The sequence below is a fragment of the Chrysoperla carnea genome, chromosome X (genome assembly GCF_905475395.1).
Source record: "Chrysoperla carnea chromosome X, inChrCarn1.1, whole genome shotgun sequence".
Classification (NCBI taxonomy): domain Eukaryota; kingdom Metazoa; phylum Arthropoda; class Insecta; order Neuroptera; family Chrysopidae; genus Chrysoperla; species Chrysoperla carnea.
In genome coordinates, this window is record NC_058342.1 from 13,264,759 (window position 1) to 13,336,847 (window position 72,089).

Consider the following 72,089-nt stretch of genomic DNA (forward strand, 5'->3'; position numbering starts at 1 on the left):
CATCGTATTTCGGTTTTGAAGTAAATATTTAAGTTTTTCGCTATTATAGTTTAAGTTTGACTATATTTTAAGTGAACTCTGAATTTCTCTTATACACTCGTATTCTAAATAGTAACAGCAACAAACATTAATATGGGGGCAAGTTTTAACATGCTACCACAAATCAAGATTTGGTTAAAATTAACCCCAAGTTAGTTCTTAAAATTTATCACGATAACTATTTAATTAACTTAATAATCTTGAAAACGGTTACACGATATCAAAAATAAATAAATTTTCACACCAAATAAAATATAGCTAGCTTCAATTAGTCGATAATATGGGTAGGTATTAGAGAAAAATTAAACGAGCTACTTCGTAATTACCTGAATAACCTAATAAAATTTTTAAACGCGGCAATTACAAGTCTATACAAAAACAATTATCAATAGGAGTACATCAAGACAGTAATCTGGGACCCATATTGTTCATATGTTTTACAAATGATCTTCCCGATGTATGCAGACGACTGAAATGAAGACTAAGACGAGATCTGAAATGAAGACTAAGGCAGGCCAAGTTATCACTAAATTTGAAACTTGGTGTCAAAAAAATCAATTGATTGCTAATCTGGACAAAACTAAATGCTTACAATTTAGAATTCGACGACCAATAGATACAGCATGCAAGTATATATCGATATACGAAACCAAATTTTTGGGAATTTATAAGGCTGATGAATTGAAATGGGTTAAACAAATAAACGCAGTATGTAAAAAACTAAATGAACCGCGCGCCTAGCAGAACAAGCGGTTCTAACATCTGTTACCGCTTATGAAGTATCTCTTGCTTTTAAAGGAAAAAAGAACCATTCGGCGCCTGGCATGAATGCTGTGTCCAAATTCTGGTGGAATCGTTTAACTTTTACACGCACACATCTTGCTAGGCACTCTAATTTATATATTTTTGGATACGGGGCCTTTCCAACGTGGTTCACAGAAGAACGAAAAGTTTTGATTCTCAAGAAAGGAGACCTTTCAGTTCCGAGCAATTATCGCCCGATTACATGTCTCAATACCGTGTAAAAAGCGTTCACCTCCATTCTCAATGAACGCAAACTCACAACTATAGAACCGGTTTGGCAGATGATATACGAGCAATGCGGATCCAAACGAGGTATATCAGGTTGCAAAGATAATCTAGCTGTTGACAAATGTATCTGTCAAGACGCCTGTCAATATCAACGCGACCTGAGTATGGCCTGGGTGGATTATAGGAAAGCATTTGACACTACCTCTCACCAATTCATATTGGTGCTGCTCAAATGCTTGAAAATTCACCCCGATATCATCAGATGCATCAAAGAGCTGTTACCTTTGTGGAAGACCAAGTTTCCCACTAGATGTAGTAAACGTACTGTCTCAACAGATCTGGTAACGTATAAGCGTGGTATCTATGAAGGCGACAGCCTTAGCCCGCTTTTATTCTACATCTCCCTTATGCCCCTTTCCTTGCGCTTGCAAGAAGAAACTGGTTACCGTTGTGGTCCCCCAACAGATAGGAAGCATCAGGTAACTCATCTATTCTATATGGATGACCTGAAACTTAATGCTTCTTCTGAGAGCAGTCTATCTCAAGCTCTCAAAGCTGTCCACCAGTACACGAAGGCCATTGGCATGGAATTCAGCCTCGATAAATGCGCCGTCTTTCATTGTAAGCGGGGTCGTGTCCCTGATTACGATGCAGACGTGCAGCTCACAGATGGAAGCTTCGTGAAACATCTCGATGAAGAAGAGATCTCTACACATATTTGGATGTCGGTGAAAACCACATTCAGAGTGTGTCTACTGTCAAGGAAGCTCTTCCCGGCAGGTATAGGCACCATCTTCCACAAATCTGGCAATCATAATTGTCTGGGATCCATAAGGTCCGTGTTACTAATATGCTTGCAATACCCATCCTTCTCTATTCTTTTGGTTCCATCAAATGGACAATAGAGGAGCTAAAGGAACTTGATATACTTGTAGCGAACTTGCAGCGTCTAAATTGGGCCTTGCTTTTCATCCGTCTAATCGTGATCTTGACGATAACGTGGGCCTTTTCTCCAAATTCCCAAATCTGTGAAACAGACTGAAATACGCTCACTCTTTGAAGATCATCGTAATCGTGACCATCAGGGAATGTTCTACCGTCATCTTAACACCGGTAGTCTTTCCATTGATCTCACGTTCTCTTTCCTCCGCTCAGCTGTACTCAAGTCTGAAACAGAAGGTTTAATCATCGCTGCGATAGCCACGAAGATGGTGTGATAGCCACGCTAACTCACTAAAAGTATGTATGTAAGGAAGCAGTCTCTGAAAGCCGAAATCCAGACTTGTGCAGAGCGTGCAAATCTCAGCCGGAGACGCTGAGGCTCCTCATCTCCACATGTCCTTCTTATGCCTCGAACACCTACACACATCGCCATAACGCCCCCTCCGCGTGCTGTAGTACTTCCTGAAGTGGACCCCACGCCAGTCCTACCATATGCTCCAGGCGAGATCGAGTCCGTCGTCAAAAACGAGAAATGCATTATCTTTTGGAATTTCTCGTTCCCAACTACTAGACAGCTCTCCGCTACTAAGCCTGATATAGTGCTCCAATATATTTTATCCAAGACTATATACGCCATCGAGTTCTCTGCGCCCGCAGAAACGAACATAGTCTCGAAAGAGGTGCAAAAACGGACTAAATATCTTGATCTCCTACAAGAACTACGACAACTACACCCAGGCTACTCAGTCAAAATGGTTGTTCTCATTATCGGTTGCTTTGGCGAAATTCGTCCCACCTCGAGACGAATCTTTCTCATATTCCGGTCTGGAAGTCTCATTTTCGACACCTTATCTGCCATGCAGAAGGAGTCATAGGCACCCTTCGTAAATTGAGATCGCGTCAGACTGTCTTTAAGAAACAGCCTTTGAAGTTTCTTTTATTTTCCTTTTGGTAGGTTCCACAGCGCTGCGGTGCAGGGATGGAGCCTGCTCGACCAGGACATCAGACAAACTAACATACCCCTGACTGGGAAAACAGACGGACCTACGTACGTCGCGTGGACTGACGGACGTACAGACTACACGGCCACAAGTCAGTGAACTTTCTTCAAAAGACGTAGCTGCCTTGTGAAGATTTATGTCTCTCAAGGAGATGGGTGATTCTGAGGTGTAAATCCTGTATCCGCTCTCCCTCCTTGGCAGACATGAATTCGTTAAAATTTCAAATTAAATAGTAATAATAGTTAAGTTTTTTGTCTCTTTTACTCGCAAGTCGGCCTACTGTTAGACAGCGGCTTTCGACTTAAAAAATAGCTTCGATGGCATTTTTTAGATTCCTATACCACCAACATATGCTATAAATATATTTTATAGAAAATTAATGGTAATTAATTACATTTACGATTAAACGTATAACTTAAGAAAATTTTTACGCGGTAAAAAATTATTACTAAGGAAGAAAAATTAAAACAAAGAAAATGCGCGAAAATAAAAAGAATTAAAAAATCAAAAAGTAATATTCATCACAATTATGGTAATATAGGTTATATAGAAGGTAGTTATTCTTGCCCATAATGCACTAAATTACAGGAGTTATTTTTTTTATTTAAATAGGTTCAGTATCACGTACTGACTGTAAATGCACAAAATCTTTACAAAAATAGGCGGGGGAAGTGCCACCATTTTAAGAAAAACCGTTTTAGGCTATATCTCCATAACCGTCCACTTTAAACCTAAAACGGTAATTACTTTTATTGTAGATAATTAAATTACCTACTTTTTTGTAAAACATTTTTTTTTTGTATCACTCATCGTTTATGACTTATACGACTATGACGATTTGCTTATTGACTATTTGACCGATATCTCTTCTAATATTTGTTTAAACAATAAAATGCTAATAACTTAACTTTTAAATCTACAAATTTCCTAAAAGTTTTACTGTGAACTTTTTTTTCGATTTAATATTTATGAAGTTATAATGCGTTTAATGTTGCAACCACCAGGTGCAAGATTAATAAAAAAGAAGTATACATAGTGTAATGATAATAATTCAATAAATATATGAAAAATGATTATGTTAGTGACATAATGTAATGCTATGTTTATGTTAATGTTACCTTCTTACTTGCAAAAGCAGCGAACACCACTTGAAATATTTTTTTAGGATTAAAAAAAATTATTAAAAATATAGGAAATTTAATTATCTACAAAAAATGTTACCATCATTTTTGGCTTGAAGTGCACGGTTATGGCCATATAGTCAGCCCAAAACGGTTTTCCTTAAATTGGAGGCACTTTCTCCGCCTATTTTTGTAATAATTTTGTGTATTTACATTCAGTACGTGATAAGTCTATTTAAATAAAAAATAGCTCCTGTAATTTAATGCAGAAAAAAATGATCTTTAGTCTGAAGTATGTCGATTATACCAATAATGAAGGGCGACAGGGACTTAGTCGTTTTAAATTCGACAAGGAATCATTAAAAAAATCAATCATATTTCCTAATCTATGTATTGATTAGCGGAGAGTAGTACACAAAATTATTGGAATAGAATGGTGTGTTGAAAGTAGGTTGTGGTCTGGTTAATATACTAGGACCTGGCTATTTAGCCGTTCCGGGAAAAAACTATATTTTCCGCCCTTTACACTCATACCATATAAAGGATAGTTTTTTTGAGTATACTTGAAACTCGATAAGTAAATTTAATCCAGGAAAATGCTTCAAACAAAAAATATTAGTTTCAAAGGAACACATCTTATACACCGGCATCGACTTCGATCTCCAGGTTCAATTAAAACCTTACTCTTATTCCTAACTGAACATTAGATGAACGCTTTAAATTTGAAAGTTGTTCTATAAAACCTAACTTTTTGTGCGTTTGTTAATTCAGTTTGGTCTAAAATGGTCTTTATCGAAAAACAAACCACTTTGGAAAATTTTTATAGTGCTTGGATTTCGCAGAAACAATGATACCAAATTATAATTAAGAAACGAAAAAATAATTTTGGGTAAAACTTTTCAGGCCGTTTTTGCCTAAACTGTACGACTTGAGGAAAATGTTTCGTGCAAAAAATATAACATTTTTAATCAATAACAACTTCAAAGTGTTCATCTATTGATTACCAGTTGTGAAGTAGAGTTAGCTTGAAAACCTAGGTCATGTTTAATGCCTGTGTAAAACGTGCGCCTTCTCACCCAAAATTGTTCGTTCGAAACATTCCTATCGATAAAAGTTATTTTTCGAGTTTCAAGAATTTGTCAACTTAATAAAGCAGGCTGTATACAAGGTATATGTATTAAATGTAACGTTTCGCTTAATTACATAGATTTCAATGGTGTTTTTTCAGTATTTTATTTTATTTATAAATTATAAGTAATTTTTCCATACAATCCTAGTTTTCGGAATAGTCATCTTTGCCGATTATGGAGATTATTGTATATCATATTTTAAGGATTTTCCGAATTAAGAGATGGAAGAACAAGTAGTACAGCTCTTTAATGATACACTTAAAGTCCCATGTTCAACCGGCGACATCGATTGTGTTAGGAAGGTTGGTAGAAAAGGAAACAGTTCTGTGCCAATATATGTCAGTTTGACAATTCAAAAGATGAAAAGACAACTACTCATTAATTAAAAATATATATATGGGTCTATTAGTATCGCCGATGACCTACCCGCTGAGATAAGAGCAAAAAGAACAAGTTTAATCCAATAATGCTGAAACATCGGGAAGAAGGGAAAAGAGCATACATTGAGTACGATCAGGTTATAGTTAAAGATGTCCCAACGGAAGTGCCTCGACGGAAGTGTCTGCCAGTGCCAAGAGGCGGGTAAACGAAATTAAAACAGCGGTCGAAAATAACGCCAAACGACACGATGCAGGAAAGAAAACCAATCTCAAACCATCGGTCTTGGATTACTGGCTTACTAGACCTCGTTCAAACTTCCTTAACCAATAACAACCATCGGAAATGTGCGTAATTAAATGCGTCTTTTGGAACTGTGAAGGTATAAACAATTTCTTGAGTATAGATCAAAAACAAACAATTACTTTTCGATGAATGTAGTGTTATAGCGTTGGGTGAAACATGGCTACGCAAAGAACTAAATTCTTTAAAAACTGTAAATCATTTTGCGCCAATGCTTCTTAAACTAAGTTAATGGGCCGGGCAAGTAGTGGTCTACTTTTACTGATAAAAGAAGAATTACAAAGTGATTTAATAGACTTATGTGACTTTTGGACTACGATTAAATTGCATAACGGGTTGATTGCAATTATCTGTAACTTATACGAAAAGTTCTAATTCATACTTGATCTTAATCACAACTCAAAGCTTACAGTAACAATGACTCGCGGCGTTATGCAGGGTGACTCCCTTAGCCCACTCCTTTTTATCTTGTTCATAAGTGATATGAATAATTTTTTTATTGAAAATAATGTAAGACATGTTAATTTGTCACATCAAAATGAAATTTCACATTTACTGTATGCTGATGAAACAACTTTATGTGCAAGCTCTCCATTTAATCTGCAATTTAATTTAAACGTCCTCTATAATTACTGCCAAGCAAATAGATTAGCCATTAATTATGAAAAACAAAAATTGTAATTTTTAGAAAAAGAGGCCGAATAGGTAACAGCAACACTTTCTTTATAAATGGGAATAATATCGAAGTCGTTAACAGGTTTGACTATCTTGGTATAGTTTTCTCTTCTTCCGGAACGTTTTCATTGGCTATGGAAAATTCCATTAAAAAGGCAAACGCAGCGATTGGGAGCAAAATAAGCTTGTTAGCGAAAACAAAATCAGATTCCTGGGAAACTAAAATAAGGCTTTTCGAATCAATTGTCTCCGCAACGTTACTATATGGAGTGGAAACCTGGAGCATCAGATATATTGACAAAATAGACAAAGTGCAATGTAGATTTCCAAATAATATCCTTAACTTACCAAAGAACACACCACACTATCTTGTAAGAGTTGAAACGAGTACTACGCATCTTGGAGTTAAAGCTCTTAAAATAATTTTCAACTGGTGGGTCAAATTATTGAACACTTCTGAGAATAAGTATATAAAAAAGTGCTACAATCGAATGATAGTTTTGGACAATAATGAAGAGAACATTGTTGAGTATAATTGTGTGTCTCAACTTAAAGATCTTTTAAATATAACAAGAGCTAATGATATATGGGACAGTCAGTGTAATCAGACTGTGAAGGCAAATATCAACTATATACTTCAAAATTACTCCAACCATCTTAGAATGCGCGATCTTCAAAGAATAACGAATTCAACTTACACAAATATATGCAAATACTTTGTGACTGTAAGTGAATGTGATAACGAATATTACAAATTCCCGCTGTGATAAAATAAGAGTGATAGCCCAACTGTGCCTTATGGGAAAACTTCAATTTAGGCTGGTTAGTAAAGGCAATTTGTACAGATGGAGCACGTTGGAAAAATGTTCTCTCTGCAACACCAATGAAAATGACACATTGGAACATTTCAAAGTATCGTACCCAATATTTTCATCAACTAGAACCACATTTCTAAAACCTTACATCATCAAGTCTAATAACAGCCTTCAGATACTATTAAAGGAGATAACTAGAGAAAAACTCACCGCTTAGTACCTGTACTGCATAAACGCTTTGAAAATCAAGTTAATCATCGAAGAGTGGGAGTGACAATTTATGAGTGCTAAATCTGAATTTATTTTTGAATCATTTTTCGTTTATAATTTTTGTACTTTTGTTTAAATTACTTGTTAACCAATCACCTGTAACGCCTTCGGGCTAAATACAGTATTATTTATTATTATTATTATTATTATTATTATTATTATTATTATATTTGAAACAAATTTTCCAAATGAATAGATGAGAAGACGCCCATGTTATCAATTGAAATTTATTTTAATTACATAGTTTACAGGAATTAATTAATAATTTCAAAATAGATGCATTTATTAAATTCAATATTTATCAACAATTAGAAATGTAAATTCATCATATTAATTAGCAAATAAATTAAATCACATAGTATTCAATTTCTTTATTCGTACTGTAATTGTTTAACGGAGTACTTATAAAATTTTTAACAGTGGTGTAAAAACACAAAAATTATTATGGAACATCTTCCTTTTACCATCATCTTTTTATCGTGCATCTTTATTAGCAATGTTTCGTGTGTTTTTTCAGCGTTCATACGACAAGGTGATAAAGTATCTCATTCAAAGCATATACCGAAAAGAATAACTGAAATGTTGAATCGAATAACTGAAAAACAAGATCTTGTGGAACTTTGCAAAAATCAAGCCGATACGTGCAAGGAATATGGTAGGTTTTTTATTTTAATTAATCTTTTCGAATAAAAAATTTGTTTCGACTAATTTTCAACTTTTAGTATTAGTTATTCGAAATAAATACGATTATTCGAAATGAATACTTGAAGTTGTTAATGTGTAAAGAAATAAACACTCCTAACGATTCGATAAAAACTGTTTTTGAAATTCTTTTGTCCCGCATTAAAATTTTCTTAAAATAATCATATAATAAGTTTTTTTTCGAATATTTGTCAACATTATGCGATATGTTCGAAATATTCAAATTTTCGAGCTATTTATTTCAAGTAGATCACATTCCAAATTTTTTTAATTATCAGTTTCGAGTAGACTTACACTCTTTAATTTGAATTTGGTATGTCATGATAGAGAATAATTGGGATTTTGAAAAAAAAGTTGTCTTTTTTTTTATCAGAATGGAAAGATCATATGTAAGTTTTATAACAAAACTGTTTTTATATCATGCATATGAAATATATCAAGGTATACTAAGTTTAGTCCCAAGTTTATAATGCTTAAAAAAATTGATGCTACGAAAAACATTTTGGTATAGGTGTTCATAAAATCACCTAATTAGTCCATTTCCGGTTGTCTGTTGTCTGCCTGTCTGTCATCACGATTAGTCAAAAACGAAAGACATATCAAGCTGAAAGCAACATAGGGCAATCGGGAGAGATAGAATAAAAGTTTAAATGTAAAAAATGTTCTTTATAAAAAAATAAACAACTTTTGTTTGAAACATTTTTTCGTAAACATTACTGTTTACCCGTGAGAGCGCAAATTAGGCGCAAATTGTATACTATGTATTATATGGGAATATCAGTTATATATGTGTGACATGTATGTATGTGTGATGTGACTGAGTAATCAACACTGTCTAAACATGGTATTTCAATAATTAACTCAATTGATTGTTTTCACTTGTTTCATGATAATTTTAATGTTACAGGCAGTTTTAAAATAACTTTTCAAAAGAGAAACGAAAACGCCCGAAAAAAAAAAGTTCAGGCAGTCGTAGGGGCTGCCGATAGAAGTGAAAACGGAACTATTTAATTAAGACTAATTGAAATTATATGCAATTTTTTATGTTTTATTTATTAGTTACATATGATGGGTTAAACAAACCATGAACAAAATATAAATACAAACTGGTTGAAATAATAATTAATATACAATTATCTTAATTATACATAGTATTTATATTTACACGAATTTCAATGAATTCAAGTTTGAACATTATTTTCATTATTTACATCATTGTCATCGTCGTCGTATTAGTGTATACGTTTACACAGGCTACTGCGCGTGCGCTAGCCTGGCTCCCCATAGCTATAGATATACTATTATCATTAAGGTGTCGGTGACGCCAACCGATGATTTTACCCTCTACCAAAACGCTCAACGCGCCTAAAGAAGTTTTCACTTCAAAAAAAATTTTTGTAAAAGATCGTGTAACATCATAATGTTAATTAATAATTGTATACAGTGTATACTATTCAATTAACATTATTACGTCACAACGATGTTTTATGAACATTTTCTTTGTCGGTCGTTTCTCTTTTGATAAGTTCTTTTAAAACTGTCTGAAACTATAAAATGATCATGAAAAAATAAAAACAGTTTTGTTATAAAACTTATACCTATATGATCTTCCATTTTTGTCAAATTTGGTTCAAAATACCAATTCCAAAGTAAGATAGTAAAAACATTGTGAAGTCCACTTAACAGTAAAAATCCGTATTATTATTGGATTCGAGTATTAGAAGAAAAACTTCAAAATAAAACCCATTCGAAAAGATTCGAATTGTTAGAAATTTTTTTCGAATTTCTTATGGTAACATGGTAAAATTATTATAAGGATTTTTCCAATATTAATAAAGTATATAATCTCATACTTACATATAGGCCAATAGAATTACGCATTGTGCTTGTTGTTGTTGGTAGCAGGTCAGAAGTGGTTTTAATCTATGGAGGGGGGTACTCACGTAATGAACCTGCCGAGTATGCTCGCCTGGAACCTGGGGACGGGAGTTATTAAGCAAATTCGGCTAAAAAATTAAATTAAAAGATAATCTTTAACTCGTAAATGGTGCACTTTAGGATACTGGTGCTGTGGAACTTTTTGTTTCTTAGATGTTTTTCTAGAACTTCGAATAAAAAAACACCAAAAACAAATTTTTGCGAAAAACTGGCGAGAAAACGCTATTTTTTAATAAATTTATTTGTTTGCAAATAAATGTTTAAAAAAAAAAATACCCCTACATCTTGTAGCTGATACCTCAAAGAACAAGATTAGCTTTGAAACGTTCCATTGCTTCAATAGTTTTTGCACAATTTCATTTTGAAAGAACAAAATGCCTATTACCATATTCAATATTAACTACAGTTAATCATTATTTCTAAAATGGTGTCCAAAATCACTATAAACAAACAGGAAAGTTGAATTTTTTAGATGGATACTTTTTGACGCATTTAATGCTTAAAACGTCTATTGTGATTTTTTTCAAGTTGCCCGATTTTGTTTAAATCTGACAAAATTCTTAAATAATTTTAGAAAATTTTTACAAAATCCCGAACAGTAATTACATATTATTACATTCTAAAAATTGAACTTTGAAAAAATTGAAAAAATTAAATACTCCTATTTGCTTATAAAATTATTTATAACAATATTTCGCAACACTTTTGAGCCAAACAGCTTCGAAAGTTGAGGTAAGCGCATAAAATTACTCAAAAAAAAAATTGAAGACAGTTATAGAAATTCCCCGGCTAAAGAAAGTGGCTGGTCTCCTAGACTACTTATCCCTATATATTATAAACGTGACAGTAAGGATGTTTGTTTGTTTGTTGCGCTTTCAAACAAAAACTAATGAATGGATTTGAATGAAACTGAACAATAATATAGCTCTTACATCAGAATACCACATGAGCTATGATTTATAAAGACATATTTAACAAAAATTAAACAAATTATATTTAGTATTTTGACATGTAATAAGATAGAGTGAAGAAGCACAATTAATGGACATCAAAAAATAAAAAAATTGTATTTATTATTTTGACATTTAATAAGACAGGGTGAAGGAGAACAATTTATGGACATTTGTATAATAAAGGTTATCTGACATACTTCTTACATTTAAAAAAAAAAAATTTTAAGAGAATTATTTGATACATATTCTACATTTACCTGTGTAAAACAATCGAAGAAGTGTAAGTTTCATTATTGCATATTCATTGAAAAGAAATAGTTTAAAAGGAAGAATCATTTTTACACAATAGCTATATACGAGAGTAACGAACTCCATTGATGATATTTTTTTCATCTGAAAAACTGAATGAAAGATATAATTTATGGCCTTTTCCATTTTATACGTCACCTTTAATCTTATATTTGCACCGGATGGAAGAACATATAATATAGTATACAGAAGCATCCTATAATATTATTCTGTTTTAGGCTATTTTTAACAAAAATTGATTATATAAAAGTTGTATATATAAAAAATGTTCATATTATTTTATTTATTTTTATCTTTGCTAGTTCTTTGCCAGCTTTAAATACAAAGATTAGTGGGTTATAATCTTCACTTCATATGCCTTCACTTATTCTCCTTTAGTTCACAATTTCGTCGATTTTATTATTTTGGTGCGGAACCCTAGTTTTAAGACAAAAATCCTACTTATACCCTGCCTCGCTTCGATGGCGTACATTATAGTTGCATAGAAATATATGAGAAGTATCTAGTAAATTTTATAAAATTTGATATTGAACACCCGATAAAAGACTTCTGTTGAAGAAGTGACACCTTAAAATTTTGTAACTATGGCCTGACCTTCGGCCTGCGCCGGCGGTGGAGCTTACTGCTCTCGCATATACCTCTAATAAATACCTATTCACAATACCTGAATACTAATAAATAATCCCTTAATTCTTATTAAAATAACTGATCCTATTACGAAAATAACTATAATTTTTATTTAAATTACAATTATATTTAAAAACCTAAATAAATTAGCATTCAATCACTTTTATTGACCAAAAGAAACAAAACCTCTACAACTTTTTACATTTAATTCAACTCATCGTTTCCATGGTAACGAAACACTACTTTATTAATATAATTATATTGTAATAGCTAGATACCCGCCCGCTTCACTGAACTTAAAAGTAAAAACCACCGCTTTATAGCCTGCAATTTTCAATTTTTTAAATTGTTAAAAAGTCATAATTCATTGAGTATATCAGAAATGTGGACATGAATTGTGACATTTACTGCTTTAAATTTTTACAGAAATCTTTTATTTATCGTTTAAATGATGATCATTCTGCTCCATCTGTGATCATCATTTTAAACCATAAATTAAAGATTCCAGTAAAAATTTAAAATAGTAAATGTCAGATTTAATTTTTATATTTTTTTTAAATATCTATATCTTTATAAATTATAGCTCATGTGCTATTCTGATGTATGAGCTATATTGCTGTATAGGTTCATTAAAAACCATTCGCTAGTTTTTGCGTGAAAGCGTAAGAAACAAACAAACAAACGTCCTTACTTGCACATTTATAATATATATAAACTTTTATTCCCTAATTCAATCCCTTACAGCCATTTTTCGCATTAAAAATGTCCATTCTCAGGCTCTAGACTAGCTCTATACCAAGTTTCATTTAAATCAGTTGAGTAGTTTAGGCGTGATTGCGTAACAGACAGACAGAGAGACAGGCAGAGTTATTTTCGCATTTATAATATTAGTAAGGATATTGAAAGTTATAAACTACTAATATGTAATTGAATATTATAACAAGTGAAAAGAAACAATTGACCGAGATAATTGTTGAAATACCATGTATAGACAGTGTTCATAAGTCTGTCACATAGCACATACATACATGTCACACATACATAACTGATATTCCCATATAATACATACTAAACAATTTACGCCTAATTTGCGCCCTCACGGGTAAACAGTGATGTTTACGAAAAAATGTTTCTCACAAAAGTTGTTTATTTTTTTATTAGGAACATTTTTTACACTTAAGCTTTTGTTCTTTCTTTAACGGTTTACAAGATAGGTCCTACGGACTCAAGACCCAATGAACCTATGTTGCTCATTTATGAACCTGACCTCACTTTTTACGCCCTCAGCACGCTATAAAAATTTCAGCTTGATATCTCTGACAGACAGACAGACAACCGGAAATCGACCAGTTAGGTGATTCTATGAACACCTATATCAAAATTTTGTTCGTAGCATCAATATTTGTAACCGTTACAAACTTGGGACTAAACTTAAGATACTATGTATATTTCATATATACATGGTATAATAGCGCCTATGATATCATTAAAAGTGTTACCAAACGACCAGGGTTACCTATAAAATAATACTCCATAAGAATTATCATTTGGAAAAAAATGTTCGAATAAAATTTTCTTAATGGAGGCAACTTAAAACTGTCAATTAACCGCTAGTCATTTTTTGTTAAAAACTTTCGGTATATATATAGTACAATCATCCTAGATTTTTAAATCGTATTTTTGGGGGGAAATTCGACTTTTTGGTTACGGTTATTGTGGTCAAAGATAAATTTCAATTTGAAAAGGCGAGATGATACCACTTGGGGGAAGGCCGCCATCTTGGTATAAAGCTGGTTTTTTTGCAATAATTGCTACACTATTGATTTTAGCGAAAAACGTGCCGAGAGAATTTTTGTAGAAAATAAAATTCTCTACAAACAATGTCCAATCCATTTTTTGCGGAAGTGACATATTAAAAATAATCTACTTTTTCTGTTAGTGCAAAATTTGAAACTATTTTGAAATTATACAATGTTTACATTCCAATAATTCAATAAAAGCAACATATATATAGGTATTTTACTCTCCAATGGCGTTATTAATGTTTTGGCGGCGTATAAGCTGCTTTTAAGTAGCTCTGTATGCGTTATGTTCGGAAGTGCGCAACTTTGGCAACCTCTGGCGCGAGAACAAAGAGTCAAAATTTAAAATTGCTTAGTCAAATGTTATTGCTTGTTATGCTGTTTATAATTTTCACTAAGACTTTATTCCATTTCTTTAGCCGAAAATACTTAGATCGCAAACAGGAAAATTGTTTGTTTAATATATGACTTACGGAAAAAACGCGTAGGGCCTTTTTTGTAGAGAATCTTGTTTTCTACAAAAATGCTTCCGACACTTTTGTCGCTAAAATCAATAGTGTAGCAGTTATTGCAAAAAACAAACTCACCTCTTCAAACCAAGATGGAGGACTTTTCTCAAGAGGTAGCATCCCGCCTTTTCAAATTTTAACTTATCTTTGACCGTCCTACCCGTAACCAAAAAGTCTCGCTTCCCTCCAGAAATACGATTTACTACATAGCATTTTGGCTAGGATTACTGTACAGTTTGATCGCCAATATGATTTAGAAGAGGACAACACACAGTTCTATTTAAATATACCGACAAAAAATAGGCACAAATTAAATAGTATGTATTATATGGGAATATCAGTTATGTGTGTGTGTGACATTATGTATATATGGCTCTCTAAAAGTGGCTATCTGTCTTTACTTACATGACGGAAAAAAGCAAACGATTGTTTCTATTCACTTGTTAGGTTTATATCTCTGATAAAGTTAAAACCTAGAGAAAATTGTTTTAAACATAACTTACATATTTTTTCCAAAAAGTACGAATTTGTAGAAAAAATATAAGGTTTTATTTCTAAAATCAAAGTTGAATATCCGATTTGACCTTGAAAATGAGCATGCAGGTTTATGGCAAATTTTCAGTTATTTGACCCCCTTAAAATTTTGCCCCGAAATTCTTGTTTATTTCTGAAAAATTGGAATATATTTCTAATTTTGCTACGATTTCGAAGGTATATATACACTAAAGCTAGTGTTGGTGCCAAATCTAAAACTCGGTCTACTTTGAGAAAGCAATAGAGATCTACGTAGATCTATATTATACATACATAATAATAAAGGATTGCAGCTCCCCATCCGACTCTTTCACAACCATCTTGTTTTATAACGACCGGGCTTTCTTTTTTTCTCAGAAAAGGACGATTTTTAATGAAGGAGACAACAAATTAGCTCTTAAAAATATTTCTCTACGCAAGATAATTACTCCAGTAGCAAAAAAAAAACCCCATTATTGTTACTTGCCCACGGGGATACTTATAAATTCACTTATTGTTTTATAGCCCAAGAGCGTGTTTATAGGCCCACCTATCGGTTATAGCGACCAATCATCGTAAAATTTCGTCGTCTATAATGACCAATGGTATGAAAAGAAATTTTTTTTTCAATTTTTGTGCTGAATTTACAAATTATGTATTCCACATAGCCGCACGCATAGAATATCTACATGAAAGCTTTGACAAGAGAATTTGATCATTACCTAAATACCTCGACCCGTAGAATCAATTTTTGAGGGCTTCAGAATTGTGATCCCGGTAAGTCTCCCCTCCCAGTCTTTTTGGGGTTTGCCAAATGTACTTCGTCTGAAATCGTGACAACTCCGCGCAGAGTTGGCGAATTCGAAGTTGAGTCAATAGATTGTTGATTCGTACAAGTCGCACAGTGGAAACAATCATTTGACTCAAAATATCTTCTAAGAGAACTAATTCAAATAATTGTCAGCTAGTCAGGACCTTACCAGGCTTGTCCTTATAGTTAGAAATGATTTTAATTGTATTCAGAACTCCATCATTTTGGAGCAAAAAAAAAGCAGAAATCCCATAACTGTTTCAAAACAATGAAAAAAGGTTTTTAAACAAAGCTTTAGGAATTCAAGAGCTGAAAAAGTTGTGTTCAGTTACTTTGAAATAAACTTTGGACTTTTTTGATTTTCAAGGTAATTTTGAACCGTACCTACTTGACCATTATTTTTGACTTAATTGAGATCTTTAAGCTCAATTTTATAGCGCTGCATATATAAATTTTTCATTGTTAAATTTTATGCGCAATTCATTTCATAATTAGCAGGAATTGATCTTGAAAATCGACTTCATGTTAAATCACTTGTAACAATTCTTATAAACCATCAACTTAATTTTCGAGTGACTCCGGGTCTGCGTCCTTTTTTCCATCTGCGTAGGTGAAATTAATCATAAAATATTGATAATAGCATAAAATAACATAAATAATTATCTAATTTGTTAGTTTTTTCCTTAAAATAAAAAAATTACAAATGGATTTGCGCTTATTATATATTACAACTAAGAAAAGGTTTAAATTCCATTTCTTCTAAATTAAAAGATCAACTATTCATATATATTATAAATAAATGCAATCTTTACTTTCTTTTATTTTTTAAAAGGAAAAATGGCATATTTTGAACTTAATTGATTAATTTTATTATTTCAGTTTTTCAAATGAGAAAGCATGAAATGTATAAGCCGTGCATCGTCTTATTTTCCATAAAACTATCATAAAATTGAAATAAATTTTTCATTTTCTCAAAAATATAAATGAATGAATGAAAAATAATAAATAATAAGGGTACTCTCCCCTTACTTGATTATTTTAAAATGACAAATGTATTCGTCACTATTTTCAAAAATTGTTAATGAAATTTTTTCATTTTTATGTTTCTAAAATGAAAATTTGAAGCGTTTTTGAATATTATATATTTAGAAAAATGGCAAATGTTAAATGCCTTTATGAGTTTTGAAGATCCTTGAAATATACGGAAGCCTGAATGTCTCATTGTCAATTTATGAGAAAGTGGCGCTACATTAGCTTATTTTTTAAATGTGTACTACCCACAAGTTTAAAACCAACTTTTAAAATAGTCACTAGTTCACTTTCAACAAGTACACTTGTGACTTGTGGAATTATGGAAACGAGATTTTTTGAAGATGTCAGTCGGTGATGACTATCCTTTAATTAGACACTACCGAAACTGTCTGGAATTATTAATAATTGTATGTCCGGATTTAATAATATGAAAATGTTTATAATTTGTCTTATGGATTTAGTTCAAAATATTCTTTAGTGTTATTTAAAAAATATAATGTTTTTGTTCTTGAAGTTTTTCTTTTGCATCTGCACATTTCTAATTTCTAAGCTTTAAAAGTATTATTACTTATTGTTGTTGTTTACATTTAATCATGCACACGATATTTACATCATGGTCTATTCGACTATATTTTGATGTAATATGTTACATACAGGCGTAAACTAAATATTGACAAATATCTTGTCTAGTAATCTTAATTAAAGAGAATTGAAAAAAATACACTCGACAAATATCGTGTGTTTGATTAAATGTAAACAACAACAATAAGTAATAATAATAAATAAGTGGATAAACAAATTTTAAAAAAAATTCATTGATTTGAAAAAATTGCATTCGTGTCTAGAACTCGAATAGCCTAATTGGTACGGCGCTTGACATGAATCCAAGAAGTCCAGGTTCGAGTCCTGGTTCGAGTGTATTTTTTTCAATTCTCTTTAATTAAGATTACTAGACAAGATATTTGTCAATATTTAGTTTACGCCTGTATGTAACATATTATATCAAAATATAGTCGAATAGACCATGATGTAAATATCCTGTGCATGATTAAATGTAAACAACAATAAGTAATAATAATAAATAAGTGGATAAACAAATTTAAAAAAATTAATTGAGTTGAAAAAATTGCATTCGTGTCTAGAACTCGAATAGCCTAATTGTACGGCGCTGGACATGAATCCAAGAAGCCCGGGTTCGAGTCCTGGTTCGAGTGTATATTTTTTCAATTCTCTTTAATTAATTTTAAAAGTATTATTAAATGTTTATTATGACGTTTATATAGAAATCTGCACATGACATAATACCGACACCTTCAAAGAGGCTCGTTTCCATAATTCCACAAGTCACAAGTGCACTTGTTGAAAGTGAACTAGTGACTCTTTTAAAAGTGGGTTTTATACTTGTGGATAATACACATTTAAAAAATAAGCTAGTGTAGCGCCACTTTCTCATAAATTGACAGTGACACATTCAGGCTTCCGTAGAAATAGGCTTATTTTTTAAAACTAAAAAAAATGATCAATGAAGGACTCTATCAAGTAGTGGAAGAAGATCCGTTGCAAAAAATGATTAGGGACGTTAAGGGGACTTTAACGAGTTGCGTCAATCTCATTGCGAAACGAGATAGATTAAAATATCAACTTTCTAATCCATCTGTTTCTAGGTTATACTGCTTACCGAAAATTCATAAATCTGACAATAGTTTTAGATCAATAGTTTCTGGCATTAACGCTCCTTCCTTTAAAATTGCTAAATGGCTTGTTTCGGAATTTAATAATCTACCCGCACCAAAAAGTTTCTCGATTAAAAACAATTTGGAGCTAGTAGATAACATTAAGGATGTTGTTTTAGAACCCCAAGATAGGCTCATTTCTTTTGATGTCACTGCTCTATATCCCAGTGTCCCAATCGAAATGACTTTAAATCTACTTGAAAATTGGCTCATGGAGAGTGGTGTCAACGGCGAAATCATCATTGAATATTTGTCGTTGACAAGACTTTGCATGAGACAAAATCTTTTTGTTTTCAAAGGGACCTGTTACAAACAGACCCAGGGTACCTCTATGGGCAACCCCCTGTCACCTTTTCTAGCTAATTTATTCATGAGCCATTTAGAAATTAAATTGAAGGACAAATATAATAATAATTTTCCAAAAATTTGGTATCGATACGTAGACGATGTTTTCGCCGTTTATGACAGTTCCAAATTAAATATATCGGAATTTATGGAACACATCAACGGTGAACACGAAAATATAAATTTCACAACCGAATTTGAGTCGAATGGTACTTTACCATTTTTAGACCTATTAATTTCTCGTCATAAAAACAAATTCGATTTTGATATTTATAGAAAACCGACTCATACTGACAGATACATCACATCAGATTCTTATTGTCACAAAAGTCAAAAATTTGCAGTTTTTCATTCTTTAGTAAATAGATTGATAAATATTCCACTTTCTAGATCCTCTTATCTTAAGGAATTAAAATACATTAAAAACGTTGCCGTTTTTAATGGTTACTCAACCGATGTTGTAGATTCTATCCTCCGAAAATGCCAATAGCGTAAAGGAATTAGGGATACAACCTCTTTTGAGAAAGTTTCCGAAAAGAGTAAGTGGGCTAGAGTTATATTTAACCATCATTGTAATAACAAGATAGATAGAGTTTTGAACAAATCTGGAATTTCAGTTGGTTTTACATCTCAGAAATTACAACAGACCTTGGGTCAAACCAAGGATCCAATTCCGGACTCCTAGAAATCGGGTATTTACCAAATTTCTTGCTCGGATTGTCCTAAAATTTATTTGGGGCAGACCAAGCGACAGATGTCAATCCGCGAAAAAGAACATATAAGTGATGTCAAGAATCATCGAATCGAGAAATCTTGCATTGCGGACCATGTTTTAAATACAGAACACAAAATTCTACCTGCCAAGTTAATTAAATCAGTTAGACATCACAATAGTTTAGATGCTTACGAAAGCATTTTAATCCATAAAGCAGGCAATAAGACTCTGAACTGGGATAAAGGTCCTATACCTGACTCTGAATTGATAAAATGGACAACTGTTATAGGTCAAGCCATAAAACAATTCTCGTCAGTTATAGCAAACTTGGACACACCCATCTCACAAACGATACCAAATTTTAGATATAAATTAAGGTCGATAAAAGAATTTTTCAAACCCACTAAATAATTTGTTGTGCAATGTTTACAAAAAGTTTGGTGGTATTGAGAAATTTTTTTTCTTCAAATTTGTGATAATTTTTGTAATTTTATTTTTTGTAAATCGTTACTGTTTTGTTGGTAATGTTTTGTTTATTTTTAATTTTGTGTAAAATGTTTGTAATGGGTTATACGAATAAATTTTGCTACTGACGATGATTGCGTTGCAATCGAAATATCGATATTTAGCGACATGTAAGTCCGTTGTATGTTTTTTAATTGTATTTTTTAAATAGAATTTCTTAATATACAATTTTATTTCGAGTATCGTGGTATTTATTTCAATAACTATATATTATTTTTATTATTTCAGTGTGCAAAATGAGAAAGCATGAAGTTTTTGACCCATGTATGGGTAACTGTGAGAAATCATGTTTAACTCAGTATGCATTAAAATGCGCCCCAGAATGTGTTCCCAGCTGTATATGTGAAGCTGGCTACGTTCGAGAAGGTGGGCAGTGTATACCAGTTGTCCAATGTGTAGATCGCATCTTCGACTATAGGGTTTATAAGGACAAGGAAATAGTTACGTTTCCTCCAAATAAAAGGTAAATAATATTTTTGACATCAATGTTAGATATTAAGAAATAAACTATTGAGCAGGAATCGATTGCTCGACCTGTGACATTCCTGGGCAGTATTCTATCTAACTAAGCTGACAGGTAGAAGACAACTATGCAAATTTCTTCCATACCTGCATGTCTTGTTATATCCTGTAAAAATGTAATACATATTAAGTTAAGTTTCAAGTTTATAACGCCTAAAAATATTGATGCTACAAACAAAATTTTGATGAAGGTGTTCATAAAATCACCTAATTAGTCCCTTTCCGGCTGTCCGCCTGTCTGTATATCTGTCTGTCCTCCTTTCTGTCTGTCTGTATGTCTGTCTGTCCGCCTATCCGTCTGTCTATGAACACGATAACTCAAAAACGAAAAGAGATATAAATCTGAAATTTTTATAGCATGTTCAAGACGTAAAAAATTATAAAAAAATAAACAACTTTTTTTGAAACATTTTTTTTTAAACGCCACTGTTTATCCGTAAGGGCAAAAATTAGGACAAACCTTTGGTCCATTTTCTCCATAACTATAAATGACAGAAAGTTGAAAATTTGCATGTGGCTTCAACTATGGGTCTTGTGATGCTCAGAAACGAAAAAAAATTGTAGAAAATATTTTCGAAATTTTCGAAAACTAAATAAATGGCGGCCAAAACACCGCCATAATTGTACTGATTTTTTAAACTCTTCAAAATTATAAACATAATAATGCAAGCACTGATATTCAACACTTTTAATACAGGGTATTTAAAAAATTAACTCAGTCACTTTTTTTTTTCACTTGTTTTTTTTTTTTTTTTTTTTTTCTAAATTAATTTAGACATTTTTTAAAATTTTTTGTTAATGAATTAAATGAACGGCTACCTTTACGAACAGAGGTGGCTATTGTTTATTTACTTTGGCATCTAAACATTTTTTATCTTGTTGATACCAGCATTACCAGTGTTATCAATAAAGTAATGAACATCTTAAAGGGAATCAAATCCACGACCTGTTAACTTTAAGGAGTAGTATTCTAATGAATTAAGCTACTAGATTAATGTAAGCAGCCTACCTTTCTTCATTATTTTAATGTCTTTTAAATTTTATTGCCTTTCAACTATTTTGCACATTTTTTAATCATTTTTTAAACTTGCGTCTACTCATTTCTTGCTAATAAATTGTTCCTCTAAGGTATAAATATTATCGAAGATAATAAATGAGAACTCTAGGATATTTCGAAAAAAGCAAAGAGTAACATTCATAATAAGAGTAATCACGACTAGCTAATTCTTACTGATGATGACTACTTGGTAGTCGAAATACGTATTTATAAAATACAAAAAACTGATCTAGGAAATTGGGGCAAAAATCGAAATTGATTGTTCCTCTAAGGTTATACCTATACTAATGTTGGAACAAAAAATTTTTAACATCAATGTTTGATATGAAGAAATACACCTATATCGCGGAAATTGAATCCATGATCTCTGGTTTTCCGGCTCATAGTTCAAGCCCTCAATTAGGAAACAAATTTCTTTGAGGTACACACTTCGTGACTATGGGGGATGAGTTTGAAATGTTAACAAAAACAAAAATATAAAAAGTTACAAAAAAATATACACCACCACGATCTTTTTTGGCGGGTTTTTTGAAAAATTTTGAAAAAGGCTTCTGGGTTTTTGCAAAAACTATTGATTTTTACTGATAACATTAAATATGGAAAAGTTGAAGATAATTCAAAAATACGTAATTTAAGCCAAAACTTGAGCCTGTATCTTTATCCGTTCTGTAGTTATAAGTAGTCGGTTAAAGTTTTGAAATTGACTAATTTTTTTTTAGGAAACGGCGGGTGGGGGGGGATAATAATAGTATGAAAAGGTTGCACTTTTTATGTACTCTTTATGATATTTTTTTCGAATTCGTATTAATAATAGAAACGAATCTATACCTGTTTGTTTTTGAAAATTGAAGGACCGCTGCTGGCAATTGAGGAGGTTAGCGACAAAAATGAATCTCCTCAGGACGAAGTATGACTAAATATCTACAAATATCAAAAAATAAAATTTTTCACAAACATTTGAGGCATTTTTCAAAAATTAATGAAAATTGATGAAACTAAAAAAATTGATGCTACGAGCAAAATTTTGGTACAGATGATCATAAAATCACCTAATTAGTCTATTTCCGGTCCAGTCTGCCCGTCTGCCATCACGATAACCCAAAAACGAAAATAGATATCAAGCTAAAATTTTTATTTTCAGGACGTAAAAGTGAGGATTAGTAAACGACTATGATGCTCGTCAATTGGGTAGGGCTCATCTTGTAAACTGTTAGAGATAAAACAAAAGTTTAAATTTAAAAAATGTTTTTTATAAAAAAATACAAACTTTTGCTTGAAAAATTTTTTGTAAACGTCACTGTTTATCCGTGAGGGCGCAAACTAGGACAAAACTTTGGTGTCCATTTTCTTCAATACTATAAAAGATAAAGAGTTGAAAATTTGCAAATTCAATTAAAAGTCTTGTAAAGCATTCTCAGACAACGAAAAAAAATTCTAAGAAATACTTCGAAAAATTGTGTTGGTTTTTTAAACTCCTCTAATTTATAAAAAAATAATGCAAGCACTGATATTCAACACTTTCTATACAGGGTATTTCAAAAGTTAACTCAGTCAATTGTTTGTTTTCACTTCTTTTAATTTAAAAATAGTTTTATAATTTTCACGCTTTGTTCAACATTGCAGTAATATTGCATGACGATTTTAATAATATAATTAAGATAGCACTCCTTAGCGTGGTAAGCAACGGGTGGCATTTGTCTGGTCCAAAGAGATTATAAATACTATAGGCGTAAAATCATAGGAAACGCAATAAGTGAATTATTGACTGCAAAAAAAGACCGAAAAAACGGACCGTCATCCCTCTTTGTTCGGAGCTAGACAAAGGCGAATATTAATATTTGGAATTACTGTATAAACACGTGCATGTATGTGTATTTCATAGAGGTAATATGGCAGACGATAACAGCTATAAGCGTACTTTTTTTAGATCTCTTTCTATAACGATCAACCGTTTCGATGGCCACATTACGGTTCTATGTCATTACTTTTATGGTCTGGTCTGGTATCATATATAATACAATTTCCCTAAAATACTCTTTGAAGAGAATGAAAAAAATTAATTAATTCATATGATATACATAAGAGTTATAAGATATTGGCCTTTTAATTCCAATAGTTCTATATTCTTTTTATCCACGTTAATTTTGTATCCAAAATTTAAAAGAAATTAAAAAACAAGTGAAAATAAAGAATTGACTGAGTTAACTGTTGAAATACCATGTTTAGACAATGTTGATTACGCAAAAGTTTTTTCTACGCCATATAGGTAAAAACAAATCGCCACTTTTAGATAGGCACACATGTATACATGCCACATACGCACATAACTGATATTCCTAATAATAGTAGAGTGAAATTACGCCTTGTGTATGGATTAAAAGTTCGAGCAATGAAACTTTGGGGTTTTTCTTTTCACATCAAAATAAGTATTTTTTGAAATTTTTTACTTTCCCGGAGTGGTGCAACATGTTTAAAAAACAAAATGGCGTCAAAAATGAAATTTTTTTCAGAAATTTTATCATTTTTATTTTATATTCGCAAAAGGAGACATCGGTGCATATCCAAATTTGGTAGGTTTGTAGTCAATGTTAAGAACTACTCCTCATATTTTTTTGGTGGGGTTTCGTCCCTTCCCCTCCCAGTTATATATATATGTATACATACATATGGTAAAACAGTTCATTTGACTGTAACTTGAAAAATATTCGATTGATTTTAATGAAACTAATATCAATAGTAGGTTTTATTACTTACAACTTTCGGTTAAAATTTTAGCGAAATCCGTTAAATAGTTCGGCCAAAATTTCCAATTTAGGGAATTGTTTAAAATGGCTGCCATTTTATGCCATTTTGTCCTACGAGGTTAAATTTTTTTTTAAATTGTAGCATTTTTTATTATCTTTCGATTTTATAATAAATGACTTACCCGTAAAATGACTCCTTGATCCATATTTTGGCGAAAAACGGAAAATTTAACACTTTCTGGAAATAATTGTTTGGGGGGTGCATGGACTGGCTTTGGGGGGTGTTTTTTGGCTTTGGGGGGTAAACAATGATGTTACGAAAAATTCGCACAAAAGTTTGTTTATTTTTTTATAAGGAACATTTTTTACATTTAAACTTTTGTTCTATCTCTAACGGTTTATAAGATGGGTCCTACAGATTCAACAACCAATAGACCTGTGTTGCCCATTTAAGAACTTAGCCTCACTTTTTACGACCTGAGTACGTTATAAAAATTTCAGCTTGATATATCTTTTCGTTTTTGAGTTATAGCTAAATCACTATTCTTAGGGTGTCGTAAGTTTTAAAATTAAATAGCAAATTTTTACTTATTATCGCAATATACTTGCTTGTCAAACGATTATTTTACATTGTTTTAATCAAAAAATTTAAAAAAATATTTTTTTATACCTTTGAACGTTAAAATTAACAAACAGCTCTTACCGTTTTCTGGTTTACTGCTAGGCATTCAATGCTGGTGTGATGAACGAAGTCCACCAGAACCTCTATGTCGTTCATTTGATGTATTTTCGTACGATGCATAGTTTCTATAATATTTCAATTGAACAACTTTCCCCGTTGCACAACTAACCCCAACTCTACAGTTAAAAATATAACTAAATATTTGCGATTGATCAATTTATGTGATTATGGGAAAACTATTTTTGTTTACTTATCATTGGCTTTTAGAAGCATAAATCGTTCCTGAAATTGACGAAGTGTTTCCCATCTTTTTGACGTAAAACGAATCACTAGCCTTAATATAGCCTTGCTTGGTTCAAAAATTGACATTTCACACCTGCCAAAAAGAAAATCGATTTGATTCGTTTTAAATTTCGATAAATCATTTACAAAACATTAACCTAAATAAATAGGTTAGTAACCTGGTAGGTTTTGTTGTTTTTTTTTTTTTTTTTTTTTTGCAAATGGCTGAAAATACTTTAATAAGTGGTAATTTTGTGCGCTGATCACGCATTTTTTGGTCATTTTGCTCCTCGAGTTGAGGAAAAAAAGATATAGCCAATTTTTAAGCGTGAAATTGGAATTGAACTTGGAAATTTCGATTTTCTCGGGGGATCAGATTAAGAAATTTTTAAGACAAAAGTTGTACCGGGAGTACATACACACAATTTTCCGCCCACTAAAGGTCATGGTCTCCAAATATGGCTCACTTATGCCCATTTTTACCGTTTTTTTCAACATTTTTCGAGTTGAAGGTAGATTCTAAAAATAAAATGTATGCCAGGAAAGATAGTGGTTTTTATACTTTGCTTTTGATTTGTTTAAATTTCGCCTCTTTCGGCTCAAAATCAACAATTGCTGGAAAATCGTAAAATTCAGTTTTTAGGTCCAAAAATGCAGTCAATAAGTTTAGCTAAAATTGGGAAGTTTTCAGGGCTAGAATTATTTCAGATTGAACAATTTTAGAGGTTGTTAGAATAGACTACGGCCAATTTTACCATCAACCGATTTATTTTCTCTCATCTATAACCGGAGATATTGATCAATACGCGTATCGGGCTACCCTTGGCCCAATTTTGGGCCTAGGAACAACAGAAAAAAATATAGGGAGTAGATTTGGGCACGTTTAGTTTAAATTTAAATTTGTGATTTTCTGACTATCAATGAAAAAATTCTACAGCACTTTGAAGATAAAAAAAGTGCGCGAGTTTCACTCAATTGCTATCCTTTTGTTTGTTTAGAACACTTTTTAGATGTATATCCATCCATTCACTATCCAACTAACTATCCATTCACTACAACAAATCATAAAAAAAGATAGCAATTTAGGAGGTTGCAAATTTGAATTTAAACTAAACGTACCTACCCCCTATATTTTGAATTTTCTTCTTAGATCCCAAATTGGGACCAGGGTAGTCCCAAACGCACCTTGATCAATATCTCCGGTTCTAGATGAGATAAAATCAGCTGACGGTAAAAGTTGAGCAGTAGTCTATTCTAACATAGTCTCTAAAATAATTCGAAAACTTACCACTTTATCGATGTTCGAATTTTTCTTAGCTAGCTCCGAATTCGGGGTATTGCCCAAACTTACAATGAAGTTATTTTTAGGTTATACTGACTTAAATCTACAAGATCTATATTGTTTTTTTTAATAACTGCATTTTTGGGCCTAAAAATCAGTTTTACGATTTTTCGGAAATGGTTCATTTTTGCGTCGAAAGAGACGAAATTCAAAAAAATCGAAAGCGAGGTGAAACAACATAAAACCATTTTTTTTCCGGGCATACATTTTATTTTTAGAATCTACCTCCAACTCGCAAAACATTATTGAAAATGAACCACTCGGAGAGTAAAATAAACCAAAAATTCGTGATCAGCGCACAAAATTATCCCTTAGCAAAGTACTTTCAGTCATCCGCAAGTTTTTTCGAAACGGTCTCGATTTTGAGTAACTGGAGATTGCCTTATAAAATATAACTTTTGTACAACAGAACTCGATCACTAGGATATTGAAATTGTGTTTTAATTTTTGACTTTGCAGGTTTTGAATAAAGTGGCACAGTAAGTATTTGCTTAAAGGGGCAGAAAAAGGAGCCGGAAACCTGAGAGTGAATCAAAAGGCATTTATGTAGCATTGACTCAATTTACATTCAAATTTTAAACTCTTGAGCAAAATTTTTTTGAGGCTGTAGAGTTAAAACTTGCAAGCCGTAAAGCCTGCAAAATCATTAAAAGACATTAAATTATAATATTAAAAATTCGTAGCGCAGGAGCTGCGTTAGCTAAGCTAATTCCTACCGGGATTGAAAAAATAACACATTTTTTTTAAAATCGAATATTGCTTTTATTATTTTTCAAGAATTTTGATCTTCAAAACTAAATAAAATAATAATAATAGCCTTTCTTTTCCGAATTGTAGGTCATTTCTTAATAGTTTATATAATATCTCACAATTCGGTGCGCCTTTTGGCATAAGCCTCCTCCAACTGTCTCCACTGTTTTCTGTCTCCTGCAACCCTTGTCCAATAAGGTCCCAAAGTGAGGCGTATTTCATTTTCCCATCTTTTTATTGGGCGACCATGCCTTCTTTTGCTGTCTCTTGAGTACCATAAAGTACCCTGTTTGCTCCACTTATTTGTATTACACCGTAGCATATGGCCGATCCAACCCCATTTTTGGTGATCAAGGCAGTAGATTATATCGGTTACTTTTGTTTTGTTCCTTATTTCAGACTGTCTGATTCTGTCTTTGAGCTTTACTCCAGACATACTTCTCTCCATAGCTCGTTGGTATCTTACTAGCTTCAGGCGATGCTTTTCAGTGAGTGTCAAAGACTCACACCCATACGTAATGCAAGGAAAAATACACGTGTGAAATGTTTTTCTTTTAATTCTGCGGCTTAGGGTTTTCCTCTTCATTATTTCCTTAACTGACCAAAACTTTCTCCAACCACTTGCTATTCGTTTGTCGACTTCCTTGGACATCATGTCAGTGGGAGCAATTATTTGTCCTAGACAAGTATACTCCTGAACATATTCAAAACTAATATCATCTTTTTTTATGTCTACCATTGTGGGTTAGTCAATAATTTTGTTTTACTAGGGTTCATTTCTAGGCCGACCTCTATACTTTTCATATCTAGTAATTTAATCATTTGCTCTAGTTTCTTTTGTTTGTGTAGGGACTCCTATAGAAATTTGCGGCATATTAACGATTTTGGAACGATTAGTTGCTTTGTTATATTGATTGTTTTTAATGTTGGTTATCCACTCTTTTCCGTATTCATTCAATTCTTTGAGTTTTTTTAGTGCCACTTGTTTTATTAATTTCTTCTAATTTTTTTAACCTTTTCCATTGTCTGTCTTTTCTCATACTCTCTCTTAATTTGCTGATGTTAGATATATTTTTTCGAATTTCTTTATTATTGGGTTTTTCTGCAGTTAACATTTTTCTTTCTTGAAGTAGTTCAATAGTTTTATCGCTGAAGTTATTTGTGCGTTCTTCGACATTATATCCCTTCATAAGTGACAATTTCTGCTCGAAGATGTTATATTTTTCTTTTACAATTTCATCAGAGTTAATTAGATTCAATAAAGATTTAATAGAGCTGAATCCTTCAAAAAAAAAAAAAAAAAAAAACTTAAAGTCTAGAGAAAAAATTACAAAAATAATTTTTGCTTAAAACTGGTAACAAAATACAAAAATATTTTTATTTCGAAAAAATTCAAAATTTTGTACTTTGCGCACAGCCCCTCTCCCACCCACTCCTTTTTTATCTGTCGATTTTCTTATATAACGAAGTTGATCTTTCAAAGCTTTTAAATAGAATGTAATAGTTTTTTTCTGTTCTAGGATATATCCCTATTTTCCGAAATTGAGATTTACTTTTAAGACTGAAAAACATGATTCGAATAAAGCAGTTGCTACGACGAAACGTCGGTTTAAAACGGCTACTTTTGAATCTTTACTAAATGCTGCATGGAAAAAACATCAACAAATTGAAAAACTAAAATATTATTCTTCTTAGTCGCCTTAATAGCAATTCAATATATCATTATGACCAAATTTTTTTAATAAATAAATTTTAACCAAACATTTGTAATGCAAATATATTATTTCAACTTAAACCTTTTTATTTTTATTGTTTTCCATTTAATATAACTCAAAGAAAAATAAATTAACTCAGAAGATAAAATAACTCGCAGTTTCTATCACGAAGAGCTTGACAAGAATGGGAAAATGACGGTGAAAAAACAGTTTTTCTCAACAACTTAAAAACGAAATATGTATTTTTTCATTTTTATACGACTTTTGAGCATCAAAATTGGCCGGAATGTGCTACTTATTACCCGACTGGAGTCAACAACGCAAAGGAGTATTAATGTGTTTATCAGTCTATGTATGTTCCAATGTGGCACACTAGAGACCAAACGCGTAGGCCGATTTGGATGGATCGATTTCTCTTGCGAGTGCTAATAACAATAATGAAAATTCGACCACCAGACCAAATGACGACCACCAGACTTCACATTGTGAAAAAGAAAACCATTAGAGTCGGCCAACTATGTCAAGTGGGGTATCATTGAATAGCTTTAATACACAATCGTATAATCATAACATTATTATCATTAAAATTGGTTCGAGCGTTTCGAGAAGAGTATCAACATCTCGGCGTACCAACGGGCTTCCGTGTTGCCCCAACCCCCCTTGATGCCATTCGGGTCATCGAAGAGGGCGTTCAGAAGGTACACTATTCTCTTCTCGCACCCTGGTAAAAAATGGAAGCCACAAATATGTTCATCCTTTCTCGGCTAGACTTTATACTGCGAGGCGGCGAAGCGGCAATGTCGTCAAAAGACCACTGACGGACGCAGACAAAACCATCAAAAGGCTAGCCAAGAAATGGATGAACCTGCCTTAGCTTGGCTCTACGGAAGTTCGTTATATTCTTTATCTTACCAGGGTGGCGCAAATCTTTTACTGTTGGCCGATTTCGCGGACGTAAGCACCGTAGTACACGCTTTTAGACTGCTGACCTGCAAGGACACCATTGTCAGGGAAACGGCCTGGCCCTGCTTGAAACGTGTAGTGAGACGTCGTATCGGAGAAGATCCAACCGAGGAAATGCTCGCCCAGTATCTGCCTGGCTCCCTTGAGGGTCGACTAGCTCGCGACGGTGGAGACATTTCTAGTTTGTGGTCACAAGCTAGGAATGCGTGCCATCGTCTCAACAGTAAAATTAGTGTGGGTTTCCATTGGTGCAGAGAAAAGCGCGATCTCTCTGTCACTATCAACCGTCCTGGGCAAACAACAGAGCGTATAATTGAGACGGCGCGATCCATTGTTGTTCGTATGCTACGTTCAGCACTTCGAGCATTCTACCTTGCTAGACTACTAGGGAAACCAGATCAGGGAATGGCGTACTCCTGTACATATCTTCAGGGCAGCGAGCAACCACTTCCTGCTGAATGGGCGATACACTCCATTCTGTGACTACCACTTTATCCACCGAGACCGACTCGGCGTCGTTCCATTAAATGGAGCACGGCGATTCGGAAACGGGGATAAACGGTGTCGACGTTGTGGTTATGTCAATGAGACATTACCACACGTACTGAATCATTGTACCATCCATTCAGCGGCGTGGCAACGGCGGCATAATGCCGTCCAAGACCGTCTTGCTCGCGTATCGCATTTACCCCCGGTTGCTGTCTTAAACATCGATAGACAAGTACCCATGTTGCGAAAAAGAAAAATATCTGTTACCAAATGTTGCAAAATATTAAATATATTTGATTAAATGTTGCAAACGATAAAAATGATTAATAATTAATTAAATAATGGGAGTTTGATGGACATTAGAAGCGGGTGCCAGATGTTAAAATTGGGCCCAGATCTAATTCCTTTCGAAGGAACCCCTATGCATCAGTGTAAAGAAAAGAGCAACTTAGGCAACGTCTGAAAGAAAATGTAATTGATAACACAATACTGGATATCGATAAACAATTTATTTTTTGCGACTAAAACGTGTATAAGAACGAAACTTTAACAAAATTTTAAACAAACTTTAAACAACAACGTTCAAATCCTATAACAATTTATGTTGACGCTATAACATGAATTTTAACAAACTATTTTAACAAACTTCGACTAATATCTTTAAATCTATAAATTACATTTACCGTAATGGTAACGTAAATTTTAACAAAATACTAACAAATCTGAACAGTTGACTTTAAATATATAAACCACCATTTTAAAACGATAGCATGAGGTTAAATGAAATATTAACAAACTTAGATACTATCTGAGAAGCTACAAATTCAACTTAACATACTTAAACCTACATTGATTTAAATTATAAAATGGGGCATGTCACCCGAATAAATCATAAAAACTAAACGAGTTTGAATGTACTTCAATTTCGACTACACACTGTCGTAAACGAAATAAATTATATTAATAAGCAATATGCATCCTCAGAAAAAACTTACTATAAATTAAATTTTTACACACGTATTGAATTACGAAAACCTCGACTTAAATATTAGTTAACGACACTACATTACTGCAATACTAAAGAAATAGAATATCAACTCATGATATTATTTTAATATTACTAGGATGATCATTTCAACATCCATACAAATCATTACCTCGACAAATAACCCCGACATAATGCACAAGAAGTATTAAAACGTGTTACGTTTTTGAAACTGTATAAATAATCATCCTAGGACCAACGGTTATATAATCACTTTAAAATTATTTAAAAAAACATTACCTCGACATAGGATGAGTTAGAAAATTAATGTATACAAGCAAGATCAAACAAAAGAAAATATTCACATAACCTTTTAAAACAGCTATTATTTATTTACCGTACATTAGAGTACCGTATATAAAACCCATCATTTTTAAATTCTAATATCCAACCACGTTGTAGCCTATTCAACCATATTGCATGCTCAAGATAAAATTTTTGATCAGTTCTTCGACTTCGAGGTGACCCAAACCATAAGAGGAACGCCACATATACTTTTTTTTTACTATGTAATGAATTTTCTGCCAACATAGTTATTTAAAAAAAAACAAAAAAACCCTACCATTTTGACATTTAACTGTAAAATAAATATATGAAGGCGGATGTATACCAGAAGATGATTGAATATAAAGACTGTTTCACACTATGAACGGTTACATCGTAACACCCAGCGTACGAAGTACTTTTCGTCCTGACCTGGTGGTCCTGGATGAGGCTATTAAGGAAGTTAAAATCATAGAAATCTGCATTCCATTTGAGGGTAGTAGACATCTGCATTCAAGATGCCCTAGAGGTGGCTTGGCAGCAAAAGCTCCATAAATATAATAAACTTGCTACTGAGTTATCCTCGAAAGGCTATAGGGTCTCATTGGATGCGTGATAATAAGTGCTTGTGATATGTGTGTGCCGTGCGAGTGAATCTTTTTTTTATAAACTGTGATATTGACACTTCTATTTTTTTTAAAAATTATTTATTGCTTTTTAAATGTGTAGTCCTCGTTTTATTTACTGTATAATTCTTTTTTAACGTGTTTTTTTTTTTTTTTAAATGTAAATTTTACTTATTTTACTCTACACTTTGTACGATTATGTAAGTTTTAAACATGTATATTTTAACTATTGTATCTTCTTAAGATTATCACAATAAACGCTTTTATCCTAAGCCTACAGCTTAACCAACTACAGGAGACCAGGACCTATCATAAATTCCTTTATTTATGAAACTATTTATTATTTAAGAACAACAAGGCACCAGGCAAAGATGGGATATTAAATGAAATTATTAAAACCATACATAAACACTGCCCAAATTTTGGATTACTTTTGTGCAAATTGATGAATGCCATAATAGTAAACAGATTTTATCCAAATGCCTGGAGTATCGGCACTTTTTTTCTTGGTATATATAAATGATATGTATGAATGGATGGAAGGAATAAACACCACATCACCATGTATTAATGGTAAAGAAATAAAAATATTATTTTACGCAGATGATGTGGTGTTAATTTCAAAACCAGTTGGAGGTATGCGGAGGTTTTTAAAAGGTTTGGAGGAGTATTGTGGAAGATGGAAGTTGAGTGTGAATGTAAAGAAAACAAGTGATGATAGTGACGAATGGACGAAAAAATAGCATGAATGAAGTATGGAAGTATAAAGAAGTGATTGTAGAAAATCTTAGTTGTTTTGAATATTTGGGTGTAGTGATGTGTAGTAATGGAAAATGGAAAGAGCATGTGGAACGTATGACCGATAAGGCAATGAAAGCTTTAATGAGCATTAGAAGGTATGTGTAAAGGTATGAAAATTTCGCGATAAATGTGATTTTGAAAATGTGCATTGCTTTAATAATTCCAATGTTAACATATGGAAGCGAATTGTGGGTTGGAAATATTAATAACTATAAAGAGCATATTCGAACTGTAAACACATTAATGCATAATTTCCTTAAAGAACTGTTGGGTGTAGCAAAATCTATTCCCAATTCAGCAGTTAATATTGAAATGGGCACTAGGAGTGTGTATTACTGCATGTCAAAGGCCTTGAATTATCGCGATAGAGTGTATAATAGTAACAAAGAGTTGCAAATAATCTGTTTGAATGAGGTAACGTTGGATAGAATAAGAGATTTAATGAACGAAAGAGGATTGAATGAACTGGATGAGGGCTGTTTGAGATCAAAGATCAAGAGAGAAATTGAAGAGCTAGCGATACGTGAAAGTTTGATTGATATGAGAATGAAAGAGAGTCTAAGCACCTTTATAACCTTAGGCCATTATAAACTAGGTGCTAGATATGTGAATGTGTGTAATAGAAGTGGGAGATATTTGATTGCAAATTTTAGAATGCATGGGTTTAAGTGGGAAAGTGTGAAAGTTGATGGAGTTAGAATATGTGTATTGTGTGATTCGGCAGAATGTGTGAAGCATCTGATAGAGGACTGTCCAGGAACTGCAGGCCAAGAAAGAGAAGAATTGCATAGATTGGGACTAACTACTACTCAATCTATTCTCAATTGCTCTAGTTTAGAGCTTATGAAGGCAATCGAAGTCCCAAAATAAAACATAGAAACGATAGTAAAAGAACACCATTTCCACCCATTAGCAGGTCACCCAGGTTTTATCAAAAAACTACTCATGGCAAGACATTCAAATCTATATTTTTAGCAGAGAATAGAACAGAATATAGTAGATATTTATTGTATTCAAAGCCAAACGGATTATTATAATGGTTAACAACATCAAATCTAGGCAGAAAAAATAATAGTTAAAGAAACATAAAGTCCATACATAATTCTTAAATAACTAAAGCAACTAAATAATAAATATTACTGATTAATTATGAAAGATCTTGCCTGAATTACATTCAGAATACAGAAGAAAATGCCATACAATAATATATATGTTCAAAAAGAATTAACAATTGTTTGAGTCAATTAGAGCAACCTTTAAAAAATATTTATTAGTAGTTCTTAACTGGTATGCGATTCGGAACTTATTAACATGTACTTGAAAATCAAGCTTAATGAGATACATGAGACAATTATATATGTTCACATAATTAGAAACTGCAATCGATTCAGCATCCTTATCATTGAAATACTATTTAATGACTTCACTTTGGAAACTTGCTCGCTATGTTGCTTGGAGAGCTATCCCTTGCTAACCATCGATTATAAAAATCCGCGGTAGTCTATCGTTATTAATGGCTTATATTTCACACAACCTTTTTAAAGACTTTTTTTATAGAAAAACCATTACTCGTGTGATGTTCAATTAGTTCCGTAAAATGTAGCCAGGAGTTAAGTTATTTAAACAGTATATTTCTGATTCGCCTTTGTCCATTCTGTAATTCTATTCCATAAAATTTGAGTCAATATTTTAGTTAGTCTCATTACAAGCGTTTTGCCTCAATAATTTTCAAGTAAATTTGTGTCACCTTTTTTTTGTAACAAGCAAAATTTTATTTCAGGCTGAATGGTATCAGAAACTGAACCTTGTAAACCGTGGAACCTACAAAATCATTTAAATATATAACAAACAAAATGGCAACAATATAATTATCAGAAGATAAATATCATCGTTATCACTTTAATAAAGTTTAATTAACTGAAACCCTTTGTTTAAGAACCAGAAATCGATTTCGGTATACCAAACGATAATAAAAACAAAATCAACAGTTATTCTGTTGATAATTCCACCGACCCAAGGTAGAAACATACCTACTCAATCATAAAATAGAGCCTACGAAATCTTCGATCGGATAATTCTAGAAAAACCTACGACATGCTGAAATTAGTAATTAAAAACTATCTCTAATCGTATTTTGTATTGTAACTTCATAAGATAGCTAATAAGAATCAGTCATCTTTCATTACACTAAAGCTTTTTTACTTTGTCATATAAAGCCTCTTTTCTATTGTACAAATCCAACAAAACATTTTGATACAAAACTGACTAAAATCCAAACTAGACTAATTATCCTTGAAAAACACTCAAGATAAAAACGCGGACTTATTCATGACATTTTATACGGACTTGAATATTTATTTGGAACACTTATTGCAGATGAGATGTAGTTTTCTATTTTGATTCAGTAAATTCATCAATTGACAATCAAAAGCAAACACACAAATTAATGTAACAACAAACCAAAATAAAATTTTGAACAATACTTTAAAAAATTTATATTAGACCCAAACTAACAACAATTCCATAACTTTTCCAAAACAACAACTATCTTGATTAGCAATGAAAAGCCCGAAACTCGAATTTTTGAACTCATAACATTACTTACAAATATTGCGAATGAATTACTTCTCCAAAAAAGTACCTAGTGTAAAAACATTTTTAACTATTCTAGTACTAGAGATGAGGCGCTACAGTGGAATATCCACGATCTTTAGTGAAAATGTTGCGCCCGTTCTCGCTGGTGACATAATATGTTACTAATTTTCTTAGCCCGGAATAAGTGAAAGAAATTTTGGATACGGCTAATTGAGTGACAATGGATATAAATGGACATCACATTTATTACATTCAAGACAGCTAAGGAAAATGTAAATTATTACGGGGTAGTACGTTATTGGTGTAGGATTTTTTTTAATTCGATCAAAAATGTCGAGGTAAAAATTTTGAAAATGGCCAATTTTAGCCATATTTTGACGTTAAAATGGTTGTAACTTTTTTATTTTGTCAGTTTTACCGTACGAAATCATTTTCGAATATAAAAACAACTGCTTATTAGTTAACAAATTAATTTGTTTATAACAATTAATGGCCCAATCGCCCAAATTGGTTTATTTTACCAATTGACTCCTTTTGATCCAAGGTTTACGATATCTTAAAACGTGTTTGTCGCATTTCCATTTTCAGTAATTGGTCAGTCATTTTAGTTTTTCAAAGGGTTTGGCGCTTGCCTAATAAAATAATTATTGATAAGTAATACTGTTGAATATGATTGCTCTCATAATTTCGTATCAGCATTCTGATTCACACACAAAATAGACATTTCTAATAAATATAAATATTATCGAAGATAATAAATGAGAACTCTAGGATATGTCGAAATAAATTTCGATTTTTGCCCCAATTCCTAGATCAGTTTTTTGTATTTTTAAAATACGTATTTTCGACTACCAAGTAGTCATCATCAGTAAGAATTAGCTAGTGAATGTTACTCTTTGCTAATTTGGTGGCGGACTGCACACTGTTACTTTCGTGTTTTTACAATTTATACTGTTCACAGTATCTGTCAAATTGTAGTGTCAGTGGCGCTAGCCAATCAACTGCCATCAGTTGACTAGTCTGGCCAATGAGCATGATACTTGTACGCAAGCCCATTCGAGTATTTTTTGACGTTTAAAATAATAAATTACAAATCAAACCTAAATTAAAAAACTATAAATAAATCATAAAAATAAATAATCCTTAATTTTTATAACGTATTGACAATTTTTAGAAATTCAACCTTGATTTTGCAATTTTTATTAAATCCGAATTTGGAATAGGTCCTTTGTCCAAGTTCATTGCTTCATTACCCATCTTTTGAATGAAGATGCTTTCATAAGCGTCTAATTCGCAAGGATTGGGTACTGATTTTAGGAGCTTAAGGTTTGATTTGTCGATTTTGTGGTCGTTTTCGATAACGTGAGCGGCTACACATGATTTTTCAATTCTTCCATATTTTAAATGGCCCATATGTTCTTTGAATCTTGTGATAATTTGTCTTCTACTTTGACCTACATACTTCTTCGAACAATTTTGACATCCAATGCAATATATTCCCGATTGTTGTTCCATGTTGATTTTATCTTTGGGATTTCCAAGTAATTGTTTTAATTTTGTTCGACTAATGGGTGCTATTTTTAGGTTGTGTTCTCCAAGTTCTTTTGTTAATTTGTTGACGTATGGTTGAAAATATGTAAGTTTGCACCATTTCTTTTTATCGATGCTGTTTTGTTCTGGTTTCAAAGTTGTTGAATTGTTCTTTTGGATTCTTAATTTTGTTTTTCGGATCATATTCTTGATTATTTGTGGATCAAACCCGTTGTATATTGCAACTTGGTGGATGTGTTTTAATTCTTTGAAATAGTTTCTGGTTGATAATGGTATTTTAATTAACCGGTTCACTAGGAAGTTGAAAATGGCTAGTTTGTGTTGTGGTGGGCTGTTTGGATCTGCTGTTTGGAATTGAAATTTTAGTTGGTTATTAAGTTTAGTTGGTTTTAGTTGATCGATGTAAAAGACACTTTAAAAGCATGTCCAAAGTTGATTAACAACCAACTAAAATTTCAATTACAGTGTTCGAACCCTGTAACACCTCGTCTATATTGTTTACCAAAAATACACAAACAAGATGGATCCATGCGACCCATAGTTTCAGGTATAAATTCTCCAACATACAAAATTGCAAAATGTCTAGTAAACAAATTTCAAACATTAAATAACGAATCAGATTCGTCTTCCGTCAAAAATAGTATTGATTTAATTAACAAAATAAAGGATACGGAATTGGCACCAAGTGCAGTTCTAATGTCATTTGATGTCAAAGCTTTGTATCCCAGTGTTCCAATACCAGAAGCAATAAAGGCGTTGGAAAAATGGCTTAAAAATCAAGGTTTACACATGGATGAAGTAACAGAATTGGTAAAATTAACACGCCTATGCATGAGACAAAATGTGTTTACCTTCGAAGGTAAATACTGCAAACAAACATTTGGGACGTCTATGGGCAATCCGTTATCTCCGTTCTTGAGCAACATCTTCATGTCAGACCTCGAAGAACAAGCCAAACAACAATTCAGTTATTTTCCCGCTGTCTGGTACAGGTATGTTGATGACATCTTCACAATTTTTGACACAGAAAAAGAAAATCCACAAGATTTTCTTAATAATCTGAACAACATGTACCCTTCAATTGATTTCACAACAGAAATCGAAAAGGACGGTTCGATTCCGTTCCTTGACATAAGAATTTCCAAAAACACAAATTCTAAGAAACTAGATTTTGACATATACAGGAAACCAACACACACTGAAAAGTACATCACAGCAGATCCAAACAGCCCACCACAACACAAACTAGCCATTTTCAACTTGCTAGTGAACCGATTAATTAAAATACCATTATCAACCAGAAACTATTTCAAAGAATTAAAACACATCCACCAAGTTGCAATATACAACGGGTTTGATCCACAAATAATCAAGAATATGATCCGAAAAACAAAATTAAGAATCCAAAAGAACAATTCAACAACTTTGAAACCAGAACAAAACAGCATCGATAAAAAGAAATGGTGCAAACTTACATATTTTCAACCATACGTCAACAAATTAACAAAAGAACTTGGAGAACACAACCTAAAAATAGCACCCATTAGTCGAACAAAATTAAAACAATTACTTGGAAATCCCAAAGATAAAATCAACATGGAACAACAATCGGGAATATATTGCATTGGATGTCAAAATTGTTCGAAGAAGTATGTAGGTCAAAGTAGAAGACAAATTATCACAAGATTCAAAGAACATATGGGCCATTTAAAATATGGAAGAATTGAAAAATCATGTGTAGCCGCTCACGTTATCGAAAACGACCACAAAATCGACAAATCAAACCTTAAGCTCCTAAAATCAGTACCCAATCCTTGCGAATTAGACGCTTATGAAAGCATCTTCATTCAAAAGATGGGTAATGAAGCAATGAACTTGGACAAAGGACCTATTCCAAATTCGGATTTAATAAAAATTGCAAAATCAAGGTTGAATTTCTAAAAATTGTCAATACGTTATAAAAATTAAGGATTATTTATTTTTATGATTTATTTATAGTTTTTTAATTTAGGTTTGATTTGTAATTTATTATTTTAAACGTCAAAAAATACTCGAATGGGCTTGCGTACAAGTATCATGCTCATTGGCCAGACTAGTCAACTGATGGCAGTTGATTGGCTAGCGCCACTGACACTACAATTTGACAGATACTGTGAACAGTATAAATTGTAAAAACACGAAAGTAACAGTGTGCAGTCCGCCACCAAATTAGCAAAGAGTAACATTCACTAGCTAATTCTTACTGATGATGACTACTTGGTAGTCGAAAATACGTATTTTAAAAATACAAAAAACTGATCTAGGAATTGGGACAAAAATCGAAATTTATTTCTAATAAAGATGATATCAAATCTCGATGAAGTTAAACACGACTGTCTATGATGAGTCTATTTTCAATACGTCTAGGTATGTATACCTGCTTGTCTTTAGAGATTGATATGTTTTTATCATAGATCATCTATTGCTAGTATATTTTTACTGCACAGAGAAGATTAACAAAGACAACAACACAATATTCAAACAGCTCACAGAGAAACACAATACCAGAGTATGGTATTCAATGCGCATGATCGTATTTACGGAAGTCAGCTGCCTCAATAGTTACTGTTAATCAATTCTGAATAAAAGTTCTAAAAAATGGTTAGATATTGTTTTATTTGCAAGGAATCTTTTAAAGTAGACGTGTATCACAGGTTATAATAAAATTTAATTATTCAATAATATTTATTAGATGTCAATTATTATGTAAATAAGGGCTAGGATATTATATTGAATAGTAAGACATGCACATTAATAATTATGCTTTGTCATTGATTATCCTTATTAATCATCTTTGAGAGGTGGTCCTCACTCTGCTGCCAGGTAAATAGTAAATATTCAAAGGTTTGTATGAACAAGGGATGTTATTTTTGTAATAAAGTTTTTATTACGATGAATACAAAAAAATTTGTATGCATACCTGTTTTAAAATATAAAATTGATTATAATTTAATATAAAATTGATTATAATTTATATTCAAATTTATTTAATATGTTTATGAATGTATAAAAAGGTTTTTATCCTACAGCTGCTACCAGACTCATCAGACTAAGAAATGAAAAAAATAAGTGTCAAATCACAAGTATTGGAACTATGTTCCATATCGCACGTTATGATTTGCTTGCTGGTTGGGAGGTAACTCCAACAAAATGTGCGAAAATTTTAAACGACCCTTAAATCCGACGATGTTACCTAATAAACTAAAACTTTTTTAATCAATTCAGTTTGCCATGAATTTTGAGAATATTTTGAAAACAATTTACAATCTGCCAATTTATATATTTTATCCAAAGTTTAGGTTTTTCATCCAAAAAAAAATGAGTTGTGAGTTATCAGAAGAAGTTCTAGATAATAGAGATAATTTAAAGTTACAACAAGGAAATTTTATGTAATGCCATAAAAAATGTCTTGATCAAGTTGAATGAAGGTAATGTAATAAAATGTTATAAAAAAAATAAAGGGTGAATATAATAAAGATTCAACCGACTCGAAACGCCTCGACTGAATGTCATGAAATTTTTTCGGATCAGATTGCCTTCAATACGCTTCGATCGATACCCAACTAAGTCGATATCATTTTTTGTACGCGTGATATCGACGACGAAAAAAATGTCTACACGTGCGACGAAGATTTATTTTCATTAACACATAATGAAAATTTAAAATTCACATAATAAATATGCATCAAAAAGAAAAAAATTCCCTAAGTCATTCTAATTTGAGTTTTCAAGTAAGGGAACAAGGGGCTTGTTGTACCAATTTTTTGAAAAATTTATATACGGTTACACTACATGTTAAATTCATAAATTTTAACACCCAATAAAATATAGCAGGCTCCAATTAGTCGAATGAAGCGCTAGCACACATACATTCACTGACCCACCTGGCGAGACGCTGGCTGTGATGACGTGGCGAGGCGCGTTATATCGGTAAAATTGAGTGAAAGTAATACGTTAATAAGGTTTAAATTCTTAGTGAACAGACCTTCTTGCTACTTACCCCTGCTACAACAAGTCTCTCGCTCCATTAGCATAAGAGGCGTAAAAAACGAAAGTTTCAAGGAAGAGAAGCTCACATAGTGAAATAATCAATAGTACAATAAGAAAAATTATAGTATTATAATTTTGTTATAGCATATCATCTAACTGTGAGTCTAAAAATACCAAAATATCCCGTACTTACCCTTAATTATTATATCTTTTAGTATGTAAATTTTAATATGTTCATATCATATATTAAAAGAAGTGAAAACAAACAATTGACTGAGTTAATTGTTGAAATACCATGTATAGAAAGTGTTGATTACTCTGTAATATTACACATGCATACATGTCATACATATACAACTGATATTCCCATATAATACATACTATATGATTTGCGCATAATTTGCGCTTTCACGGGTAAACAGTGATGTTTACGAAAAAATGTTTCAAAAAAAAGTTAATAAACAAGTTTTTTTTAAACATTTTTTTGTTTTTTATAAGGAACATTTTTTACATTTAAACTTTTGTTCTATCCTTAATGGTTTACATAATGAGTCCTACGGACCCAAGACCTAATTGACCAATGTTCCTCATTTACGAACTCGACTTTACTTTTTACGTCCTTACCACGCTAATTTCAGCTTGATATCTCTTTTCGGTTTTGAGTAATCGTGATGACAGACGGACAGGCGACAGTCAGACAGACAGCCGGAAATGAACTAATTAGGTGATTTTATAACCACGTATACCAAAATTTTGTTCATAGCATCAACATTTTTAAGCGTTACATACTAAACTTCGTATACCTTGGTATATTTCATATACATGGTATAAAAACTGCAATTATTATTATTTGTATATCCTGTATATATGTAGTATATATCATGGTATACTAAGTTTAGTCTCCAATTTGTAACGCTGAAAAAAATGTTGAACCTTAAAGATTTTGATATCATATAGATGTTCATAAAACCACCAAAAGAGACCATTTCAGGTTGTCTGTCTGTCTGTCTGTCCGTCTGTCAACAAGATAAACGTAAAAAAGTGAGTTTGAAAGATTTTGAAACATTTTTTTTCGTAAACATCACTGTTTCAAACTATAAAAGATAAGAGTTGAAAATTTGCAGGTAACATCAACTACTAGCCCAATAAAACGGTATTAGTTTGAAATGGAAGGTTTTGGTGTAATTGTTTTGATTGGTTTATTCTATGTTTTTTGGGGTGCTGAACACAAATCTGAAGTTGACCAACAAAAATTTGCTCGGCAAATATGAGAAATCATCAAAAAACCACTAAAAATCATGTCTTTTAGGGGTTTTCAGCTTATAACTTGCAAAGCAAGCAGTTTATACAAAAAGTGTTCATGTGGTAAAAAAAAGAAGAGAAAATTTCTTATAATTTATGTCTCTTAACATTTTTTCGTACGTCGCATGGTTTCCACACAACAAGTGTCGTAATATGGGAGAAATTAGCATTTTAAAAAAAATAGCAGAAGTCATCATTAGTATTTTATGTAGGTGAACATTATTTAATAGATTAATTAGGCAAATTTCAGTAAAATTCAGTATTTATGAACTAATACGGATAAAGGATTTCAGCAGGGCAGCATTCCAGTTCTTCTATGTATGAAACGAAATTCATTGACTTAGATGCAAAGTATTCAACAATTTATTTAATAGATATGAAATATATCAATTTATAAGTACCTGTCTATTCCTTTGTACGAGCCCTTTTAGGTAGCCCTTAGTATTATGGCCCTTAATGTGCTGAATAATTCATTTTTATATTAAATATATGGTCATTATAATTACAAAAGAAATATCGACATAATGTGTATATGGAATATACAAAGAATCACTCTGGTTTTTTTTCAGAGCTAATTTCTTGGTAAATTTTTAATATTCCTTAAGAGAAGTACTCCATATGATAAAAGTAAAACCTGCAGTAACTAATTTTCCGAAAATGTGAAATGTTTTAAATTTTACTGATTAATTCTGAAAAACTCCGAAAAAGTCTTACTCTTACTTTATTTTCTAACTAATTTTTCACAAAATCTCTAACTAATTGGGAAAGAGTCTCTATTTATTTGTTATCTTCAGACTATTTCAGATATAGTTTTACTTCATATATTCTTTTTCTGAAATTCAAACTAAATATTCTTCTAGAGTTAAAAAGTTTAAAAGAGCTCCAGAACAGATTTATTTCCACAAGGGTACACAATGTCCAGTAATAAGTGTTTTATTTGTGAAAAACATTTGAGCGAGGATCTAGTGAAAGTTGTAAAGGAAAAAGGAATAGAAACTTTACGAGATGCTAAAAATAATAGTAAAAAAATGATAGGAAGGGAGTTGTTTTGGCGAGTAAAACATCTTTATACATACATGTTTCATATCAGAAAACACAAAAATGAAAAAATGAAAGCTGCTTACCTGAAGAAGGCTGCTCAATCCAGCATATCTTCTGGAAAACTAAGATCATTCTCTGACTTTTATTTCAAAACAGATTGTTTTGAGTGCCGAACACGTATTCCTGAAAATTACACAAAGTCGCAACAACGACTGCTTCAAAATAAAGGTAATTTGGTACATCAGGTGATGAAAATAGAGATGAAAGATACAGTTATGAAACAGGCTCAACTACGTGGAAATGATTTCGGTGCAGCAGTTATCCAGAGGGTCCAGGCGATAACAGATAGGGTGACCGCAGATTGTCAATACCATATAATAATACCAAATACCGTTTGTGAGCATTTTTATATGTGATTTTGTGTAAATTAAGTTATAAAAACTGAAAGTGAATATAAAAATTTAATATATTGTTTTGTGTATTAAGACATTTTTATCCTGTTAAAAATACAAGTTCAAACAACTACATAATTTTAATAAATTTCGATTTTTGCCCCAATTCCTAGATCAGTTTTTTGTATTTTTAAAATACGTATTTTCGACTACCAAGTAGTCATCATCAGTAAGAATTAGCTAGTGAATGTTACTCTTTGCTAATTTGGTGGCGGACTGCACACTGTTACATTCGTGTTTTTACAATTTATACTGTTCACAGTATCTGTCAAATTGTAGTGTCAGTGGCGCTAGCCAATCAACTGCCATCAGTTGACTAGTCTGGCCAATGAGCATGATACTTGTGCGCAGGTCCATTCGAGTATTTTTTGACGTTTAAAATAATAAATTACAAATCTAACCTAAATTAAAAAACTATAAATAAATCATAAAAATAAATAATCCTTTATTTTTATAACGTATTGACAATTTTTAGAAATTCAACCTTGATTTTGCAATTTTTATTAAATCCGAATTTGGAATAGGTCCTTTGTCCAAGTTCATTGCTTCATTACCCATCTTTTGAATGAAGATGCTTTCATAAGCGTCTAATTCGCAAGGATTGGGTACTGATTTTAAGAGCTTAAGGTTTGATTTGTCGATTTTGTGGTCGTTTTCGATAACGTGAGCGGCTACACATGATTTTTCAATTCTTCCATATTTTAAATGGCCCATATGTTCTTTGAATCTTGTGATAATTTGTCTTCTACTTTGACCTACATACTTCTTCGAACAATTTTGACATCCAATGCAATATATTCCCGATTGTTGTTCCATGTTGATTTTATCTTTGGGATTTCCAAGTAATTGTTTTAATTTTGTTCGACTAATGGGTGCTATTTTTAGGTTATGTTCTCCAAGTTCTTTTGTTAATTTGTTGACGTATGGTTGAAAATATGTAAGTTTGCACCATTTCTTTTTATCGATGCTGTTTTGTTCTGGTTTCAAAGTTGTTGAATTGTTCCTTTGGATTCTTAATTTTGTTTTTCGTCGTTTTTCCTTTTGCCAAATAATAACATGGAACTGACTTTGTTGGACATCATTTCACAATAAACTGCTTTTCTGATGATTATGCAAACTCTTTATATTGGAAGGACGTAGAAAGAGCCAAATCTTCTAGTTACAGCCTCGTTTACCATAATTTTCAATTCCAATGGGATGCTCAAGCGTACTTAATGTCAAACTTGCCTATTTAATTTTTAAGAATGGTATGCCAATGGCGCACTTGCGGAAAAAACAAACTCAGGCTGACACTAAATAGAATCGTATATATCATTGACACAGAAGCTGTTTGTACCGTTTGCAATTTAAATACTACGGAAGATTTACATCACATGCTACTTGTTTGTCCTATCTATTCGTAAATACGGGAGTGTTTCTAAAATATTGTTATTATTGTTATTATTGTTATTATTGTTATTATTGCTATTATTGTTATTATTGTTATTATTGTTATTATTGTTATTATTGTTATTATTGTTATTATTGTTATTATTGTTATTATTGTTATTATTGTTATTATTGTAATTATTGTTATTATTGTTATTATTGTTATTATTGTTATTATTGTTATTATTGTTATTATTGTTATTATTGTTATTATTGTTATTATTGTTATTATTGTTATTATTGTTATTATTGTTATTATTGTTATTATTGTTATTATTGTTATTATTGTTATTATTGTTATTATTGTTATTATTGTTATTATTGTTATTATTGTTATTATTGTTATTATTGTTATTATTTGCTATTATTGTTATTATTGTTATTATTATTGTTTTTATTATTATTATTATTGTTTTTATTATTATTACTACTTTTTTGTGTCTTTTTACACACCCTTATGCGAGTATTATAATCTTTGTTATCTTTTTTTTTTTGCTTCTCTCAAAAAATTTTGTTTCCTATTTTGTTTCAAATCATATGTATGAATTTTTTATATTATTTATTTATTTATTTTTTTCGACTGTCTTTACAAAATGACTGACAGATCCTTTGTATAAGATTGTATATCTTAAAACAAATAAATATATTATTGTTACAAATTGTTGGCAAACTAATTATAATTAATTAATTAGTAATAAATTATGCAAACAAAATGTAAAATATCAAACTTTTAAATCTGTCTGCGACGGTACATATGCAATTAAAAAGTTTACTCTGTCGGTGACTGTACTTTATTTTTTTTCAACTTTGTTATTTATTTTTTTGCAACTGTTAGTTCTAAAAATTGTCACCAGTCACCCGAACAGAGCTCAGTGCGATTTGATTTAAAATCACTCTCTTTAAATTTTAAGCGTCATAAGGAAAACATCTTGGAATAATTAATTTAAATTATTTATTCCAAGATGGATACTTTTTTTTTTTAACACACCTTTAGTGTGTGGCAATAATTAAAATTATTTAATTTTTTTTTATAATTTATTTATTTAATTCTTATCAAGAATTTATATTTTTGAATACGACAGTTTAGACATATATTTTTGTTAAATGTCGTTTATTGAAAACACACAATTATACAGAGTGTAAAAGGGACATTCTGTAATAATTTAAAAATTGTGTAACTTTATATTATTTTCCTTTGTATGTTTTTTGTGGCGTTTAGAATTTTATTTGTGAGCACAATTCCTTATAAAATGTAATTTTATGGAATTGGATTCACAGTGATCTCAAACTACATACAGGTAACATTTTATTATATATTTAGATATGTTAATTTTTTTCTAAAGTTATATCGAAAGATGTTTTTTTCAAAAACTTTGTATTTTGGCTTTAAATTCAACATGTGAAATTTCATGTAAGTTTCAAGTTCAATTACGTTATGTAAAACATTTTATATTTTTTGAATTAATCAAATAAACAAACTTTATAGTTTATTTTATTTTAAACGTAGACTTTTTTTTTGTATTGTTAATACTTTCTGGGGGGTAATCGCCTTCGGCATTATCTTTGGGCCTAGCACGCACTTTGATCTGTTTCGGTTTTATTTTCAGACCGGGATGTTTCCCTTTAGTGACACTGTTTAATATTTCTTTTCTTTTTTTGGATATCGTAAATATTAATCCGAGTGTTCTGGGGGTTGCGAGGAATTTTGGCTGAGGCTTACTTCTTGTTCTCGACGCAAGTCGAGAAACAATTAAGTATTTAATTTGGGAAGAGTAAAAATACGTTTCTTTTTTTCTAATTACCTCACCAAAACATTAATTCCCGCAACACTTGGTAGCGAGCGTATCACTTTGTTATCAGAGCTTCGAGATCTACGATTTTCGTACATTTAGTAGTGAGCGTAACACCTTTTAGTTTTTGCGTTATATCTGCTTACATTACTTTAAAAAAATCTACGTTTAATTTTCTCTAAATTTTTTTTTGACTAGTAAAGTTTTCTTGTATGTGGTTTGTGGAATCACGTAAGTTGAATATTTTCGTATATAAATTTGAAATTTTGAAAATTAAAAAAATTTTTTTACGTAATATTGGATATTTATTAAAATAATATCTAATATTTTTTTTTGGTATTTGTTCAAGGAATTGACATTATAAATCCAATTATATAACATTGACTAGTTTGAATTAATTAGATTTTGTTTTTGTCTTTTTACACATTTTATGTAATCTTAAAATATATTGCTATTTTGATTACCTTTATTGGTCTACTGTTTAAGTTGTAAATCCAAATTAGTTTTAGTAAATTCATAGTTTTTTTTTTGTATGTTTCTTTATTGGCTATTTTTAAATTAAAAAAGAAAAACTTTTTATTTACATGAATATTTATTTTGAAACAAGTTCATATTTCATCAAAATTAATTCAAACGTTTGTAATTTTTACTTTGTTGAACTTTACTAATTTCTTGTTTTGTTTCGTTTCGTTAATTTTTTTTTTGAGGAAATCGTATATATATATAAAAAAAAAAAAAAAAATGTCGTCGGACGACGAGGATTTTCTTGGTTTTCCAAAACCTGTTAAAAACGAACAAGCCAACAACAAAAGAATTCAAACAGAATGGAGTTTAGTGGACAAAGATGTTCAAGTATCAGTTCAACAAAAGGATGAGACAATACAATGTTTAATTGATCCGGTACCATCAACGTCGTATGATACGCAAGCGGCAAAATATATTCATGTAGATCATTTAACACACATTATTTCATCACTAAATACCAAGATAAGTAAAGAGAAATCTCAAGATTTTAAATTTAGATTTGAATCTCTTACAAATAACATTAAAATTTTAGATTTATTTGATACAAGTTCAATTATTAATTTTATTATTGAAACTAATAGTGTTGTTTCATTAAGTTTAGTTGATGAAAATTCTCTTATTAAATTTTTAATTACAAAATGTAATTCAAATACAAAACACTTTTGGTCAAAGCAAATTTCAAATAATAAAACTTGGACTTATATTTCAAATATTTTATTATCTGAGTATATATCTCCTGCACAATTGCAAATTGCAATTGATAGATACATTAGAAGAAGACAACTTCCAAATGAAAAGTTTTCTGATTTCGTAACTGATATTTTGAAATACTCGCAAATACTAATGCCTAAAGAGGACATTAAAATAGTTATACAAATTATATTTGCCCATGTTAATCAGAAAACCTTTAATTTGATTAAATTGCTTCCAATTCCTGAAACTTTAGTTTCCTTAAATTCTTTTGTAAGAAATTTACAAGAAATAATAGCAAGAGAAAATGCATTTAATAAATTTAACTTGTATCAAAATAGAAGACAAAATAGTGTTAATGATCAAAATTCCAGTTTGGTTAATATTGAACAAAATGTTCAAAATGTTCAAAATGTTAAGGATCTTAAGCCTGAAACTACAGGTCAAAATGATAAAAAAGCTTCTGTTCAGATAGCAAAATCAAATTTAAATAAAAGTAAATCTATATTTTGTGTTTATTGCAAACGAACAGGACACAAAATTCAACAATGTGTTAAATTAGCCAATAGAGACACAACAAGTTCAAAAAACTTGAACCATGCCACACATTAAATTCTTCAATAAATGCATCTTCGATGCCCTTAATTTATGTTTCTGTGAACAATATTAAAATACTATCTCTTTTAGATTCGGGATCAACTATAAATGTGATTTCTAGAAAAATGTTTAGTAAATTAAAAATTAAGAAAGTTATTTATGAAGATGAAAAAATTACTGTTACATTACCGGGATCAAATTATGTAACTATGAAGAAGAAGGTTACGTTACACGTCAAGATTAGTAATTTCAGCTGGAATTTAGAATTTTACTTAATGGAAAAATCCATTTTTGATATGATTATTGGAGCACCGTCTCTCAACAAATGTGGTATGATATTAGACCTTAGTAATAACAAAGTATTTTTTAATTCATTCAGAAATATTGAAATTCCTTTTGAAAAAAATTGCACACAATTTTTCGTTAATATTATTTGTGAATTACCGCTAAATTTGTCAGAAAAGGATAAAGAATTTATGGATTCATTATATAAAAAGTATAAGTCAGTATTTTCTGAAATTCCTGGGAGAGCAAAAAATTATGAATATCATATTAAACTTAAAGATGATACACCAGTTTATAAAACTGCATATTTTTTACCAAAAGATAAATCTTTACTCTTAAAGCAACATTTGGATGAGCTTTTGAAATTGAATATTATAGTTCCTAGCCAGTCTAGTTATGCATCTCCTGTGTTTTTTGTTAAAAAACAGGATGGTTTTCGCATGGTAGCTGACTATAGGTTCGTTAATAGAAAAATTGTGTTTGATCCGATTTCAAATGTATCGATCAATCACGTATTTTCTAGTCTAGGAGGCGCAAAAGTGTTTTCTACCTTGGATATGTCAAAGAGCTACTACCAGTGTAGCTTGAGTAAAGAGAGCAGAGATATTACTGCTATTAATACGCAATGGGGACAATTTTCTTTTGTTTGTTGTCCGTTTGGACTTAATATTAGTTCCCAATGCTTATATCGTTTTCTAATTAAAGAATTTAACGATTTGTTGAATGTGTGTATCTTAATTTATTACGATGATATTATAGTTTTTTCAAGCTCGATTGATGATCATAAAATTCATTTAAACCAGGTATTAAGTAGATTTAAAAAACTTAATTTAACTTTAAATCCAAATAAAAATAAATTTTTTATGGCACGTCTAAAAATTCTTGGCCATATTATATCATCAGAAGGTAGACGTCCTAATCCTGACAAAATTAGTGCTATTTGTGACATGCCAATTCCAAAAAATATAAAGGAGTTGCAAAAATTTATCGGAATGGCAGCGTTTTTTGCTCGCTATATTGAGCATTTTAGTTCTATTGTTGCACCGTTGAATGAATTAAAAAAGAAAAATGTTCAATTTAAAATAACTGATGTACATGTCGAAGCTATTTCTAAATTAAAAAAAGCTTTAACGTCTGCACCAATTTTGAAATTTCCTATTTTTGACGATAAATATCCCTTTGTTGTGAGAACGGATGCGTCATCTGTTGGCCTAGGAGCCGTTTTATTGCAAAATATTAATGGGAATTTACACCCAATTGAATATTGTTCTAGAAAATTAAATCCCGCTGAAATGAGATATTCCGCTTATGAGTTAGAGCTTTTAGCTGTAATTTTTTCATTAAATACTTTTAGTGACTACCTTGTCGATAGACATTTTTTCTTAGAAACCGATAACAATGCTTTAGTGTATCTTTTTAATTCACCACAAAAATTTAACAAACTTTCGAGATGGATTTTGACACTGTCAAAATTCAATTTTACACCGAAACATATTAAGGGCATAGATAATACTGCAGCAGATTGTTTATCTAGATTATTTTCGAATGGTAATTTCTCTACAAATAATTTTTTATTAAAAAATGATAATGGTAGTAATTATTCGGGTGAAGATCCATCTTTAGTTGACAATAATAATTTGGTCAAGGATGAATCTTTACAAAACGACCCGGTTTTTCTATTAAATACTTTAGTTACTGAACCTCAGGGTTTTCTTTCAATTAAGCTTGCACAAGAGAATTGTAATCAGTGTAAATTCATAATGGATCAATTAAAAAATGGCCATAATGTTAATAACTTTTCACTTAAAGACGGTCTTTTGCTGCGCGAAGTTGGACGAAATAAATTGAAACGAATAGTTCTACCAGATTCAATGCTTGAATATGTCATTAAATATTATCATAATTCTTTATATGGTCAGCATGGTGCTGTAACTAAAACTTATAGAGAAATTGCCAAAAGATTTTATCATAATTTATTATATAAAAAAGTTGTAGAATTTGTTAAAAATTGTACAGTTTGTCAACAATTTAAACCTTATAATAAAAATACAAATGTGCACACAAAGTCAACGGTTCCCACTGGTATTTGGGATAAGCTTTACATAGACTTTATCGGTCCTTTAATTCCATCTTTGGATGGTGGAATGAAATATATTTTAGTTATTCTTGATTCATTTAGTAAATTTGCTATTACATACTCTACACGTAGGGCAACGGCGGAAGTGGTTATTAAATTTCTTCATAAAACTTTTATGCAATTTGGTTACCCTGCATGTGTTGTTAGTGATAATGCCAAATGTTTTGTGGCCCAAAAATACAAAAATTTTTTATTCAATCATGGTGTTAGAGCAGCTTATATTTCAAGTTATCACGCATGTGCTAATATGTCAGAGAGATTAAATAGAAATTTAAAAATTAATATGGCGTGTATTATAAAGCAATATGCCTTGGAGCATAAAGCTTGGACTAAAGTTTTACCATATTTTACTTTTCAATATAACAATAGTTATCATACTTCTATTGGAACTTCTCCAGTCGAAATTTTTTTTAAACGACGTTTAAATAACACCTTGGATTTAGGGCTAGAAACTTATAATTATTTTACGGCAGATAAACCACCAACACATGAAGAGGTTAAACAAGCATTAGTTAAAATGAATCAAATTATAAATAAACGTAAAGGTAATACTGTAGATGTTAAATACAGGGTGGATCAGATAGTCTGTGTAAAGCTTCCTAAGTATCGTGCGACCTTTGATACTGACAGTAAATTTCAACCTAGATATTCAGGTCCAAAAAGAATTTTACGTTTTACTGGACCAGTGTCGGTCGAGCTTTTTGACGAGAATGATAATACTTTATCTCGTGTGCATGTTAGTCATCTGAAGCCCTATCAACCACAAATAGTGCAAAATTAATTTTTTTTTTTCTCTCTTCTCTCTCCGCTTTATTCTCTTTTTCTTTATTCTTCGAATTTTTTTAGGGCGGGGGAGTGTTACAAATTGTTGGCAAACTAATTATAATTAATTAATTAGTAATAAATTATGCAAACAAAATGTAAAATATCAAACTTTTAAATCTGTCTGCGACGGTACATATGCAATTAAAAAGTTTACTCTGTCGGTGACTGTACTTTATTTTTTTTCAACTTTGTTATTTATTTTTTTGCAACTGTTAGTTCTAAAAATTGTCACCAGTCACCCGAACAGAGCTCAGTGCGATTTGATTTAAAATCACTCTCTTTAAATTTTAAGCGTCATAAGGAAAACATCTTGGAATAATTAATTTAAATTATTTATTCCAAGATGGATACTTTTTTTTTTTAACACACCTTTAGTGTGTGGCAATAATTAAAATTATTTAATTTTTTTTTATAATTTATTTATTTAATTCTTATCAAGAATTTATATTTTTGAATACGACAGTTTAGACATATATTTTTGTTAAATGTCGTTTATTGAAAACACACAATTATACAGAGTGTAAAAGGGACATTCTGTAATAATTTAAAAATTGTGTAACTTTATATTATTTTCCTTTGTATGTTTTTTGTGGCGTTTAGAATTTTATTTGTGAGCACAATTCCTTATAAAATGTAATTTTATGGAATTGGATTCACAGTGATCTCAAACTACATACAGGTAACATTTTATTATATATTTAGATATGTTAATTTTTTTCTAAAGTTATATCGAAAGATGTTTTTTTCAAAAACTTTGTATTTTGGCTTTAAATTCAACATGTGAAATTTCATGTAAGTTTCAAGTTCAATTACGTTATGTAAAACATTTTATATTTTTTGAATTAATCAAATAAACAAACTTTATAGTTTATTTTATTTTAAACGTAGACTTTTTTTTTGTATTGTTAATACTTTCTGGGGGGTAATCGCCTTCGGCATTATCTTTGGGCCTAGCACGCACTTTGATCTGTTTCGGTTTTATTTTCAGACCGGGATGTTTCCCTTTAGTGACACTGTTTAATATTTCTTTTCTTTTTTTGGATATCGTAAATATTAATCCGAGTGTTCTGGGGGTTGCGAGGAATTTTGGCTGAGGCTTACTTCTTGTTCTCGACGCAAGTCGAGAAACAATTAAGTATTTAATTTGGGAAGAGTAAAAATACGTTTCTTTTTTTCTAATTACCTCACCAAAACATTAATTCCCGCAACATTATTATTATTATTATTATTATTATATAAATTTTAACGGTGGTCATTTTTAACATCTAGGTAGGATTGATGAACATTTGAAGAAATTTTTCCAAAATTCCACAATCAATACAAAAACAATAGCTCCATTTCCTTCGACAATTCGCTAAAAATATTTTATTTCAACAGTGAACTCAGTCAATTGTTTCTTTTCACTTGTTTAAATTTGGTTTTTACAAAGTATTAATTTTTGCGTAAATTATTATTAATATTATAATAATTATTGATATATTATAATTAATATTGGTACATATAATACCTATTACATTGTCAGCGTTAATTTTATTCAATATTTGCTTTCTTTAATCATCGAATTTCAAGAAGCGATTTAGCAAATCTGATATTTTTTAAAAGTTGATTTTTTTTGTGGGATCTGTGAATTTTGTACTATTTTGAAAATAGAATGTCATCAGTTCCCATTAAAGACCAATATGTTTTACATAAAAATGAAAATGAACTAGACAGAAAATATAAAAGAAAATATCGTCGGTATTATGTAATATTTTTCATCATAACCCATATCCAAGCAATTTATGGCATGTATTTGATGTTAACTATGTATTTGATCGGCGAAATTATTAACAACTGCTTTTGGAAAGTAACAAATCGCGATCTATGAATTTATTGCTAAAGGAGAAATTTGTAATAAATGATAAAACCTTTAAAATTTTCAGCTTTTGTTCTATATTTGGCAACATTATTCTCCGCTATGGCTGGATCTCATCGGTTATGGTCACATCGTGCGTACAAAGCCAAATGGCAATTGAAATTGATCCTGGTAATTTTCCAAACTATGTCATTTCAAGTAAGTAGAATGTATGTTTGGAAGGACTCATGCTTCAAAAACTTAAAAAAGTCCGCATCGATAAGCTGAATTTTTTACACGATGTACATTTTAGCTTAAATAGCAAAGAATTTGTATTCAAATGGTTCAATCTATTAGACGACATATGTCCACTCTCTTAAAAAGTGGTAGAGAGTAAATGCGGTGAGAGTATAGGAATCAGTCAAAAAGTTTATACAACTAGAGAACGCCAGGGTGCAAAACTTGCGATATGATGAATGAGAGAGAATATTGCCAGTGAATTACCCTGTGTCCTTGTCTAATCTATATGTCATTGGCTGTATATTGTTTACAGGTATTATTTTTAACGTGTCGACAGGTATTATTTTATTACTTACTTGTGAAAAATGCGGCCACATATTGGAAAATATGCAAATCTGCATATAAAACACTTTTTCATTTTTCATAAAAAATAATACAAAACTGTATATAACATCTTTGTACTAAATAAATATAAAAGCAGACACAAAATCTCTACGCATCATATGACTATGACAACGACACAGAGTAACTCATGGGTAGTCTTGTCTCTCATTCATCGTATCGTATCGTATCGTTCCACTTACAGGCTAGCAGATGCCTCGCGTTCTTTATCTATATAAACTCTTAAGAATGAGTCGACAAACCTTGTTCTTAAAATTTTGCATACTTTCCTCCCTCTAAAATCTACTACAAATTTTTTTAGCGCTATTAGGATGTATTATACATATGGATATTATACCATCGATTGCATCATAAATATACTGATACAAATGCTGATCCACATAATTCAAAATGTGGAATTTTTTTATTCACAATTTGGATGGATACTGTTTGAGCCACATCCAGAGCAATTAGAAAAACGTAATTGATATGTCTGATATAAAGAGTGATCTATTCATAAGATTTCAGATAAGGTAAGTTTTATAACACTAAAATGAATTTCTGCTTTTAACAAATTTTCTTTTCAAGGAATTCTGCAAAAATATGCTGCAATTTTCGTATAATATATTTATAATTTAGTAATTTAGCCAGAATATTATTCACTGCTTCTTCTTCTTTTTCTTTGAAAATATAACAAAGCCTTATAAATATCCACCGCCCGTAACAAAATCGATCCAATTATTTGCCTCAACATTTGTGTGCGAGCTACAGTGATTAAATAAGTTTTTGTTTTAGGTAATTCAATTTGTTTTAGGTATTATTACAGGATGGTATTTTTATTTTTCGCTTTCTTACCAACGGTGATACCATGGTATTTGTGGAACGAAAATCTTACAAATTCATGGTTAGAACTGTGCAATTTCGTTACCTTTTTTCACTACACATTACATCCTTACTAAACAGTTGGGCCCATATGTGGGGAAACCAGCCCTATGACATGTAAGCTAATATACTTATATAAAAAACACGTCGGCCATACTAAACACTTTTGATTAATTTATTATTTCAGAGGTAAAACCGGTCGGGAAACTTTGCTTCTTTCAATAATGACGTTGGGTGAAGGATGGCATAATTTTCACCACACCTTCCCCTGGGATTATAAAACCAGTGAATTAGGTGGTGGTCGTTTAAATATTACAACATTTGTTTTGAAAAATATATTTGGAAAAATCGGTTAGGCTTATGATTTTAAAACCGTTTCGGATGATATGATAAAAAAGCGTATTGAACGAACCGGTGATGGATCATATTCACCTACAATTTGGTTGGGGTGATCGTGACCAAACAGAAGAGAATAAAAGTTTTGCTACGATTGAAAAATTATGAAATAAAATTCTTAGATAAATACTTTTTTGAAAATTATTTATATGTGTAATGGTTTTGTAGCGTACAGATGAAAGTCACGCTCTGCGCAATAATAAACTCGAACTAATTTTATAATATTCCAGTTTTAATTTCAGAATAATTACTATTTTCTAATTCTACAGGGTGTCTAGCAAATTAGCAAAATAAACATTTTAATTATAATTACTGGTTAATCTGAGTAACAGATAACGTGTTTTATAAGTAGGATTTGCAAATCTATATATATAAAAGAAAGTCGTGTTAGTTACTCCACTTATAACTCAAGAACGGCTGAACCGATTTAGCTGAAAATTGGAAGGGAGGTAGTTTAGAGCCAGGAGAAGGACATAGGATTTTTATCCCGTTCACAGCATTCCCGTGTGAATTGACATGAAACGTTAGTCACTATAAAACGTGGTATAACAAAAAAGAATCAGACTTGGAATAACAAAACGCAAATGACAGCTATGTAATTGACGTATAATGACAGATATGTAATGACGTATGGATGACAATTTGATATTTGTAAGAAATCAATAATAAAAATAAATTTAACTTTTCTTTATAAAAAAAAAACTTATCTTTATCGCAATACTTCGAAAAGCAGGTAAAAGAATCAGAGAATTTTCACTTATTATAGTCTATAATCTATTCAGTCCTCACGGTCTATTACTTTAAATTAGTTTCCCGATGAAAAAATTGTGTTCGCTTAGAAAAAATTTCACGTTACTTCTGCTTCTCAAGATACTAAACCATGTTTTCAGAAGCACGAAATTCTACGATCACTCGTATATTATAAAATAATAGGGTAGTCTATTTTGTTTGAAAAAATATTTCAAAATGTTGATTTTCCTAATGAAAAGCCACCAAAAAATATATTTCTGCAAAATAAACACGCTTTCTTGTCATAAAATTAAATAAAATTTTAGACATTTTTTACTCTCGCAAAAGTGCTATCGGCCATTTTGGTGACATAATATTGTCAAACAGTCGTGTATTTAATTATTATATGTATATATAAAATTGATAGTAACATAACCTACAATTACTATGAAAGCCATCAATAAATTAGTAATTAATGCATATTATTTTTGCCGTTCAAAACAATGATTAATTATTGTTCCCTCTGAAAATAATCTATTTTTTGGCTACCTCTCATTTATCAATTTGCTTTGAAATATACTAGATTGATAGAGCAAAATTAAATTTTTTGAATTCGGATGATGTCATAAATTTGAAATTCGATTTTCTTGACAACATAAGCAAATTTTATCCAATCTTAATGAAATTTTTTTTGGAAACCACTAATTTTGGCTCATTATTTTCAGCGCTTGATGTCAGTTTTTCGCAAGCTATCACTTATGTGCTTCATCCTGGGGCCATGATTAATTTTGATCTAATACAAAACACTAGTTTAATCGTAATTTCTCTAAATTACAGGTAAAACTTTGTATTTACCTTGTTAGTGACTTTTTGATGATAAGAAAATTCACGAGGTATATTTTATATTTATTTATAATTTTGTGAATTCTTAGCAAGTTTAAATTGATATTTTAAATACGAATACGTAAATACGAAAAAAATCAAACATCATATGACGAATTAAAATTAATTTCCTATAAAGACGCCTTGTCTATTCAAATACCGTCAGAAAATATAGACTTTTATTATTAAATTATTGGAATTAAAGTCCTTCTGCAAGAGAAAATTGTAATTAAAAATACAATTCAACATTTCTCGATAAACAATTACAAAATATTCTAGTTGTAAAACTAGCTCCACACTAAAATTTCTACATATTCTCATACTTCCAACCTGAAAATCCATACATATTACTATCCAAACCTAGGATAAGGAAGACTACTGTTTTATAAAGGGTGTACGAGCGCCAGGGCACTTTTGGATAAAAGGTTTGATTTTTTTTATATGAAGTTGGACTGGTCTAAATCAATTTTGAAAATTTGAGGAGGGGCGGGGAGGGGGGCTGTTGCTCGATTATTTAAATAAATAAATGACTTCATAAGTGGGCATATTTAACATTGGTTTTATATGGGAAAACGGTAGATGGATGATATGTTTTCATAGATTTCTACAAAACTAGTCGGTGGAAATTACAAAAAAGTATTTAAATTAAATTTAAAACCTTAATAAATATTGAAAACAAGAAAAATTCGTTTTGCCCGACAAATTAAGCATGATTTCGATTTCGAAAATCAAGGCATATCATCAAAGCTGAAAAGAACGTACAAATAATTTCAACCCCAAGTTTTAGCTTGCCTTGGCGCTCGTACTACTTTAAATACCAAATAAATCCACAGACGCTCACAGGGATCTTTATAAACTCAAATTCGCACTACATCATTTTCAACAATAGGGTACTGATATCGAATTTTCCACTTAACCCATATAAATGCAAAAGTAGACTTGATATCATACCATATAATTTGAAAGTGAAATGAAAATTCTTTAAAAAAACAAAGATTTTATAAGCCTTCAAAGATTATTGCTCGTCTCTTCCATGCAAAACAGAGTTTTATATATTATCTCTATGGTGATAACGTGCTTAATTTTTCTGTCCGTGCAGTGAGAATTCTTCATTTCAAGTAATAAAAAATTTAGTCATCATCGCCATTAGAAAATATTCTATAAGAACAACTATAAAAACCATTCCTAATCATTCATCCAGATTTACGATAGAAATTTCAATCACCACTGGACTAATTACCCAGAGGCGGGACAAGAGCTAAATTTTATGTATGAAAAGTATATTTTGCGAGGCCCATTTTCATTAAAGAAAGTTATAGATAAACAAACGAAAGTGATGGGCAAGCGACCAACTAAACATATTTCTTGCCTGATATATAGCATCCTCAATTTTGATAGGCAGAGATTTCCATAGATTAACGCAACGAAAGCAAATATTGCTAGACTAAATAAAAACAATTTAGAGAACGCGGGTTTATGTACATGTTTTATTGAATGTCTTGATCCCAAGACATTCAATAAAACATGTACATAAACCCGCGTTCTCTAAATTGTTTTTATTTAGTCTAGCAATATTTGCTCTCGTTGCGTATATTTTGCGAGACCCATTTTCATTAAAGAAAGTTATAGATAAACAAACGAAAGTGATGGGCAAGCGACCAACTAAACATATTTCTTGCCTGATATATAGCATCCTCAATTTTGATAGGCAGAGATTTCCATAGATTAACGCAACGAAAGCAAATATTGCTAGACTAAATAAAAACAATTTAGAGAACGCGGGTTTATGTACATGTTTTATTGAATGTCTTGGGATCAAATTTACATCGTTTAAACAATTCATTATATTAATTTTCATTTATTATAGAAAATAATTATAAAACTTAGATTGAAAAAAAAAAACAACGAAACTCAAAAAACCTGTAATAAAACGCAAATCTTGTCAAACTCTTGTTTTGTAGTGTTAGTGGTGACAACTATTGAAGTAGGCTAGAATTACAATAGAGTTGGCAGTTCAATCCATTCACTTTATATGAAGTGACACTGGAATCAGGCACGTTAACAAGGGAATGGTTTTGGGGGTTAAAACCCCTCCCATTGAAAATCTGCCCACATAAATTTGGAACTAGCAATAAAGTAATGTAAATGTACCCATTTGTGAAACGCATTTCCACAAACGAATCAGATATCCTTGCACATTTTGAGCTCGGTGCATTCTTTGACTTTGTCCTTGAGTCCATTACTTCAAACAGAAAACCTGGATTTTGGAGAGGCTATCGAACTAGCTGATGCTGCGAAACATATTTTGATTGAAAGAAGAGGAAACGTGGAGAATAATTCAGATAAATTTTCAAAACCATGATATATGCGATGAATACGACATAGCAGTGCAGAAGCCAAGGCTCGTGTTCTAACAGACTCAGCGTGTTCTAAAAATTTTCTCAATCAAATTAAAAATTTGGATGAACGTGGTCGGCTTTTTTTTTACGACGTTTTTACAACAATAAACAACGATGGAAAATTTCACAGGTGCATGAATTTTTTCCTTTTAGATATTTAGTTTTATTGTGCTATTATAAAGTAAAATTATGAAAATCAGTAATTTGTGGAGAAAGGTGGCCGCGTGTTCATGCGGAGAGAATGAATTTGTATAAATGACGATTCATTTTCTGTGACGATTAAGCCAGTAGTATTGTTACTACGATTGGAAGTTTCTAGAGTCTGATGGTGATTATCTAGAGTTGATCTTGTTTGTAACATAGTATGGAGATTAATTTCATGCTGATCTTCTTTCTTTGAGTAGCATTGGTTAAATATTTTACTACAAGGTGAGTTGTGGGTACTACGACCCTCGTGTTACGAGATGACTTAGTACAACCATTGGTGGCTTACGGCGTGAGCTACGTGGGCAACCGCCCACGGCCTCGCGATTCGAAGGGTCTCGCGCCTTGAAGAATGCGACAAAAAAAAATCTATTCGTTATCATAGTACAGCATAAATAGTACAATAAATGAACCTAGAATTTTTTGATTCTTACGAAAAAATTGTTTGCTGGGTGTATTGACTTGCGGTTTTTAGCATTGGCTTCAGAAAATTATCCTAAAAAAAGTCTATATGGTTTAAAGTGGAATTTTTTAGTTTTAAATCCCGCGCCATTAGAGTGAAGGGGGCTTATATCGTAAAGTAAATCAGATAACTTTTAAAAGATTTTAAAAATTTCAAAATGCTAAGGTAACCCAAAATTTTAGATATTTTTATTAACAAATTTCTTTATGCACCTCTCCTCCTTTTCGGAGGTCTGAAAAACTCTCAAAATGAAATAGACCATTTTTTTGAAAGTTAAAAAAAAGCAAAAGCAAAAAATTCTAGAAAATACTTTCAAAAATTTAGAAAGTACTTTGTGAAATTTTTTTTTGGTTTTTCTAGAATGTTCCACAAAACCACTAGTTGAAGTTAACCTGAAAATTTCCAGGACAATATTTTTTATAGCTTTGGAGAAAATGGACACCAAAGTTTTTTCCTAAGCTGCGTCCTCACGAGACAGTGATGTTTATGGAACAATGATACAAATAAAAGTTGTTAATTATTTTATAAGGAATAACTTTAAATGGATCCTTTTTCATTTTATTGAATCAGAAAAAAAAATCCATTTTAAAATTGGCATATCTCGGTCAATTTCGAAGCTAGAAAGTCGAAAAAAATCAGCTAAAACATTTTTTTATTTGATGCATAGTTTTTCTGTAATTTGTAAAAACCTGATTTAAAAAAAAGGGAGTTATGCGCTCCTTGAGAGGTCGGCATCTTATACCATGTATATATGAAATATACATAGTATATTAAGTTTAGTCCAAAGTTTGTAACGGTTAAAAATATTCATACTACGAAAAAAATTTTGGTATAGGTGTTCATAGAATCACCTAATTAGTGAATTTCCGGTTGTCCGTCGGCCCGTCTGTGGATACGATAACTCAAAAACGAAAAGAGATATCAAGATGAAATTTTTATAGCGTACTCAGGACCTAAAAACTGAGGTCAAGTTCGTAAATGAGCAATATGGGTCAATTGGGTCTTGGGTTCGTAGGACCCATCATGTAAGCCGTTAGAGATAGAACAAAAGTTTAAATGTAAAAAATGTTCTTTATAAAAAAATAAACAACTTTTGTTTGAAACATTTTTTTGTAAACATCACTGTTTACCCACGAGGGCGCTTATTAGGTGCAAATTTTATAGTATGCATTAATATGGGAATATCAGTGTGTGTAGCTATCTAAAAGTGGATATCTTTTTTTATTAACGTGACGTCAAAAAACAAACGATTGCTTCATCAACACTGTCTATACATGGTATTTCAACAATTAACTCAGTCAATTGTTTGTTTTCACTTGTTTTTTATTTAGTTTTAACAACCATATAAACAACTGTGGAAAATTTCAAACATACATGAATTTTTTCTTTATTACCATGATATTTTATTTAATTTTACTGTGCTTTAAGACAATCGAATCAACAAATAATCGAATAGTTTTTTTTTTCAAATTTGTAACTGATTGGAATTACGTAATACTTTTTTTTTTATTTATTATAATTGGCTTCAGCAAACTTGCTATACAGCCATTATCCAAATAAAATATACAATTATATTACAATAAATAATAAATAGATCAACAAAAAAAATTAACATTCAAGAGAAAATAAAAAAGTGTAATTTAGAAATTAAAAAATAAATTGTTTTTTGGTTTTCAAAAATAAAAAGATGATTCTCAAACAAAAAAACAAAAAATCATATAAATACAAAATATAAACTGCAAAAAAAAAAAAAATTCAGTTAAAAAAAGAGTAGGAGAAGAAAAAAAAAATGAAACATACTTTCTAATTTACGAACACAATGACACATATGGAATTAGTCGTCGGGACCCATCGAGACTGTATACAAAGGAAATGTCAAGAAAAAAAACATAGGTTGGGGGCCGCGGGAGGGTTGAAAGTAGAGGGGGCTACAAACAACTTATTTTTTATGTAAAACAAACAAATAGATAAGAAGGGGGGGGGGGTTATATTTAAATTTGAAATTTGGACTTGTTGAGGAAGTTGCAAATTGCAGAGAGGATTTCAAGTTTATTTAAAGATAGGAGATGGGGAATATAATACGGACCAAAAACGCCCATACGGGCTAAGGAACTTAGAAGTATAGGTCTATGCTGATTAAGGAGTGGGCAGGCGAACGCTATGTGATTTATGTCACAGTAATAATATCCACATCTGCATCTGGTGTCTGGGACAATATGTATTCGATGTAGATGGGCGGGTAAAGAATTGTGGCCTGTTCTCAAGCGACCAATCATTGTTATGTTTTTTCTGCCCACATCCCATTAGTGGAACCATGTTTCAAGTGATGGAGTTGGTTGTATATCGTATAGCTTACGCCCTTTAGGCGATGTATTCCACATTTGTGTTCAATCACTCAGCATAGAACTCTTGCAGATAGCCCACAGATCTTGTGCGGGTGGTGGTGAGTTATCTTCTGGTCCAGTTTGAACTGCGTCCCTGGCCAACATATCAACAAATTCGTTCACACGTATACCAATATGTGATGGACACCACACAAAGGCAACGTAGAAACGTTTTTGAATTAGTTTGAGCACGGTGTGTTTGATTAGTACTATAAGAGAGGGAGTTTAGGAGGAAATACAATTTTGTTTTATCAGGGAGAGGGAACTAAGCGACTCGGATATTATAGCTGATTTTCTAATACCATTTGTCTCCACATATGCGAGTGCCTCCAAAATGGCAACACACTCCGCTGAGAAAATTGAAAAGTTTTTTGAAATACTTAGTGTGGTAGAATGCGCACCACAATGAAACGCGACTCCCACACGTGAGTCTACACTCAACTTAGAGGCTTCTGTATCGATGTAGGTATAGTTGGGGAGAATTGAGAAGAGATAATCGTTGAAAGTGGAATTGACGAAGGGCGAGCCATAATTTGCATGTTCGCTGTCAAGTCCACAATCAATAAATATCGGGATTTCCGAATATCGGGATTGAAAATCAAACTAAGTAGTTGATTTGATATTGACAGAAAAGATGTTTTTGCACTGTCCGATAAGTTTTTCAACATACTATAGAAGATGTTGTCCGGGCCAGGGGACGAATCCACTAAATCGGACAACACTCCCCTTAACTCACATATTCCCAACGGAATATCCAAAGAATGATCATTCTGGGCAGGCAGGTTTTGAATAGGTATTTGGGCAAAGTCTGGAGTCAAATTTTGTAAAAAGTCTAGGATCCAATTTTGGTTTGATGGAAAGGGGGGTATGGATTAATAGCCCCCCTATTCATCTTAACCTTATTCCAGATCTCTTTAATAGGCGTATTCCTGAATAGACCCTCACAGAAAATCTTCCGGGAATTCCGCTTTTTTTCATTAAACAAACGCCTGGTTTGTGCTTGTACTCTTCTAAAATTGCAAAAATTCTCTGGGGTAAAATTTGTCTTGAGGGACCTCAGGGCCTCCTTTCTGGTTTGAATCTGTAGTTTACATTCGTTATCCCACCAAGGTGTGTTGGGGAAAACGGTTTTTTAGGACATTTGGAATGGCTAAATCCCCAGCAGAGATCAAAATTTGATGAAAACTGGAATACCATTCCAAGGGATTATTATCGGACGTAGAGGTTGAAAGGAAGTCGTCTACAGAACAAGAAAATAGTTGCCAATCTGCTCTCTCGCACTGTCTACGGGAGTATGTTTAGGAAGGAATAGATTATGTCGATGATTTAAGGTAACTAAAATGGGAAAATGATCGCTGCCATAGCTATCATTTAGGGTGTACCAGTACGAAATTAAGCTAAGGCGGGGAGAACAGAAAGTAATATCAATAGCAGATGATCTTTGTTGAGGTGAAGGAATAGTTGTCAGTGATTCGTCATTCATGCAAACCAAGTTATTGGAATCCATGAATTCCATTAGAATATTACCTCCTCTATCGGATGCAGTGCAACCCCATAGAGGATGATGATAATTTAAATCACCGGCAATTACTATAGGTTCGAGTACGTTCTGAAACATCAGGTTAAGTTCTTGGGAAGATACAATATTTTGAGCAGAATTATTAGAGATGGCCTCTCACCGCGATTACCTGGAAAAAAGGGTTATTCGACTCAATCGGAATGGTTTGAGCAGAAATACCCCTCCTTAAAAGAATGGTTGTGCCACCATAACCATCATATCTATAATTTCGAAAAATTTGATATCCACGAATTTTTGATGTTGAAGTAGTTTTCAACCAAGTTTCGCTAAGCAATACAACATCAATGGGATAGAAAAATAAAATGAGAGCTAGGTTGGCTTTATTTTGATTGATGCTTCGGATGTTCCATTGAAGCAGTTTGAGTTTTTGGGACACCTGATCCATTATTGAATTTATTTATAATAGTTTGGACAATGTTTGCTTTAATAGTTGGGTCTAATTCAAAGGATTCTAAAACAGGGACAAGCGTAGAGAAAAATGGGTCGTTGGGAGAGGGTAAAGCAGTAGAAGTAGATGGAAAGCTATAAAATACGGGTAAATTCGACCTAACGTTGGGGTTAATCAAAATGTTGTCAATTTGAGCCGCAATAGGATTTGTAAAGGGAGAAAAGTCTTTTTGTTTCTTGGGAACAGGGGCGGTAGATGGTGAAGTAGTGGCTTTCGCGTACGTCCGTCGAATTGTTTGTCTTGTTGTGGCGATGGGAGAAGAATTATACGAGATTAAAGGAAATTGTTGCGGGGTAGAGGACACATCATTAGGATTAGGCAAGGATACGTTGCTCAAAATTTTAGATATTTGACCACTGGCTTCGAAATAGGTTAGGCCATCTGAGGCCATAATTTTTTTAATGGCAACTTGCCTTTTGTACTCCGGACAGTTCTTATATGTAGACGAGTAGTTTCCATTGCAACTAATGCATATTTTGGGAAGGGTGTCATCTTTTGTGCAATTCAGGGATTGGTGGGGTTCAGAACATTTGGCGCAACGTGGGGAACTTCTACAATGTTTTATAATGTGACCAAATCTACAACAATTGTAGCATTGGGTCACGGGGAAGGTGTAAATTTCTACGAGACGGGAACAATAAAATAAGGTTACATAATGGGGAAGATTTCTACCTTCAAAGGTTACTTGGATGGTTGTGGAAGGTTTATAGGATGGTGTGCCATCGGGGGATATTGTTCTCCTTGACATTCGATGAACTGTTAGAATGTTAATGTTTTTATTCTTTTTCATGTTTTTCAGAATAATTTGTTCGTTAATATTTTCATCGATGTCTTTAACAATACCCACTCGAGTGACATAGTAGTGGGTTGGAACATAGGCGCGAAAGTTTTCGGTTTTAAGTACGGGGTTTTCCAAGAATGAGTTAGCGGCGTTTCGGGAATTGAATTGAACACAAATCCTATTGCGTCCCAAGTTTTCTACTTTGACAATGTTTGTACATTATTATTAAATAATATGCGTCCAACTGCCAAAGAGTGCAATCTTCCTAAATTTTGATCATTTTATTCTAGAAATACTTTAAAAGGTCCCAGTGAGTTTATCGCATATTTGTACATAGGTTTTTCCTTCGGAGAGCTATTGGGTAGATCGGGTGGATTGTTTAAATTTACGGGAGTGTCGAGATTGGGAGGAGGGTCATCCAGACCCCTCCGAGAAGGGTCTGGCGGAGAATCATCCTCAGCCACCTCTTAAAAGTTGATTTAATTTTCTAATAAACGGAATAAAAGTTTAAATGTAATTTAAATGTACTCAAAGGCAAATATAACACACACAAAAAAAACAAATTTATTATTAGAAAAACAGATATATGTTTATAAAGTATCCGACTCACCTCAGGTATAAACAAAAAAGGTATATCACAAACAAACAAAAATTTTAACTATTATGTAATAATATTAGATTTATCAATTTATTTTATTTTTGATAAAAGTAATAATTCTTGTTATTGTTGCGGACAAGTAAATAATCGTGTCTTCTCTCTATAAGAGTTGTAACAAGAATCCTACGTAATACTTATTGTTGTTATAATAAAAGTGATTATTATTAGTTAATTATTATTAAATAACAGTTACGACATACAAGTTGCATAACAAATCCAACTATTTGATTCTATTTTTAACAATTGATATACTAGTAAACCTATACTTTTTTTTATCAACAAGGATGTTCCTATTAATATAAAAAAGTACAACATCTAAGGACAAACTTATTTTTGTTTTCATTACGTCCTTTTTGCTGTGGATAAATAAATAGGAAAATTTGAGTTTTTAAAAAAAAAAGTTATTAAAGAAGTCAAAAATATAAAATATTTTATAGATATTTGGTGTAAAAATATATAATCTAAAATAATAATATAAAATTTTCTCATTTAATAGTTACGTGCACCGACTTTTACACATTTCTTTAGATAATCAAAACTATAAAAAAAGAATTATATATCATCAAATTTATTGCAAGTAAAAACGAATACAACTCTAAAATTATAGACAAATTAGTACAAAAGAAAGTTGAAAAAATAGTTTTGAAGCATGGTTATAGTATAAATGATACAAACAAAGGAAAGAAATTGGGCCTCTCTACCGTATATAAGTTTTGTTAAAAATATAATTACAACATTATATTTTCAAATAATTTAAAGTTCAAAATTATTAGTAAATAATAAACAAAAAACTTTATATAAAGAAAATTAATTGTCCAGAATTTCCCGTTACGTATGTGGGGCAATCAGGTCGCGCATTCAAAGAAAGAATAGAGGAACATAACTAAAATAATAGAGGAACATTCGACTGAAAAACATTGGCGCAACAGCTTTTTCAGACCATTCTAAATGCCCATAAATTTGATGATAAATTCAAAATTTAACACACATGCGAGGAAGGGAAGCTTATGTTTTAGAAGGGTTAGAAATTTTAAAAAATTCAAAATCAACGTCTAACAATAAAAAAGATGTGTTACGAACTCCTCTTTTGAGTCTAAATTGCGAATAAATTTTTTTAAATTTTCATTTCATTTTCCAAGGTATTCAAGTATTTATTTATTGTATTATAGTATATCAAAAACCAAATATAAATTAATATAGTTTTGCTATCAAAACAACGAGTTTTCGCAAAAATTTTTCGTTAAACGAATGTAATTTTTCTAATTTCTTATAAAAATTGGCTCACGCAAACACCTTTTAGATGAGCGATTGAGCTAGAACATGAAAAGCTGCTAATTTAAATTGTGTTCCCAGAACGAATTCTAATGGTTTTGTCCAATAAAATTATTTTTATTGAAGCTGAATGCATAGAGGAGGCGAACGAAGAAGAAGAGAACTTTAGCGCCCAAGACTAACTTTTAACAATATTACTCTTTAAACATGGTTTTGAAATTTTGCAATTCGCGATATTCTTTTTCAGCAACCGCAAACTCTTGATTAACAACAGGTTCATCAGTTTGGACTGATTATATGACGAGTTTCTCGAAATGGCAAAGTCCAGAAGGCGACGGGGTTACGGTTCATCCTGAGCACCAGGTACCTCTGAGACCAATTTTGTTACGATATTCGTGTTCAGCTATCCCAAAAACCCCCGAGTAACGAGTTTGGACTAGTTACATGACGAATTTCACGAAAACTCGAGGAGGCGGCGGGGATACTGTTCATCCTGGACATTAAGTATCTTTCAGACCAATTTTGTCGCGATATTCGTGTTCAGCTATCCCAAAACCCTCGAGTTACGAGATTGGGCCCATTATATAACAAATTTACCGAAAACTCTAGGGGGTGGTGGAGATACCGTTCATCCTGTGCACCAGATATCTATGAGACCAATTCATTCGCAATATTCGTGTTCAGTGACCTTAAAAACCCCCGTGTAACAAGTTTGAAATCATTTTCATCACTATTATCCGAATTGTGAATTTAATATTAACGATAAATTTAAAATGCAATTATAAAACGCATATTAATTATGCTAATTGCATATTTTTAATTTATTATAAAACAAAATGGCCACAAAATTACCTGACGCTCTAACAAAATCGAACGCTGAAAACTGCATTCAAATCCGACTTACTTCTCGACTTAATTTTTCGAGCTTTGATCAATTTTGGTGCTTCGTTGCGTCAAGAAATAGCAATATTTTGATAAATGTACATTGAAATACATTTTCTTAAACCATTTTTCAATACTTCCCAACATTAATTGAGCGTATAACAAGTCATTTCATTAACCGTGAATATAATACAGAAATTCAGTCACTTCAAGGGGGGAGGGAAGTAGAACTCCATGATGTAAAATAACCACTTTATAAAAAACGAATCAAAATTTAGATCAACTTTTGAATATATTTATTTATTCATCACTCTGGATGAATTTTATGGAATTTAAGTTTTTATAGACCTTTCTAACAATTAACACAGACGGTTGTTATATATTAAGTAACATGAACCAATTTAGAGGAGAAAATGAATACTTTAAGCTATAGCACATTAATAACTAAGTGCTAAACATATAAATTAATAAGACAAATACACAAAAATTTATCATAAAATTAATAAATAAACAAAAATTGAAAAACTCCTCTATTATATAAATTTTAATTCGAGTAGGTGATACTAAATTTATTTCACAATTTATTCACTTCTTAAAATTATAATATGCAATCGAAGAATTCAATTTCTCGTTTTATTAATACATATAAGAATTTGAACCGAAAATTATTTTTTAGTAGATTACCTTTTTTACTTTATTATATTATAAATAAAATAAAGTATTGCGATCGAAAAAAAAAATCGATATCGGGGTTTCAACGGAAATACATGTTTTGAGGGTTTCTGATCCCAAAAAAGTGGTTTTAAAAAAATGTTGCGTCCGTCGGTATGTCGGTACGCCGGTATGTCGGTATGTCGGTATATCTGTTACCAAGCTGGAGTCTTCAATTTTCAACCGATTTTTCTCAAACTCGGTACATAGGTTATAATTCTGATTTCGATTAAACCTGCCACAAGGCTAGACCTTAAGGTGTTCCTAAGATTGGTACAAGCCACATATCTCGAAGGAGAAAATTCGAGAAGGCCCACACCCTAGGGAAAACCTTTCCAAATACAGGAAAATGAGATTTTTTAGGGAGAGGCTGATGGAACAGCAGTGAAACTTCGTATCAGGGTTTATATCAAGAAGGTCCTATGTTTGATATAACTCCCCACTGGGACCCCTCCTTCTGGAGCCGTGGAGCAGGAGGGGATGAAATCGTCAAAAGTGGTCAAATCAACCCTACACAAAATTGATCAAAAATTATTTAAAATTTCTTTTTAAGTAACTTTTGTAACTTGGTAATCTTTGCTGAACCTCACCCTTATCAAACTACATCCTTCTAAATATTATATTAAATCCAATAAATACTTAAGCCTGTTCCTCATTACTTGTTTTTAAATAATTCTTACAATTGACTGCTTTCAATAATAATATTACAATAATAATATATCAATTTTAGAATATAATAGAGTCTTGTCCGATGTTTCGGACCGTTTATTTAAGATTCATTAGCTCAGCGCACAAATATGCTCTAGTGAAGTGCTTTATTTGAAATACATGTATTTGAAATTCCAATAAAAAATAATTATTTTGAATGTTGTATTTAAATAATTTTAATGATAAAGTAGAATTTAGTATTTTATTGGAAATACTTTTCTAAAACATTTATTTTGGAGTAGAGAGAACGATTGAGAGAATTTTTTGTCGTATTATATAAAAGCGTTTATTGTAATAATCTTGAAAAGATACAATAGATAAAATATGCAGGATAAAACTTAAATACTCGAACAAAGTGTAGAATAAAATGATTAAAATATACAATTAAAAGAAAAAAAGAACACATTAAAAGAGTTATACAATAAATAAAATGATAGGACTACACATTTAAAAAAGCAATAAATAATTTTGAATAAAAAGTCTTTAAAAGAATCCAAAAAAATATAAGTGTCAATATCACAGTTAATGAACAATTAAGAGATTCACACACACGGCACACACATATCACTGAAGCACTTGATATCACAGATGGAGGTGGGGAGGGATGGCTCAGGTGTTCGGGCCATCCAATACCTGTGTGCAGGGTCACAGAGGCTGATCGTGGTACTGTCTCTGTCCGGTTAGGTGTTCAATATAAATGTCACGTGACCAGCGGATCGTGTCTGACGCCATCAACCGTGCCATGGTCTGCGTATATTTTGGAGATTCCCAAAGACTTCACAACCCTATAGTTCTGTGTGAGCCAGGACCCGAGCGAACCAACGACAAAAGCATCCAATGAGACCTTATAGCCTTTCGAGGATAACTCAGCAGCAAGTTGGTTATATTTATCGAGCTTTTGCGGCCGAGCCACCTCTAGGGCATCTGGGGCACCCTCAAATGGAATGCAGATGTCTATGATTTTAACTTCCCTACTAGCCTCATCCAGGACCACCAGGTCAGGACGAAGAGTACTCCGCACGCCGGGTACTTGTCTATTGATATTTAAGACAGCACCCGGGGGTAGACGCGATCCGCGAGCAAGACGATCTTGAACGGCGTTATGCCGCCGTTGCCACGCCGCTGAATGGATGGTACAATGATTCAGTACGTGTGGCAATGTCTCATTGGCATAGCCACAACGTCGGCATCGTTTATCCCCGTTCCCGAATCGCCGTGCTCCATTTAATGGAACGACGCCGAGTCGGGCTCGGTGGATAAAGCGGTAATCACAGAATCGAGTGTACCGCCCATTCAGCAGGAAGTGGTTGCTCGCTTCCCTAAGATTTGTACAGGAGTACGCTTTTCCCTGATCGGGTTTTCCTAGAAGTCTAGCAAGGTAGAATGCTCGAAGTGCTGAACGTAGCATACGAACAACAACGGATCGCGCCGTCTCCGGGACAATTATACGCTCCGGTGTTTGCCCAGGACGGATGATAGTGACAGACAGATCGCGCTTTTCCCTGCA

General features: G+C 31.7%; 1 protein-coding gene across 1 annotated transcript; it reads left to right on the forward strand.

Annotated features, from left to right (window-relative positions):
* The first annotated feature begins 8,211 nt into the window (after positions 1-8,211).
* Positions 8,212-29,294, forward strand: LOC123302941. Its single transcript, XM_044886035.1, has 3 exons — positions 8,212-8,361; positions 20,449-20,683; positions 29,120-29,294. Exons 1-3 carry the CDS (start codon positions 8,286-8,288, stop codon positions 29,292-29,294), a joined length of 486 nt encoding a protein of 161 aa, XP_044741970.1. The 5' UTR covers positions 8,212-8,285.
* Positions 29,295-72,089: the final 42,795 nt, after the last annotated feature.

Coding starts and splice junctions, on each gene's coding strand:
- LOC123302941 (XM_044886035.1), top strand. CDS start 8,286: ATGTTGAATCGAATAACTGAAAAACAAGATCTTGTGGAACTTTGCAAA. Junction 8,362..20,448: donor CGATACGTGCAAGGAATATG/GTAGGTTTTTTA, acceptor TTATTATTTCAG/TGTGCAAAATGAGAAAGCAT. Junction 20,684..29,119: donor ACGTTTCCTCCAAATAAAAG/GTAAATAATATT, acceptor TTTCTGTTCTAG/GATATATCCCTATTTTCCGA.